Source organism: Mixophyes fleayi, chromosome 6 (genome assembly GCF_038048845.1).
Source record: "Mixophyes fleayi isolate aMixFle1 chromosome 6, aMixFle1.hap1, whole genome shotgun sequence".
Classification (NCBI taxonomy): Eukaryota; Metazoa; Chordata; class Amphibia; order Anura; family Limnodynastidae; genus Mixophyes; species Mixophyes fleayi.
In genome coordinates, this window is record NC_134407.1 from 124,553,026 (window position 1) to 124,625,114 (window position 72,089).

At 41.9% G+C, this 72,089-nt stretch overlaps 1 protein-coding gene across 1 annotated transcript; it reads left to right on the forward strand.

Annotated features, from left to right (window-relative positions):
• The first annotated feature begins 13,911 nt into the window (after window positions 1-13,911).
• Window positions 13,912-45,103, forward strand: FTSJ3 (FtsJ RNA 2'-O-methyltransferase 3). Its single transcript, XM_075217271.1, has 22 exons — window positions 13,912-14,060; window positions 16,250-16,356; window positions 16,815-16,920; window positions 17,974-18,020; window positions 18,122-18,201; window positions 19,557-19,656; window positions 19,970-20,164; window positions 20,705-20,820; window positions 22,512-22,610; window positions 22,801-22,898; window positions 22,982-23,068; window positions 23,356-23,478; window positions 23,560-23,695; window positions 23,784-23,977; window positions 24,061-24,178; window positions 25,069-25,153; window positions 28,625-28,817; window positions 28,908-28,993; window positions 29,177-29,279; window positions 29,360-29,543; window positions 44,418-44,512; window positions 44,725-45,103. The coding sequence occupies exons 2-22, from the start codon at window positions 16,290-16,292 to the stop codon at window positions 44,891-44,893; spliced, it is 2,481 nt and encodes an 826-aa protein (XP_075073372.1). The 5' UTR covers window positions 13,912-14,060; window positions 16,250-16,289; the 3' UTR covers window positions 44,894-45,103.
• Window positions 45,104-72,089: the final 26,986 nt, after the last annotated feature.

A 72,089-nucleotide genomic window follows, 5' to 3' on the forward strand; every position in this document is an offset into this window, starting at 1 on the left:
CTTGGTTCGAAAAGAGTATTTCTTTTACTCACCATAAAATCCATTTCTCCAACGCCAATGAGGGACACTGCAACAATGGGGTATCGTTGGTAAATCTGGAGTAAAGGCACTTTCAAACTTGAATGGGTAGCTCTTCCCTTACTATCCCACTCCCATCTGGACCCATCCTCAGTTTTCGTCTAACAAAGCCCAAAAGAGAGGGCCTAACTAGGCGTAACAAGAAATATCTTAAAGGTAAACGCCAACAGCAAAGAATCAGGGTTTCAGTAGCCACGCTGTCAAAGCCAGACGACCTAAAGAGTGGCAGCGAAGAGGGTCTTGTACCAAAAGATCTTGATAAAGAGGAAAACGGTAAGGTGGACCTACCATGTTGGAGTCCCATGTCCTGCGCAGCCAATCTCGAGCTACTGCAAAGGCGACAACGCTTTCTCTTTTTAGTTCCTTGAGCATCTGTTGAAGCATGGGAATCAGACAGAAAAGAGATTTGAAAGGTGAAACAGGATCATCATGGCATCTGATTACCTTGCTACTGGATCCCTGAACTTTGCACAGAAGAGAGAGACCTTGAAGTTCAGATGAGACGCTATGAGATGGATCTCTGGCTGACCCCACTGTTGAACCAGAAGAACAAAGACCTCTGCGTGAAGGGACCATTCTCCTGGATGGATCCTGTTGGCCTCCCAGTTTTTCACCCGCGAGAGGAATATGGCTGAGATCAATGGAACATAATGTTCTGCACAGAACATGATTTATGCTGTCAATGCCATGGCACTGTGTTCCCCCCTGATGGTTCAGGTAAGCTTCTGCTGTAGCATTGTCCAATTGGACATGCAGGCCAGAACCCCTTGACTCTGAGTGCTCTGTAGATCACAGAACAGTGATGGGCAATGATGACTCCTGGGGAGAAGAGAGGCCCTGGAACCGGAGATGACCTATGAACGTGCTCCAACGGGATAAACTGGCGTCTTTGGTAACCAAGGTCCACTCCCATGATTGGAAGGACTGACCCTTGACCAGATTTGTTGAGGTCAACCACCACGTGAGGGAGCGACGGGTGGCCGTGGACAGCCTGACTATCTCTCAGTCTAGATGAACGGGACCATTTTCTGAATAGCTCCTTCTGAAGCTGCTGAGAATGAAAATGTGTGACGGGCATAGCCTTGAACACGGACATCATGGTTCCTAGCAGTTTCATGCACCAGAGACCAGACACTGATAATTCGCCACAAGGACAGCAAAGCAAAGCGGATAGTGATGCCTGTCCCATATTTTGACATGCAAGTAGGCATCCTATATGTCAAGGGATGCCAGAAATCCCTCTTGTCCCATGCCCGCGATCACGAATCACAAATACTCCATCCGAAATCGAACCTGATTGTTGAGAGTTCTGAGATCCAAAATCGGACTAAATGATCCATCTAGCTTTGGGACCAAAAGAGTTTGGAGCAAAACTCCAAACCTCTCTCCGGAGGTGGGAATGGAATACCCATGCCTGACACCAGAAGCTTCCGGAGCGCCAACTGCTTGAGTCCGCATGAGGGCAGAACTATTTTTGGTTAAGAATCTGCACAATGTCCATGGCATAATCTTGAGTCACAATCCCTTAAACACAGGCATCCGAAGTTGAGGCTTACCACTGATTCTTAAATTGCAGCAGGCGGGCCAGCACCAGTTTATTGTGGGAGTTTATTCCGTCATGCAGAGATCTTGTTTGACGAACTTAGGAGCCCTGGCCCCTGTGGGAACCTCTACTAGAGGAAGAAGACTGCTCTCTGGTGGTTGCTGCCCTTGACCTGCCAAAGCAACGAAAGAACCAAAACCTGTGTTGCTTTGGTCAAGTACAGCTGAAGTGAGAAAAGAGTCCTTACCTCCCGTGGCTCCATGAATGATTTGTTCCAAACCAAACAAGTCAACACCTTCCCATGTTAAAGACTGCAGCGTATGCTTTGAGTCCACATCAGCTGACCAAAAAGGCAGCCCCAAAGAACGCCTCACAAAAATGAGAGTAGAAAGTCTGGAGTTAACGGAAACCACATCAAAAGATGCCTGACAAAAACTCAGAAGCTTCCTGAATATGCTCAGCTAATATCAACAATTTAGTCATAGGTCTATGTTCTTGCAGACCTTTATCCAACTGTTCCACCATTCTCTAAATTACCTTGTTGTTCTAGAACAGGGGTCGACTACCCCCTGCACGCAGCACCCTGCATACTAGCACGCCGTCAGTCCGGATATCATTTAATCCTCTCGCCGATGTTGAACACAGCAGTTCAGATCATCTCACGGACAGTGAAATGCGCAGTTCCTCCCAAGCACCACTGCAAAACGGATCACGCCTCAAAGAGGTAAGTACACAATTATCTAATTTTTTATTAATTTATTAGTGGCTTAAAATTATTTTTGAGGCACTTGTGAGGCATAACAGTCATTGGGAACATTTTTGTGTGGCTGAATATTCATTGGGGGCATTTAATGTGTGGCTTAAAATTATTCGGAGGAACTTTGTGAGGCATAACCTTCAATGTGGGGCATTTATGTGTGGTTTAACATTCATTGGGGGCATTACTGTGGCATAATGTGAATTGGGGGCATTACTGTGGCATAAACTGAATTGGGGGCATTACTGTGGCATAATGTGAATTGGGGCACTGTGGTGTAATGTGAACTGGGGGCATTACTGTGCCATAATAAGAACTGGGGGCATTACTGTTCCATAATAAGAACTGGGGGCATTACTGTGCCATAATAAGAACTGGGGGCATTACTGTGCCATAATAAGAACTGGGGATTACTGTGCCATAATAAGAACTGGGGGCAAAACTATGTGGCATACTATGAATTGGGAGCACATCTATATGCAGTGATATGAACTTGGGGCATCACTATGTCATAATATGAATTGGAGACACAACTATGTGGTATATGAATTCGGGGTATAACTATGAGGCATGATATGAATTGTGGGCACAACTATATGGCATAATATAAATTGAGGACAATACTGTGGCATAATGTGAATGTTTATTTGTTGGTCCCATTACTATTAATAACATGTTATAAAATAATAAAAATATTTACACGCACGCACACGCACACCTGGCACAACTGGGCTTGACTAGATTTTAGCCAGCACACTGACAAAAAAAAGTTGTCAACCCCTGTTCTAGAATGTAGACAAGTTTGGTCCAAACAAACTTCCTGCTGCCATATATGCAGATCTAAGAAGAGAGTCACACCTATTATCATAGCATCCTGGAGCAAAACCACACCCTGTACCGGTTAGACGGGCTATGGGAGGATCAAATTTTGATGAACTATCCAATTTAACATACTCTTCCAATAGCAAGAGGTAAAATAATTTAAATCTACCCGGCATCTGATACTTTCTATCATGTTTCTGCCAGGCCTCGGAAACCAACTCCAAGGGGTAAATTTATCAAGGTCCGATTCTTTTTCAGCGTATTAAAATCGCGGCAAATCGTACTTGTGGTTCTCCAAGTGCCAACATGCCCTGGCTGCCATGGGTATGCTGTGCTTGTAGTTATACAGGTAGCAGCATGCCCACACTATTTATGGCACCCGGGCTGGCTGGGACTTGTAGTTCCACAAAACAAAATGGCGTCTGTTTTTTTCTACATTATTCGCCGATATTACCCTACACCCACCACCCACAGGTGTAGGAAGAGGCCTAGTGCTATCAGCACTGGGCTGGGTGTCCCTAGGGGGTGGGGCCTGCTTGTTTTTTTGGCAGACCCCACTCCCTAGGGAATCCAGCACAGCGCTGAACAGCCTGGGGTTGGTTTGTCCCTATGGCAGGGGGACCCTTGCCGCGTGTCCCCTTGCTATAGTGCCACCAACCCTGACTAGTTTGCCTAGTGCTGGTTCCGTGAAAATAGGGGGGACCCCACGCAAAATCTTTCCCCGATGTTCACGGAACCAGCAGTAGGCTGGCAGCACTAGGGTTAAGACTGAATAGAGGGGGGACCCCACGCTTTTTTAACTTTGATCTATTCTTTACAATTTTGACAGCTGCCGGAGCTCCGGCAGTATGACAGGGCAGTGTAACAGTGATGTATTTATAGTACACGCTGCTATGATGCAGCGTGTTGTATCTGGCGTGTTTTAAAGCAAACTCTCCTGAGTTTGCTTAATCGCAGCTTCATACATTTGAGACTTGTATAGCTGGAGTGGCAAACAGTCGGGAGTTTGATCTCTATCGATTTTGCAAATAGCAATTTTGACAGAAGCACAACTCTGGCGATTTTGCATAAAATCTCAGGTTCATACATCTGCGAGTTTCAACTCTCCCGAGAAAATCGCTGGATTTGCAAAATCGGAGCTTGATACATTTACCCCCAAGAGTTGAAAAGACGGGCGGTAACAAACTGTTTCTTCTGCCTTTTTAAAGAAAGGGATAAGTCAGAAGAATCGGCAACTTCGTGTTTCGCAAACCCCAAAGTTTGCCTAATGCCCAGTATTAAGTCCTCTATGTGATTTAGAGGTATCTTATATACTAAAAGCATCTTCCCCCTCAGACTCCAGAATAAACTCTCCATTTTCGTCCGAAGAAAGATCAGATTCCGAAATAGGGGCCTGAATTATCTCAGGAATATGATGTTTGCCCATTGTCCTATGGGGGTGCCAAGAAGGCGTTCCAATAAGGAAGAAGCCCTTGCAAGACCTCGGGTTGATTCAGATAGCATTAACTCCAGACCTGCCTCAGCCTGGGAAGCCCCATTAGTGGGTGGTACAGACTGTGAAAGCGGAAAGTGTGGTGCATTTAGAGAATTAAGAGTCACCTACCTCTTTGGACTGAGACATTAACCAAGCTAGTTCTGCTATGGATGACGTCTGTGACTTTACCCAGGCAGATTCCTCCATGGCCACTGATGCAGTCGCGGGCGTTCGCTGCTCACGGAACTCCGCCTCATATGTTGCACACAAGGCATCAGGGTCAGACTGTCCAAAAGAGAATTTAGCATTACATTTGGCAAAAGACTTTCCAGCAGACCCTTTAGTCTTGCAAGGCCCTTTTTCAGTCATGTGATAGAAAAACTGAATGTCTATCTGCGCTACTACCAATTGCAGCTCTACTGTTCTAAATAAAGATATACACTTCTCAAATAATGAAATTTAACAAATATTGATAAAACCTCAAGCGCTATTGCTGTTCTTACATAACAAATAAATCAAAATAATAATTCAAAATAATACTTAAATTCAATGGAGTACATATTCTTGTATCCAGGAAGTCCATTCCCTTTTTCAGTCATGGTGATTTAAAAATACAAATACCAGAAAATAATGTAAGAAAATGAGACCTCACCCATTATAATAATATGAAGTTATAATAAGGTATTAAGCTAACCAGAGGTCCTAAACACTATAGAAAAGTATACACCGCGATCAGCTATGACATTAAAACTACTGACAAGTTGAAGTGTATAACATTGATTATTTCTTTACATTGACACATGTCAAGGGACGTGATATAATAGGCGCAAGTGAAGAGTCCGTTCTTAAAGTTGATGTGATGGAAGCAGAAAAAATGGGCAAGCGTAAGGATCTGAGCAACTCACTCTACTACCGAAAGCGCTTTATTCCTCCTGTGAAAACATGCAAAAAAAAAACATAAAACACAAAACATAGTATAACCTGTATATGAACAGCATTCAAATTACGTTCTAGTATGGAAGCAACTGTTGCAAAGGGAAAAATCATCTTAAACTCTCTGTGAATGAAATACTCAGTCTTAATTAGACAAACAACCTGGGAACTAAGTGTCATATATTTACTGAATAATGGAAATAAGTAGTGATTTTTACTTCAAAAACTGTATAGAGAACATGAATAAGCAAAATTGATGATAAAAAAATATATTCTTTATTACCAGATTTTTATCTGGATTCAAGCTTATAAAACATAATTAAAATTAGCTTTAGAGTACGATCTCCACTCCCCTTATGGTTATAAGCTTACCGCACACAGATGGAACAAATAGCATGTAGAAACTGACAAGTGTCTTTAGACAATTATGTGTCTGAGTATATATATATATTATCAACAATTTTGCTTATTGTTGTTCTCTATACAGAGTTGATTACATTTATGTTATAGGGTGGCATTATTATAGAGTTGTTTGCTGCAGGTGTTGGAGAGGGCAGGTTACTTTAGATTTCCTTGTTTGTATTTCTGGTGCATTCTCCAGAAGCTCTTTCATGAAGATATTGTATACATTAGTGAGCAAGAACCAGCATTCTTTTGTGCTGACTCTATCATACATGAAAGAGCATGGGGCATTTGATAAACTCATAGTACATTTGAAGAATAGAATGTCCTTCAGTGTGCTCAGTCTCATGAATATAATGTCCTGTAGGTATTTTGGAGAAAGGTGATAAAAAGTTAGTTTCAATCCTCACTGCCTTTTCATTCTATTTACTAGTTTTAGATCTTATATTAAAATACTATGTGTGGAGAAATCTATTTCTCCTCCTCTATGACCATGTTGTTTGCTTGCACAGAATAATAAAATACACCACAGAGTACATTTATAAAAACTGCAAAAACAATGCAAAAAAATGGGTCAAAAATGTCTTATATTCATAAAAACTCAAATGATGCTTTTATAATTGTCACAAAACAAGATCTCTCTCCACTGGTAATTTATATAAATATTCCCACCAATTACACAAGGCTGAAGTTAGCTTCTTATTCGGCCAGCTTCATATTCACTTCTTATTCATGCTACAGCTTCTTATTGAGAAAAGCTTATTTTTAAAGGATTAAATCAATTTGGATCACTGATTTCACATCAGATTAACACTAAAGGGGGTCCATTATACAAATTCCATTAGTATTTCGACTGATCCAACAAGGTTTTGGGCATGAAATCAGTTTTGCAAGGGTTAAATGTCATTGGGCCACCAATTTGATCGTGGGAATCAACACTGGGTGGTCAGTTACATATAAAACATCTGTCTTTTGTCTGGCCCAACGCTGTTTTGGGAATGCAATCGGGTGTAAAAGTGGGCACACATAGCATTTTCATTATTTTGAATAAGTAGCTGTAGTTTTGCAAGGGTTGATTTTTTTTTAATTAAAAATTTCAGCAAAAATAAATCCTAAATCACTTTGTCCAAAATACAATAGACTATATACAACATAAAGGGGTAAAATTGACCAATAGGAACGAAACTTCACATTTTGATAACACCCAATTCTCCTACAATCCCTCCACAAAAACTACTGCATCACTTCACAAATGAGAATTATATACATCAAAGAAACATGACATCTTCTAACACATCTTCATTACACCCTGTCACCAATTTAAATTACCACCCACACACCCTTTACAGTCAGGTAATGAAAACAAACTTTAAATGTATCTTACTTAAAAAAAAAAAAACTATTTCCACAAAATCTAATAGTGAAAGAACAAGATAGATTGCAAAGAATCGAGAGACTGCCAGATGTGAGTTACCACATATCTCAACCTCCACCAGAGTCTACCCCAGCTCGCAGTATCCATCCAGCCCCTCTCCATTTCCCTTATATTCCAAACCTCAAGCAGAATACTATCCACCACCTCACTACAGGGAAGGGTTTGGACACTAAATACAGTGCATTCCACGTGTAAAATCTAACAACCGCTCTAACTGAAAAACGAGTGCTTAACTCAAAATCCCCGCACCCTTTGAGCGCTCCATACACCCAGTCAGGGTAACTAAGCTCCGAAAGACAGGGAAGGCCTAAGGTGTGGGACACTCCCTTATAAACCTCTATATTAAAAGGACACTGAAGCAAGAAGTCGTCCATTCTCCACCTCCCTATAACATTTCTCCTGTGGCTCCAGTGAAACGCAAGCAAAGTGAGATCACTAAACTTTGGAGGAATCCGCTTGGAATTCACCAAAGACAAACCCTTCAAGCACATATCACCTGGGCAATCCTTTAGTAACAGGGGCACATGAAAGTGAGTATGCAAAATTCTCCTCTCCAACACCCTCCTAGACAAGTTGTTTGCCTCACCAACTTTGATCTGCCATTTCCTTGTCACCTTCAACCCTGAACCACATAGGCCATGAGGTATCCATGCTTTACTCAAAGATATTTTATGGGACCCTCATTAAACCATGCGTTGAGAAAGGAGTGCACCCACTCGAAGGCCAGCTACCCACCGAGGGGGAGACTCCACAAAGAGACTCCCGAGATGAGGTCAGTTCCTTGATTTTCCAGTTATTATGGATGAACAAGTTGAACTTTATCAAGAGGAGTGTGGCATACAAACCGAAGGATAAACATGGTCTGGGAATGGGACACCCAGTGCTGTTCCTTAGCACTGCCTTCTTGACGCTTCATCTCGGGAGTCTCTTTTTGGAGTTTTTTTTTTTGTTTTGTTTTTTAAGAGCTTTGTTTATAAAACACAAACACATATTTTCCACAAACAAAGTAAGGACCGAAACAGGCCATAGAAAATTACAAATCCAGCAAGGACTGTGCACTTGCCCGAGCCAATTTACAGAAAAACATAAAAAGTACGAGCAAGTTACACATACATTTATACCCCATTCATACTGCACCAAAAACCCGGGTTTTTGCAGAGGCACGCTGAAAAACCCGGGTCTTGGTGCAGTATGAATAGTCCAACCACAAAATCCCGGGTCTAAAATCCCGGGACTTAGACCCGGGATTTTGCGAGGGGTAATTCCCATGTTGGACCCCGCTCACCTGCAGTATGAATGGTGCAACCCGTGTAATTCCCGGGTCTCACCATTCATACTGTAAAAAAAAAAAAATCAATTAAGAAAAAATACATAAGAAATGTTTACTTAACTTATTTTCAGCCATCGGTGTCTCCGGTGCGTTGCCGGCTGTCAGGGGGAAACGCTGGAGACACCGCTGGCTGAAAATAAGTTAAGTAAACACTTCTTATGTATTTTTTTTTTAATTAAAATCTTTTTTAACACTTTTTTTTTTCTAAAACCCGGGTCGGGCAGGTGCAGTATGAACCCGCCCGACCCGGGAATCTTGTTATCTTTACTGCCCTGTGCCCCGGCAATATCCCGGGTTAACAACCCGGGATATTGCCGGGGCAGCAGTATGAAAGTGGTATTAGTTGGACTGAAATGTGCAGAAAATTGTAGTACAATACTTCTAACAGTTGTGTGGGTTTGTTTTTTGCTGCAAAATATTAGGAGGGGAAAAATTTTTCATTATATTAAGGGGACAAAATTATTTAATTATTATACTATTCGGGCACTATGTAATGCCAAAATGTGCAACATAAATAATTAAATCCACCATTAACAATCTGTTAATATTATTATATATTCACATTCACAGAATCCAAACAGCAAAAATGAAAGAGCGGGTTGTGAGTGGCAAAATTGCTCATGCTGCATGCTGTTTGAGCTATTTTGCCATTCAGAACATAAGAGAAAGCACAATTGACATTTAAATTATTTGGGCAATCATTATTTATTGATTGAGGGGCAAAATGACAAAATTAATTTAATATTAACTTATGATTAGAGATGGGCGGGTCCGGTTCTCCGAGAACCGAACCCACCCGAACTTTGGGTATCCGAGTACCGAGCTGAGCAGCTCGGTACTCTCCCGCCTGTTCCGAATCCAAATCGAGGCCGAACGTCATTGTGACGTCATCGGATCTTGGGGCTCGGTTCTCGCGATACTTCAACTTTATAAATACACGCCTCCACAGCAATCCATCGCCATTTGACAGAGGGAGAGAGCAGGGTGTAGTCATAGGCTAATTAGAGCAGGGACAGAGAATACAATATTGTTCTTGCAATTGCTCTAACCAAAATCGCTAGTGCAGAGAGGAGGATAGAGGTTTATTATTTTTTCTCTTAATATTTGGCACTCCCCAGCGCTTTTGGGGTGTCCCCCATAATTGTGCATAAATATTTATGGCTGTCAAAAGTCATATCTGTCAGCAGTATCTACTAAATAATTTTTAGCACTCCTCAGTGCTTTTGGGGTGTCCTCCCTAATTGTGCATTAATATTTCTGGCTGTCAAAAGTCATATCTGTCAGCAGTATCTACTAAATAATTTTTAGCACTCCTCAGTGCTTTTGGGGTGTCCTCCATAATTGTGCATTAATATTTCTGGCTGTCAAAAGTCATAACTGTCAGCAGTATCTACTAAATAATTTTTAGCACTCCTCAGTGCTTTTGGGGTGTCCTCCCTAATTGTGCATTAATATTTCTGGCTGTCAAAAGTCATAACTGTCAGCAGTATCTACTAAATAATTTTTAGCACTCCTCAGTGCTTTTGGGGTGTCCTCCCTAATTGTGCATTAATATTTCTGGCTGTCAAAAGTCATATCTGTCAGCAGTATGTACTAAATAATTTTTAGCACTCCTCAGTGCTTTTGGGGTGTCCTCCCTAATTGTGCATTAATATTTCTGGCTGTCAAAAGTCATATCTGTCAGCAGTATCTACTAAATAATTTTTAGCACTCCTCAGTGCTTTTGGGGTGTCCTCCCTAATTGTGCATTAATATTTCTGGCTGTCAAAAGTCATAACTGTCAGCAGTATGTACTAAATAATTTTTAGCACTCCTCAGTGCTTTTGGGGTGTCCTCCCTAATTGTGCATTAATATTTCTGGCTGTCAAAAGTCATATCTGTCAGCAGTATCTACTAAATAATTTTTAGCACTCCTCAGTGCTTTTGGGGTGTCCTCCCTAATTGTGCATTAATATTTCTGGCTGTCAAAAGTCATATCTGTCAGCAGTATCTACTAAATAATTTTTAGCACTCCCCAGTGGTTTGCGCTCAGAATGGATTCAAAGCAGTCCACATATGATCTGAATGAGCAACCAGGTTCTGTCACCAGTCCTGATGTTAGTGTTCCCAGTACGTCATCTGGCCAAGACGATGTCAAACAACAGAGTGTTTTCAAATTAGTGCAAAAAACAAAAACCCAAAAAAAATTTACTGTATTGAAGCGAAAAAGAAGTGTAACTGAGCAAAAGTTAAGTGACGATAAAAAAAAAATTGCAAGCATGCCATTCTACACACGCAGTGGCAAAGAGAGAATGAGGCCTTCACCTTTGGCTATTAGTGGCAGATCCCAAAAAGTTACCCAGCCTACAATTGGTGCACAACTACTGTTACGCGTCAAAGCCGAGCTGCAAGATAACAGTGAGGCATTACAGGAGAATATTTGCTCTGATTCACAAATGACAACAACCCCTGTGGAGAGTCCATCCAACAGTGGGATGTCTAATCGTGAGCATTCTGCTGATGTGTGCCTTAATAGCCCGAGTGTAGCCGGTGATACCCAAATTGAGGATGCCACTTTGGAATTAGAAGAGGATGAGGGGGAGATTTGTGTAGGCGAGGAGGGCGCTAATGATGATGTTGATGATTATGATGCAGACAGATACCAAATTGCCTTTCTCAATTTCTATTTATATTCTAGATTATATAACGGCTGAATAGTTTTCTATTTTACTCCTAGTGGAGAGAGGATCTGATGCAGACAGATACCAAACTGCCTTTGTCCATTTCAATTTATATTGTACAGTATATAACGGCTGAATTTATTAGTATTTTATACAAGTGGAGGGGGGCCTAGAGAGACAGAAACCAAACTGGCTTTCTCCATGTCAATTAATATTGTACAGTCTATAACGGCTGGATTTTTTGGTATTTTATACAAGTGGAGGGGGGCCTAGAGAGACAGAAACCAAACTGGCTTTCTCCATGTCAATTAATATTGTACAGTCTATAATGGCTGAATTTTTTGTTTTTTTAAAAAAGTGGAGGGGGCCTATAGAGACAGAAAGCAAACTGTCTTTTTCCATTTCTTTACATATTTAACTATAAGTGTAGGGTGTAATATAGATTCAAAGACGATGGCTGCATTGCCAATATGCATAGATGGAGAGGAAGACAATCTGTTTTGTGTGTAGAATAAATGAAGGCCTACCAACGAAGAATTAAACAGTTTTTTTGGATGATTTATTACCTCAACAATTAGATTACTTATCTCTAAAACAGTTGGAGCACTAAATTGGGTTATTTTAGGCACAAAAACATGTATTTTCCAACAAAATAGCAAAACAAAACCAAAACCAAAACACGCAATGGCGGTTTTGCAAAACCAAAACCAAAACACGACGGTAATCCAGATCCAAAACCGAATCCAAAACCAAAACACGGGGGTCAGTGACCATCTCTACTTATGATGGATGCTGTGAGCTGGGGTAGACTCTGGTGGAGGTTGAGACATTCTTAAGTGGTAGCTAACATCTGGCAGTCTCTCGATTTATTTGCAATCTATATTGTTCTTTCACTATTAGATTTTGTGGAAATCGTTTTTTTAAGTAAGTTTTACATACATTTAAAGTTTGTTTTCATTTCCTGACTGTAAAGGGTGTGTGGGTGGTAATATAGATTGGTGATGGGGTGTAATGCAGATAATTGTGTTAGAAGATGTCATGTTTCTTTGATGTATATAATTCACATTTATGAAGTGATGCAGTAGTTTTTGTGGAGGGATTGTAGGAGAATTGGGTGTTATGATAATGTGAAGTTTTGTTCCTATTGGTCCATTTTACTCCTTGATGTTGTATATAGTCTATTTTATTTTGGACAAAGTGATTTGGGATTTATTTTTGTTGAAATTTTTAATGAAAAAAAATCAACCCTTGGAAACTACAGCTACTTATTCAAAATAATGAAAATGCTATTTGTACCCACTTTGCCACCTGATTGCATGCCCAAAACAGTGTTGGGCCAGGCAAAAGACAGGTGTTTATATGTAACTGACCACCCAGTGTTGATTTCCACTGTCAAATTGGTGGCCCAAATAGCATTTAACCCTTGCAAATCTGCAGTTACTTATTCAAAATGCTATCTGTGCCTGCTTTGCCACCTGATTTTATGCCCAAAACAGCGTTGGGCCAGGCAAAAGACAGGTGTTTTATATGTAACTGACAACCCTGTGTTGATTCCCACTGTCAAATTGGTGGCCCAATGGCATTTAACCCTTGCAAAACTGCAGCTTCTTATTCAAAATGATAAAATATAGTGACTTTGCCCACTGATTTCAACCCCAAAACCTTGTTGGATCAGGCAAAATACTAATGCAGTTTGTATAAGGGACCCCCTTTAGTGTCAGGGGCGGATCTAGAAAATGGTTGTACCCCGGGCGATTTAGGCCCCGCCTCCTTTCTGAGGCTGCCGGCAGCTGCACACTATGTGCAGGTCCGTTCGGCAGTGACAATGTGCTGCCCGGCTGCTCTGATTGTGTTTAAAACACAATCAGAGCAGTCGGGCAGCACACTGTCACTGCCGATCGGACCTGCACATAGCGTGCAGCTTTCAGCAGCAAGCCCCCGCTAGGCTTGCCCCGATCGCCCCCCCCCTGGATCTGACACTGTTTAGTGTTGATGTGATGTGAAATCAGTGTTCCAAATTGATTTAATCCTTTAAAATTAAGAAGCTGGAGCATGAATAAGAAGTGAATAAGAAGCTAACTTCAGCCTCCTCCAATTGCTTAACTTCTCCATAATGTACTTTTGTATTTTAAAACTACACTTCGCTTACTAAAGTATATGTTAAGAATTTCATGCTATATAGTATGCTATGCAATGCATTTTATAATTCAGTAGTTTGGCTGACAAATAGAACATTTTCAAGGATAAAATTTCCTTGGAAATTGTGGGAAATTGGCAATTAATCTCAAACATGGTCTGTCCCTCCAAGCAGTGACAACTGGTAGGTTCTTAGAGGATAAACCCACCCTTGGCTCCTAGAAGAGTAATTCATTAGAGCATCTAGTGTACTGTAAAATATATACGTGCCTTTCCTCAGTTCAGTATGACATGTGCTTTAAACAATATAGATGTTGTCCCGCAGAATACTAGGGAAAATTACTCATAATTCGATCACCAAGCAATCGCAGGACGCCACAACCAACATGGCTCTAGCGCCGTCTGCCAGGTAGTGACGTAATCGTTTATGCGCCGATGCGGATACTATGCAAGAGAGGTTTCTCCACGTGAAAGAAGTCGTGAACGGGAGGTGAGTGACGGGTCTTCCATATAGCGAGTCTGGGCTGTGTAGTACATATTTATTCTTACATAGAGACCGGATGATGACCGTATATAAACCTAATGCGTTGTCTCTATGGAAAGGTGTGCAGTCTTGGTGTTCCTCCTAGTTCTAGATATGTAGCCTCACTTATTTTGGAGGTGTCGCTAAATTGTCTAAAGCGATGAGACTGAAGTTAATGTCTTCGCGAATAACTAAGTCACGTGTAGAAGGTTTAAATAACTTTCGCCCCCCTTACTGCATTATTTGTAGCTGAATCCACTTTGACCAATGTGCGTGAAAGCTGGAACCAAATTGGACACAATTATTTTTATATGTGTATAGTAAACAAGTATAATTCAGTACATTAGAATTCGTATATGTATATAGCTCTAATAGTTTTCAGTATTTCTTTTGTCATTTTAAAAGAATTTGGGGTTAAAAAGGATAACATGCTATTTTTAACACTTCTACTTATCACAATCCTTTACATGGAAAATATATGGGATTTAATTGAAACCCAACAATTTAATTGCATACTTTTATCCCTCAATTCATTATGTTGTCCGACGTCATTTAACCTTGCAAAATTATGGGTTATGTGCCTCTTGTGTCTGCGTTGACATTTGCAAGTTCAGAACCAGTTTGGGCCTATGGTGTTTGATGCCTCTACATGTGTACTTGTAAAGTGATATTAGTGGCCCAAAACCGTAAATCGTATACCTAAACAGTGCATTATAGCAGCAGCTCAGAAACCCCAGTTAGCTAATGATGGCACAAGACCGTGTCCTCTTATTACCCTGTGCCCACCCATATATAACGCCCAAGGACTTTAGGAACAGCCTCCAGTACTGGTACAACACCAATTTGTGATATTTCAAAAGCCTATGGGGCACATTTATCAACACTCGCAAAATATGAAAAAAAAAACTTTTCAATCCTTATCGCATTGATAAGGATTTAACTATTTATCATATTTATTGAAAAAGCAACACAGGAACAACAGTTCCGAAAAACTGCTGTTCCTGTGAAGTTAAAAACATACCACTGCCTCTTCGTTCCCGAAGCAGTATGCGGTCAACGGGGTTCCTCTTCTTACTCCAGTGCGCATGCACCGAGTGAAAACCTTGGGTATACGCACAAACATCTCTTCTCTCTCTCGGCAGTTATAGTTGCAGAGAGAGAGCGGTGAGTGACAGGGAGGGACCATGTGATCCCTCCACACATGCGTTGTCCAGCTCTGCTCTTCGGAGCAGAGCTGACAGCAATGAAACTTTTCATTTATGATAATGTACGCCAGATTGAGCTGGCGTACATTAACATGATTGAAAAGTTAATTTTAGTTATTGTTAAATAGCGTTACTGAGCACTCCCCATACACTGTTATGGGGAGTGCTCAGTAAAACGATGAGATGCAAAGCAGCAGATATCTGCTGCGATGCTACAATCATAAATAGCAATTTAGTGTTTAATCCCTAAACAAAAAATTAAAAGTCCTGATCAGCATGCACTAAACACATTTTACACAATTTCCCTTCAGATCTTTTCTCTTCATCTGTCATAACCAACGGCTGAAAAGATTGTGATTCTGCACCCACCATAGAGATCTATGGACATTGCCAGTCACAATTACAAACACACTGCAGAATTGTTCCATCGTTGAACAAGATTTTTAGTTCAGTTTTAAAAAAAATAAAAATCAAACAATACGATGCCCTTTGGAGTGATAATCGTTCATCATTGGAGCGTAAACGCTAATGCGATATTGAGCCAAACGGTCGTTTATCGTTTGACTGGCCTGATAATCGACTGAGAAAAAGGTCATATTTGTAATGTACACATATGGCAGACGCAGTCTATAATAGAGTTTTACTAACCGCGCCTGTAAAGCAAAGCTTTGTTTTTCTGGGATATGTTTTCCTCTCTGGATTCCTGTCCATCTGTTCCCCCTTTTGTGCCATCTACTGAAATTTGCAGGTTAGAATTCTACACTAATAAAACCGATAAACAGGTAAAGTAAATTACAAACATAACCCTTTATTGGCATTAACTATTCTTTTAACAGTATTTTTAAATGAAAGCAATTGTGCTGAGGATTTCATGTTTGGTTAGTCCACTTTTAAGGATCATGGAGTGTGGACTTGTTTTCGTCAGCTAAAACTTGCCTGTTTTCCATCTAGATATTGACATAGTGAAAAACAACTCCACTGACTTTCTACAATGGGTAAAAAAGGAAAAGTTGGAAAGAGCCGAAAGGATAAATTTTATCATCTGGCAAAAGAGACAGGTAAGTAAGCCTGATGTATGCTTAATTTTAATTATACCCATATTGTATTTTTATTACTTGGAGTCTCTTTTACCATCCCCAAGGGTAGTTATGTCCACCTGAAGAATCAAATTGAATATTCATAACCTCTTTACATCTGAAAGATGAATATATCAAATGTGGTTGGTTTTGCTAGCTGAATTCTTCCATTTTCCGTTTAGTTATTGTGTTTTGCTGTTGTCTTCTAAATATGATGTTTATCTCCCACTGATGTAAATATGCACAGAATTCAGGCTTTCGTACAGGATCTGTTTTATATACATACATATGGAAATGTGATACAAAACTATTATTTTGCATACAAAATATTTTACCTATATTGTGCATGAATCACCTGATGATAAAGATTAGATTTGAGAGCTTGTGACTTTGTAATTTTGTTTTACATCTGTACTATATGATTTAATCCATATTTTCAGGGTACCGTTCCCGTTCGGCTTTTAAGCTCATTCAGCTTAATAGAAAATTTCAGTTCCTACAAAGAGCTCGTGCACTTGTTGATTTATGTGCAGCCCCAGGAGGGTGGTAAGTGATAGTGTGCATATGGCAGGATGATTGTGGGAGTATGGCAAGTGGCAGTGATTTTCATGTTGTTAAACCTTTTTGTTACATTTTAAAGATTAGTCGTCTAGGATTCAAGGCCGCCTGCTTTTTGCAGGAAAGTCTTACACACAGTTATGCAATGCCTATTAATATTTGTTATCTCTCAGATGTTTAGTTGAAGGATATGATGGAGCATATTTTATACTACTTTGAATATGCCCTTTCCTTCAATGTTTTGAGACCGAACACAAACTTCATACCCCAATGACAGTGATTGAGCAGTATTCAGTGTTGTTCTCTCTTTATGAACACTGATCCTGCTTTAAGGAAGCCTTTTGTTGAAATTGTTAAGGATTGTGGGGGGTTCTTTCTCTTAACCTTAGGTACAGTCAAGTCTCGGGTGTGCTTCTACAGAAATATAAGGCTCAAAGGGGCACATTTATCAATATTCACATAAAGTGAAAAGTAGTTTTCAATCCTTATCGCAATGATAAGGATTGAACTACTTCTCACATTTATGTACAGCCCTGCACAGAAACAGCAGTTCTGAAAAACTGCTGTTTCAGTGATAAAAAAAAATCATACTTACCCCCCTCTTCGGAAGCGCTGTCTTCGGGTCTTCTCTTCACTCTTCAATTGTGCATGTCCAGTTCCAAGAACTGGACATGCGCACACAGATCCCCTCTCTGTCTCTGCAACGATAGTTGCAGAGAGAGAGAGCGCTGAGTGACAGGGAGGGATCATGTGATCCCTCCACACATGCGCTGTCCAGCTCTGCTCTTCGGAGCTGGCGTACATTAACATGACAAGTTCCCGAAAAAAATGTTTTTTCGGGACTTGTTAGATTGCGGCCAGGAGCAGTCACCATTCTGTTGAAAAACGAAGAGGAATGCAAAGCAGCAGATATCCATGATATCTGCTGCGATGCACCCTTAATAAATTTGCGGAGGACACTGTGGGACCTTAATGACCCGTTAAAAGCACTATCGTGCTTTATTAAATATGCCCCTTACTTACTTCCCCTTTATATTTCAGGCTCCAGGTTTCCTCAAAGTTTATGCCTGTGTCCAGTCTTATAATAGGTGAGTGGGATTAGGGTATGTCATGTTTCTTAAAAAGTCGTTGGTTCATCCAGTTCATCAAAGTTATTATTTTTTCTGCTTTTGTAATTTCTTTCCCTCAGGTGTTGATCTGGTACCTATTAAACCAATTCCCAATGTTGTGACATTGCAGGAGGATATAACCAGTGACTCCTGCAGACAGGTGAATACAGTTACACTTTTTTCAAGGCTCTTCCAGACGGTTTTACTTAATAGCTGTACTGGTTCGTTCCCAATATTCAATTGAAATGGCTGTATGATACACGAGGACAAGAGTGTGAAGCAATTTTAAGTGTCCTATTTGTACCTTCTCCCTGGTAGGAAGGGCCCCCCTTCCATGGGACCTCTCCCAGGTAGGGAATATATAGAGTATAAGCTCCACTGAGGCAGGATGAATAAATAAATATTCTTTATAAAGTGCTGTGTAACATGTAGAAGATATAGCTCAGGTAACAATTATTATACGTAATATATCACACTGTGAGCTTGCAGCACAGGAATGACTTACTCTCTCCAGGCCTGAGCTGAATAAATGCCTCTGTCCAGCTGTATAGAAGAGGACTGGGATTGAGTGCAATCTCACAGTGCAATATGGCTGCTGGTGGCTCTCTTCGCTTCAGTAAATTAGCTACTGCTTGTTGCTTTGGCTATGTACTAAGAATTTCATTTTCTTTGCTGCAAACATTAAATGTAACATATATGTTGGCACTGTCCATTTTATGTTTTGTACCAAATCTGTGTGACACTGTGCATCATCAGCTCAAAGGTTTGTAAAACCGTACTTTAAAAAAATAAAAAAAAGTAAAATAGTATTGGCCTCAGTAGATATTTTTAAAACCTAATTGACTGTATTGTTAATATGGTCCCAGAGAATCATGGCAATTCTGCAGCTGCTTTCTTATGGCATTTGATTCCTCACTGGTAGGGTGCACCTTTATTTTCATATAATCTTCAAATGGTAGTTAAATGATCTGATTTCCTATAACAGACTGCTAATTCACCACACTACCTTATATCTGATATCAATACCTGATATCAAAAGTGAAAATTCTGGTGAATTCTGAAGGAATTGACATACTTCACTACTGGTAGTAAAGGGAACATTTTGTTTCCCAATAATAAAGGAAATTGAACTTGTAATGACAGATAAAGTAAAATTAATAATTATTAGTACAGAAATGGATGCTAAAAAAAGATATTAAGTAGATGATGATTAAGGGATGATGCTAATTAAAGACACTCTGCACAGAACTAAAATTATACTGTGCCCCTTCCCCCCCCCCCCACTTCATTCTCAGCTAGAAGAACCGTGGGTGGTGCTCTGACCCCTGTGCATCGTACAAATGATAAATTCATCTACAGGAAAATGTTAAATTGGAATGAAAGTGAATTCAATACTTGTACACAAATATACATTTTTACAGAGATTCATTCATTTATACGTGAGTGAACATATGTTTTATAATGGATTGTTGTGTTTTCATTTTTACTATTCCATTTTCTTGTTTACCTAATAAGGCACTGAAGAAGCAGCTTCAGACATGGAAGGCAGATGTGGTATTGAATGATGGCGCACCAAATGTGGGAGCCAACTGGGCCCATGATGCATTCTCCCAAGGTTGTATTTTATCTCAATGAGCCTGTATATTGAAGACAAAGTCTATCAAAAGCAATCACGATCTTCAGTCCTGTAGAACTTATTTAATATTTCACCTATTTTTTTTTTTATATTTTTTTTTATAATGTCTATGTCCCTCTATGTATAGCCAGTAGAATCATTCTCATTTTACATCTTTTAAAAATAATTTCCATATTATGGTGCATCTCCCTTTTCTTTTTTCCTGTTCCCTTTCTCTCCTTCATTTGCCCACTCTTCTCTTCTCTATCTTGTGGCGACCTTGTGTGCTATTATATTCTTGTCTGTATTTCAGTGAGCCTGTCTCTTATGGCACTCCGGCTGGCCTGCGACTGTCTCTCAAGAGGTGGTTGGTTCATTACAAAGATTTTCCGCTCTGCTGATTATCAGTCTCTACTTTGGATCCTGAAGAACTTTTTTAAGAAAGTTAGCTCCACAAAGCCCCAGGCATCTCGTAGTGAGAGTGCTGAGATCTTCGTAGTGTGTCAGGGTGAGTGTAAAATAGAGGTACGACATCATACAGATTAAGTGTATGTCATTATATTTATCAGCATTAAATAATGGTTTAATATAAGTTTGGATTTCACTAATATCTGTGGATGTATAATATTGTTGCTGACATTGAGGGGAAAAAAGCTGTTAAATTTTTAAACAACAAAAAAACCCCATAAAAGTAACCATTCTCAGCAGTGTTCAGAGAGTTTCTGCTTGTCTGTGGATGAGAAAATGCTGAGTTTCCTTGGCAAAAAAGGCAGGTGAAGATATTGCCTTTGTGGCTTTAAGATTCAGTGGGCTTACAGGAAACTTTCAGTAGCACCAGCAGCTGTCCATAATGATCTCTAAATTCACAAACAGGTGCTATTTACATCGATGAAATGTTTTGAAGGCTAAATGGGATTTTCAACCTTAACTTTTTTTTAAATTAAATTATTAAAAAAAAGCACATAGCATTTGACCTAGGAATACATATTAGAAATATTCTCTTGTTTACCTCTTAATCTCTTCTTATTTTATTGCTCCTTACCTTTAGGATACTTGGCTCCTGATAAAATCGACAGCCGATTCTTTGATCCTAAATTTGCCTTCAAGAATGTGGAAAGTCCTGTGCAAACGGTTACTCAGCTTGTATCTCATAAGAAGCCCAAGGTTTGTTACTCACTGTATCTCCCCTTCTCTTTTATGAGCCTTGTCCACTGTACTGGTAAAGCTTGTAATTCTCTGCTCTCCGCTTCTAATTGGAGGTTATCCTCTTTTCTCTCACATACAAGGGAGACATTGGAGACTCTGTGATATAGAGAAGCCTTGGCACTTTTTAATTTACCCCATTGGTTACATTATTATCCTCCGATTTTAATTTCTGCCTACAACAGCCTTTGTACTTTTATTATGTTTTACAGCACTTACTTTATTAAATGCATTTTTTTTCAACATTACTACTATCTGTTAGGTCAATCCCTTGGCTGAAGGATGCCTTAAGGGGAGGACCCTGATCATTCCCACTGCAAGTAGTGCTTGGGATCATTGTGCTTCTAGTGGCATTGGGCCGGACAGCACTGAACTGCTACCCTGGTACAAGTAAGCCCCATCTGACTGGGACCTGTAGCAATAGTGGGGGTTTCAGTAGTATATGGGTACAGGGTTTCAGTAGTATATGGGCTACTTTCCTTAGTAGCTCCACACTGGTGTCTCGGGGGCCGTCATCTCCCTTGCTTGGCTTTCCACTTGGGCAAGCCCACCAGGAGAGAGACAGCGGCCATTTTGGCACACATCACTCTGACTGTAAGCCTGAAGGAGCAGCTCCTTGTTGGAAGACCTATTTAGTGAGGCATGTGCTAGATCTGACTGTAAATTTCAGGTTTCCCGCAGACTGCTGGCTCATTATCCTTTCCCTAGTGGGGATATAGTTAAACAGAAGTCCCTGCCCTCGATGGATGCTACCCACCTTTCCAAGACTACCACCATTCCTATTCCAAATGTTGCTGTCTTAAAGGACAGCATGGATAGGAAAATTAAAGCCAAAATTATGACCGTTTACACGACAGGGGCTTCCTTAGACCCAGTTTGGCTTCTGCTTTGGCCAATAAAGCCATGGAATGATGGGCTGAACAGTTGGGAGCCTTTTTTCTGGTTTTGAAATCATTCTGGAACACCTTTTTAAGGATGCCAGAACCTGAAATACTAGTTGTGAAAAAGGCAGGAACTTGTGTAGTAAACCTATTATTCTATACAGGCCATATTTTCTGCTACTTATCATCTTATGGTTGGTACACAATACTTTTTCATATATATTGTGCTTTGCTTATTTATTTTATTTTTTATATATGTATGTGTAGCTGTCATTGTCTTTCTATTGGAACAAAATATTTGGGGTTTAGGATGATCTTAATCTTGCAGTTCTCTGTCCATACATTTCATATGCACATATTCATTTGTTTGTACCTCTCTTTTTTTCTATTGCAATAGAACACCCAGGACTTATTTTTAGCAAAGTTTTAGCCTCTCATTTCTGTGATCCACCTATCATTCTGAAGAGATGCTTAGGTTGCTATGCAGAAGTACACACATAGCAACCTGACAATTCTATGAACACGTACAGATCTCCTAGTATTGTTGTTTGTGGTGATTTTGGACTGCTAATGTACAATTGCTTAAGCAGTAGCATTCTAAAGCCACCTCCTCCATTATTGAGACGTCCGTTTGTGAAGGGAGAACATTCTGTAGGAGATATTCAAATTGTTGAGTTGCTAAGTATGTTTAATTGTATTGGTAAAGAAAAATGTTTTGGATGGACATGTTTTTAACAATTTTCCCTAAATATCACTATGTCTTTTTCACAGGCTGAAGGCTATGCTGAAGGATCTCTATATCAACGAGCATCTGTGGTTGATTTCCTGAAAGCTCCAAATCCTGTGGACTTTCTTTCCAAGATCAGTGAGGTAGGCAGAATATAACATTATATAAAGTTATTGGTAGGAAGTCATGCCAACAGAGACTAAGTGTAGGAATGTACCTTTCTTGAAAAAGAGATTATTGTATGTAGATTAGAAAGTTGCATGTGTGAATAAAATGATATATTTTTGGGGAAAATTACATTGGATTGCCCCTTAACTCTGTATCTCTTTTCAGATTGTCATAGATCAAGATTTTGAGAAACATCCAGCCACCACCAGTGATCTCAAAGAATGCTGTAAAGATATCAAAGTGTTAGGACGTAAGGAGCTGAGGTACCGTTCAGCCTGGTTTTCTTCAGTTAACCAACAGTAATTGTGTTTGGATGTGCTTCTGAATAATGCTCTCACACCTGCAGGTCACTCTTGAGCTGGAGATCTAAATTACGCAGACATGTCGCAAGGAAATTGAAGGAAGAATCGAAAGAGTCATTGGGGGAGATAAAGTGAGACCTCCTCTCATCCCTTTGTGCTTTTCTGAACTACTGTCCAATGTAGCTGTTATATAGGTTTAACCTCCTGCTTTTGTATTTGTTTTTCTCAAAGTGTTTTATGTTTTTGTTGCTATTTGTACACTGTTTGAGTAGTCTGTGTGTCTCCTGGTGTTGTGCATTACTAATAAAATGAAACAAAAGGAAACTACTGTATATTTCTTGGTATCTACCATTCACTTTGTACAACTGCATGTTATATTTATGGCCATGACTTTTCTTACTAGTTTACTTACTTTCAGTCTCAGCTCTGATGAAGGCAATGAAGACTCTGAAACTGAAGAGCATGGAGAGGAAGATGAGAATGAGAAACTTGACAGAAAGCTAACAGAAGTAAAGGCTGAGGAGCTGGCTGCACTCAAAAGGTCAGTAACAAATTAAAAAAATATTATTAACCAAATACCAGTGAGACCTTTTCTCTATAATCTATCAAACTTTTTTGGCAGAAAGAAAAAACAGTTACTGAAAGTACAGCGACAACAGAGGTTAAGAATGGAACTGAAGATGGATCTCCCTGGAGTTTCCATTGCTGATGACGGAGATACTGGCATGTTCTCCCTAAAAACAATTGGCAAAAAAGATGTGAGCAGCCCCTTTTAATCTTACTGTCCTACCTTGTTCCCCAAATTTGTGCTACATCTGTTTTTATTATTGATATCTGTTCTCTTAGCTATTACAGACACTTGCACATGGAGACATGTCTGTTGCAGACGCCCTTGTGTCGGACCAGGCCTACAACGATGGAGATATCTTTCTCTCGGATAATGAGAGCACAGCAGAGGATGAAATATCTCTTGCTAGTGACCTGGACGAAGAGGACCTGCAGGAACTGAGACAACAGGAAAAAAAGTTACAGCGTAAAAGGCAAGACGGACTACCGTTTCGTTTCTTTTTTCTCTTGCCAGTTTTTACCCCATATTTCTCACTTTTCGTGCCTCTTACCTCAGGGATCCAGTTCCAGCTCCGAAGGAACCCACGGATGAGGAGGAGACAAATCCTCTGCTTCTGACACTGGAAGAAAAATCAGAGCGTGAACAAATAGATAAGAATCTGTGGTTTGGAAAGGTCAGTCATTTTATGATACAAACTTTCTAATCTGGCTTCTTGGAGGGGATAGGGACTGGTGCTTGTTGCACATTTTATTCCCTCACTTGTCAAAGAGGTTATTGCATTAAAATGCAATAATATATCCCAAATGTTTGTTTGTTTGATAATTTTCAAACATTTTGTGTGTGTACATGTACTTCTTTATACACTCCAAAACGCTTAACGCCAATTTCAGTCTGAGAAAAATAGATGTTGGTTATTCGGTGGGGTCGTTTCCAGACGTGCGCTGGGTGAATAGAAATAGCCTGTTCATACATTGTTCCTATTTTCAATCTTTAAACATTTACAAATGGGGTAAAAGGTCACTGACTAAGGTTAAATGTAATGGTCATTACCAGTCAACAATTTTATCAAAGAGCAGAGGCTGTGAATGAGAAGGATATTAGAAGTCTCACAGAGGAGTTATTTGTCTTTTATAAAAGCATGAGGCCTATTGAACACTAAATGTGATGAAGTGATATCTGTGTCTTTATGTAGGTTTAATTTACTATAGCTTCCTTTCTTTTCATGAGCAAAAATGTACTCTGAGGACAGAGCAACTGAACAGACTAAACAGAGGGAATAGCTCCTCCTGTTGTATTATATGTAGTAGATCCCACCAATAGTTCAATATGCATTATTAAAAACTCTTTAACACAGATAATTGAAAAAAAAAACAAAAAACAGTGCAAATGAGCCTGTGAATATATATATATATATATTACACACTTAAGACAAGCTAGGTGAACTAGAACAAAGTTCTATTCCAGTGTTTTTCAAAACTTATGTGTATGAGCCCTAAGGGATTATTGAAGAAGCTGTTGTCTCATCCCCAGTTCTACACATGTTCTCATTATGCTTTGTTTCAGGGGATCTTTTCTTCTGTACTGCATTCTGATGCAGATGAAGAGATAGAAATTAAGCAGACAAAGATTCTACAGGAGACCAAAAAAGGTAAGCGAATTAGGGTAATGCATGTCTGATTACTATTCGAATGGAGAGAGGACCTGGAATTCCTAAATATTGGGCAAATCGTGGAGTAAAGGATTTCACTATAAAAATATTTGTAAAGGTTAATTTATTGAAATGTAAAGGAAAATGATGCATCTAAATCCATTTTAGTACTCCAAATTTAAATAATTACAGATATAATTAACATTGTACAGGCTTTACTTACTGGTGTATATCATTGACATTGAAGTCCTTGATTAGCATGCTGGCCAGGCAGTTTAGGATCATCATCACCATTTATTTATATAGCGCCACTGATTCTGCAGCGCTGTACAGAGAACTCGCTCACATCAGTCCCTGCTGCATTGGAGCTTACAGTCTAAATTCCCTAACACACACACACAGACAGAGAGACACTAGGATAAATTTTTAAGCAGCCAATTTAACCTACTAGTATGTTTTTGGCGTGTGGGAGGAAACCGGAGCACCCGGAGGAAACCCACGCAAACACGGGGAGAACATACAAACTCCACACAGGTAAGGCCATGGTCGGGAATTGAACTCATGACCCCAGGGCTGTGAGGCAGAAGTGCTAACCATTTAGCCACCATGCTGCCCACAGGATGCAAGCAGAGTTGGCTATCATGCTATTAGTCTGAACCATGGTGGCGGTGGGGGAGGTAACAAAAAGCACCTGTCAACTTTATAGCTTGTAACAATGACATCTTTGTCTGCATAAGATTATTTTTTTTGTCCTGTGATAGTGTAGCCACTACAAGACTTTCCTACTTCTTTCAGAAGGGTTTAATGAATGCATATGTGCTTGTGTATTCATTCTCTTATTTGATATAATTTTATTCTAACTGTATTGGCAAGCAAGTTGTACCTGAGCATGATAAATCAGCAGGATTAATCCTAGACCCTGCATAACATCCTAATAGCTATTGAAAACATTCTGTTTTCTAGTACCTAATTGGCATATGCATTAATGACATTTTTTTTCTACCCTCCTATTGGGGGACATTGGGGTATAAAGTAGTGGAGGTAGGCAATCGGTACTTTGAGAATTTTGTTAACTAGTCTTAGCTCCTCCCTCTCTGTAACCCACTTCCCGTATAGGTGACAATTTAAGTTTAGTGCCCGGCAGCCCTGTTCACTTCTATTTAATTCAGTTATGTTTATTTTGAATTGCATAAGAGCCGCATTATCGGTCCACAGAGCCACGTCCACGGCTGCCACTGCAGGCCCAGTGATTCCTGTCTGGCTCGTATCGGTTACAGTGATGGTATAAGCACCTGTTAGGCACTTGATTGGCGGAAGGGGCTGTCCTGCTGGATGGCTGCCAATCCAGTACTGGGCTGTGGGGGAGGTGCTTCTTCCCTCTCCCTGTAATTCCTCTCTGGTGTTCTCTCACTCCTTGTGTGCACACACCAGAATAGGCAGCCATTTTGGAGCTCCAGCTTCTCCCTTCTCTGTCCCTTGTCTTGTAAGATAACGGGTTGTGGGTTTTGTTTTTTTTCCCAGTGGTTCGTCCCTTAGACTGTTAGAGCTTTTTAGCTGTATAGCTGGCTCACTTTCTGTGCTTTGATTGTGTGCTGCTTGTCTTTTACACTGTTTGTTTTTTCACTATGTTTTGTCCCATCTGTGTGTAACATGTCAGAAAGGGGTAGTCTTTGAGGGTTAAGGCTGGGCTGACCTCTATGATGCCACTTGTAACTTCAAATTGCTGTCTGGATGGTCAGGCGTGAATGCTTTGTGCACAGCCTGCCAGTCTAGGGGTTGCATGCTGCGTGCGTGTGCCAGAGGGTTCTGGTTTCCATTCAGCATATCCTGCCTGGGCTCTGTCACTGACCAATACTATGGCTGAGCCTGCCCAGTTGGTGTGGTCTCAGTCAGTGGGTGTTTCTTCTCTTAATCCCCCCTGCCTCTGGGTGCATTCTTTTCCTGGTTCGCTAAGTCAGTTTCTGGCTCGACATGTGGTTGTGAATGCTCAAGAACCAACTTGGGTTACTTGGTCTCGATAAAGAGTTTGTTTTATTTTTCTTTCTCCTTACAGAGGATGTTGCAGTCCCCTATGCCGTTCTCCTCCGCAGACAGGTGGCGAAGCCACTGCAGGGAAATTAGTCTGCTTCTGACTGTTCTAACAAGGAGGAGAGCGAAGTGGTGGTTGATTCTGACATAGAGAATTCTTCTTTTGCAGAGGAATTTATGCTAGAGGCCATCCACTTCCTGATTTCTTACTGAGTTGTTGTTCCTGTTCAGGAATCGCATAAGGGTTTGGGGTTTTATTCCAACCTGTTTCTTGTTCCAAAACCCGGCAGCTCATTCTTGCCGATCCTAAATCTAAAATTTTTAAACACCCAGGTTAGGGTGCCCAAATTCAAGATGGTCTTTGTGGTCGGTGATTCACAGTATGAAATAAGGGTAGGCTTTAGACATCAAGGATGCCTATCTGCATGTTTCCATCTTGTAGAGTCATCCGTCCATCCCCAGATTTGCGGTTCAGTCGGATCACTACCAATTCCAAGCACTTCCTTTTGGTCTGGACACGGCTCCATGGGTCTTCTCCAAGATCATGGCTGTTATGGCGGTGCTGTTGCAGTCCAAGGGGGTTGCAATCATCCCTTACCTGGATGATCTTCTTCTAAAGGCGGAGTCCCTGGCAGTTCTCTTTTCCCATATCCTGGTAGCGACCCAGACTCTAGGGTCCCATGGTTGGATTCAAGAAGTCAAAGTTCACTCCGACTCCACAGTTTATCTTTTTGGGGCTTCTCTTCGATACCCAACAACAGCTGGTGTTCTTGAGTTCGGACAAAATTCAGGATTTGTGTATGTATATATATTTCTCATCTAGTAAAAGTGTGTGTGTATATACAGTTGTGAAATTTATGGTTTGCTGTGCTTTGAACAGAATGTGATATGCTAATTTAGTTTCTGCTCCATACATGCAAAGTGGATTTGGTATTTCAAGCAACCTACTGGCTGGTTAAAATAATTGCACCTTAGTGAAATTTACAAATGCCAGTTTTAGTGTGTTTACAGCACAAAACATGCTTAAATTAATGTCTTAAGACCCAATCTGTGTGCTCCAAATTATTCCTTATTGTCTAATTAATGATGTCCTCTTTCAGTGGTGCAAATAATTATAGTAGGACTTTCCAGGAAATGTATGTCTTTTCATATTTGTCCAGAAGAGATATTTCAAAGGGTGGTGAACATAGATAATTGACATGCTGGGCTTGAAAGCACACTCTTTGACTACCCAAAATTGCTTGACTCTTGAAGTTTTTTTTGTAGTTTTCAAGAGCTTTCCCCATCATTTACCAAATTTCTGAGAACTTTGGAACGTCAGGATGTGAATTTATTTCTGTGTATGAATACCTATCCACATTGGAGCTATGAAACTGGTGAAATTTCCTGAAAATTTGGGGTTGAAATTTTAGTTGCTTGAGGCACCCTACTGTCATTTTATAGGGACAAAGCCAAAGGGGAAGATAAAGAAAGTGAGAGCTGACCAACCAGCCCAGAGCACAGAAGAAACGTTTCCAGAGATGAGCACAAAAAAAAACACAGCTGGAGGTTCTGAATCACTGGCTGATACTTCTAACCAGACTGCGACCACAAAAGACTCAAGTGACTCGGAGAGTGACAGCAGTGAGGATGAGAGGTGAGATTGCAGGAAGGATTTGCTGGAATACATGTTTGTTAAATAAAAATTGATCTGGGGATATAGTACACTTTAACCCTTTTGTTCTAGGGATATTAAATCCATGAAGAGAAAACTAGGAAAAAAAACAGACGAGGAGACAGAAGACTTTCAAGTGGTTCCAGTAGAACGTCCAGGTTGGCATCTAATATATACTGAAATGATCTGAATAATAAGATATAAAATCAATTTTTGTATTGGAAATTCCTTGTCATATTGGTTTTCTATCACTCATCATGGTTTTATATTGTACCTGTCTTTCTTCGCTGCCTCTTGTCTTCTATTCGGACACATTCAGTCCTATTTTCCTCTCTTTGCAGTTAAACGATCTCGTGTCCTGGACCCACAAGGTCTTTGTCTCGGAACAATCATTGCCACATCTAAGAAATCTGCTAGGGATTTGATAGACAAGTCTTTTAACAGGTACTTTTGTGACTGAACACGATGAATGTGTGTTGTTGCCAAGCACATGCGTTTCAATCTCATTTTGTGCCCTATAATAGGCGTTCATTTAATGACAATGACGATGACCTCCCAGATTGGTTTACGTCAGAGGAACGGAAACATCGAGATGTTCAGATACCTGTGGACCGTCAAACTATGGATGAATATCGCAAGAGGCAGCAGGAGCTTAATGCTCGTCCAATCAAGAAAGTGGCGGAAGCAAAGGCCAGGAAACGGAGAAGGGTGAGTCATGGCATTGGGAGGGAAGTGTTGGAAAGTGTACAAAAAACTAGCAGGTTGACGTGGAGAAAAATTTAAGTGGTAATTATTTTTTTATTTTTTTTTATCATCAATCGTTTTTATTGATTTTTTTTTTTTAAGTAAATGGGGGGTACAGAAGAAAAAAAGAAGGGGGGGGGGAGTTCGAATACACCAATATAGCATTTGCAAATTACAGACAGTATACAATTTATAGTATTCAGTTTACTGTGGAACTTTAAACTAACTCACCAGACCTGGCCTAGGTCTTGGAAAACCCGACATAAACACTCAATCAGGGCGCAACTATTGACAAAGAACCACCAATAGCAGGGGGAGAAGAAGAATTATTTACTGGAGCCCCACCCCCGTCGGTCACGTAGACATGCCATTCAAACCATTTCATCAATGGGGAAGATGGTCTCATTGAATAAGGGACATCTAGTGTTTCCATTTCAAACGCATACTGGACTTTGGTAATTACCTTTGACAGAGAGGGGGGGAGCGGTGCTCTCCATGCCTGGGCTATGGCGGCTCTGGCGGCAATAAGTATATGATTAAACACATAACAGGCCTGTCTCGGGACATGAGGCGGATATACCTGGAGAAGGGCAATCTCGGGGGTCTGAGGAAGATCCAATTTGGTCACTCTCTTAGCTAGGTCAAATACCTGAGCCCAGAAAGAGCGCAAAACCGGGCATGTCCAAAAGATGTGAAGCAAATCCCCAACCAACGAGCATTGTCTCCAGCACAGCTTAGACTGGGAGGGCCACATTTTATGGATTCTAGAGGGGGTCGGGTAAAGTCTATTAACTAGCTTGATGAACATTTCAGTGTGGTTTAAACATTTGGACATGCGAAAAGCATTTACATAGACTGCCTGCCACTGGTCCTCTGTGAGGGCTATCTGGAGATCTGATTCCCACTGGAGTTGGCTAGAGCACTTGGCTATTGGCTCCGGGGAGGTGAAACCGTACCAAAAGGTGATCCCAGCTCTATTATTTCCTTTCGTAAGTTTCGAGAGGAGCGTGGCTGGGAGGGCCTGTAGGGACAGATTATATCTCGAGAGGGAGGATATCCAGTGTCTGATTTGTAGGTATTTGTAAAAATCTCTCGCAGGTATATGGAATTGGTGTTGGATTTGCATGAAAGACATCAACCCCTGATCATCAAATAATGATCCTAGGACTACCATGCCATTCGCTATCCACAGCGACAAATTTACATTCGGGATCAATTTAGCCAAAGCACTCAATGACAGGTTCTTAGTGGGAAGAGATATGGCAGATGAGTTCACAATCAGCTTATCCCAGGCCCTTAACGAGTCAACAGCTAGCCGGGACAGGGACCCACATGGTGGGCGCCACCGTCTAGGCATCCAGAGTAGATCCTGCAAGGGGAAATGAGGATTGCGAGCTCTTTCCAAATCTACCCATGGTTTTGTATTGGGGGGGAGAGACCAGTCTCTAAGTTGGGCCAGAAGGCAAGCCATATGATATCTAGCCAGGTCTGGGAGAGCTAGACCACCTTTTTGTCTAGTTAAAGACATACGAACACTAGCTATTCGTGGAGGTTTGTTCTTCCAAATGTATGAGCACATGATAGAGTGTAACTTGTCCAGTATAGGTTTTGGTAAGTGCAATGGTAACGTACGGAACAGATACATTAGCTTCGGCAAAATCATCATCTTAAAGGCCGCCAGCCTACCTAACCAGGAGACCTCGCAGCACATCCATGACTTAGTCAAGGTAATTATTAGGGGAATCAGAGCCACAAAGTTAAAGTCTACAATGTTGTTTATCGAGGGAGTAATCTGAATACCCAAATAATGAAGCGCTTCCGACTTCCAGGAGTACGGAAAGAGAGCCCTAAGACTCGACACTTTAGGTGGTGGAAGATTGATAGGTAACGCATCGGATTTAGTGGTATTCAATTTATAGTAAGATACCCCACTAAATTTTTCAAGTATAACATGGAGGGGCGGCAGCGAGGTCTCCGGGTCAGTTACAAATAACAAGATGTCATCTGCAAAAAGACACAGCTTGTGAACAGTCTGGTTGACTGTGACCCCAGGAAAGGACTTGGCCTGTCTAATAGCTTGGGCTAGAGGCTCTATTGCTAAAATGAAAATTAGGGGCGAAAGGGGGCACCCTTGTCTGGTGCCATTTGAAATCTTAAAATGATCAGAGAGAAAACCATTACTGAGTACTCTGGCCGTGGGGTCACTATAAAGGGCCATGATCCCGTTCAAAAATCTATCTTTCAGCCCAAAGCGAAGAAGGACCTGCTGCATAAACCCCCAGGTCTGGGAGGTATATGAGGGCGTGACAGACGCCAGGACCAGAGTAACGGAGCATGGTCCGACCACGCCAAAGGCAAGATCTCCAAGCGGATAGACCTTTGTAACGTCCATTTATCTGTTAATATAAGATCTATCCGTGAGTACGAATTATGGACATGGGAGAAATATGTGTAGTCTCTCCTCTCTGGCTCCGAGACCCTCCACACGTCATACAGACCATGCTCTGCCAACAGCTTTGAGAACGCACCTGCCGGACCTAGCTGAGAGGAGGCCGCAGTGGGAGGGACAGATGGAGATCTGTCTATCCTTGGGTCTGCCACTATGTTAAAATCACCCATCGTTATTAGACACCCCTCCTTATGTTTATCCACTTCCTGGAAGACCTCTCTTAAGAAAGGTACCTGGCAAGAATTTGGAGCGTAGAGGGAGGTGAGAGTGACTAAAGTGTCTTCCAGCAGGCCAACTAAAATCAGGTATCTACCCGCTTTGTCTGCTACCCGCTTTTTAAGAGTGAAAGAGATATTAGAGCTGAACAAAATGGCAACTCCATTGCGTTTTAGTGGACCGTTCGCCATATAGATTGTGGGATAGTGATTGTCTCTGAAAGTGGGGGGGGGCAGAGGCTAAAAAGTGAGTCTCCTGTAATGCAACAATATCTGCCCGTTGCTTAAAAAAGGAGGACAGCGCCATACGGCGTTTATTTGGTGAGTTTAAGCCCCGGACATTAAGAGAAAGTAGTTTAACCATCTAGCTTGAGGAGGGTATGGCATTGTCTGTATAACCTGTAACCAAGGTAGATCCCCTCCAAAATCCAGAGAGGGGAGCGAACCACAATTGCAGCCTGAACAGCGGTGTGTTCTTGAGTAGTATCAAAGGCATGTCGGGTAAAAGAGGGAAAAAAGGGGGAGAAAAGCAAAAGAGAGAAAATAGGGCAAACTAACCGAAATAACCCAAACCATTGGGTTAGTGTATTTGCTGGAGGGGAAAAAGGAGAAAACCAGCAAAATAAGTAACGGGGGGGAGCATGGACTAACGGGGTCCCCACCCACGTACAAATCACCCACTCAAACCCAATAACAACTGTAAACCCAGGTAACATCTAGCATCATAACAAGAGTAATATACAATACCTTAGCTTTCAGAGCGGCATAACAAGGACTGCCACTACATAACGGTATTATCTAATAACATATAAACTGTTGCAACACAACAATAGGAGTCTCTGGAAGGAAAAGCATTTAAGTGGCACAGTAACAATTACAAACCAGACACACAGTACCCCACCTGTGGCTTCCAATCGGTCACCCTATACAGGGAAGTCCTTAAGAGGTAGTCTGTTTTCTTCACTTTCAAACATTAGAAGCTGGGCGAGAAACCAAACAGTCAGGGATAAATCTGCTGCCGAGCATGGGAAATAAACCTCTTATGAAGCACTTCTCGACCAGTCACCTCTCACTCTCGATTTCGGGCCCGGTGCCATCTCGCGCACTGGGATGTCCCAGGATTTCAATAGAGCAATGCCATCTTCTACCGATGTGATCACATGGGAGACATTTTGGCGACGGACTAACAGCTTTACTGGGAAACCCCATCGATACTGGATCTCTTGTTCCCTTAAAGCGCTGGTTACTGCTTGAAAGGATCTGCGTTTGGTTATAGTGGCAGCCGAGAAGTCAGGAAAGAATTGAAGTTCTTTAAGAATCGAGGAACTTTCATCCAGCCTGGCTGCCTGTAGTAAGCGATCTTTGATCTGAAAGAAATGAACCCTGAGGAGGGTGTCACGGGGGAGGGACTCAGGACCAAACCTCGGCCTAGGGAGGCGATGAATACGGTCGATGGTTAAATCGAGATCAGATGCTGCTGGTAAAAGTTGATGGAATAGATTGGTAACAAACGGCAGAAGCTCAGCTGCGGAGATTGTCTCCGGAACCCCTCTTATTTTAATATTGTTACGTCTTGACCGGTCTTCCATATCTGCCGCTTTTTCTTGAGAGGCATTGAACTCCGCTCTCAGTTTTTCGTGCTCTGAGATTAGCTCATTGTGGGAGGCCGCCACTTCCTCAAATTTATCTTCCAGATGGCCTGTCCTTCCTCCCAGTTCGGCAACTTCACGTTGAATATCTGTAATTGAAGACCTCATCTCTGATAGTAATTCTGACTTGAGTGTGGCAAGCATAGATTGCATAGCTTTAATTGTGATAGGGCCATCCGCATCGACATGGGGGGGAGAGGACGGAGAAGCACTGTTGGGGCCCTCTATCGCGGACGGTGAGGTAGTTAGCACCGAAGCATTTGCAGGATGTTTGTTTTTCCCCACATTAGAGGAAGAGGAGGCCTGTGATTTAAAGAATTGACCTGGCGGCGGTGATTGGATAGGTTTCACTCTTTTGGGTGCCATGGCGCCTTGCATAGATCCAATTATAGACTGAGAAAAGGTAAATGCCAGGCTAAGGGCTTGAAATATTAATTGAGTGCAGGATCCGGGTACAGTTGAGAATACTAGGCGAACCAGCGCCACATGGGAGGGCTGTGCTGCAACATGGTAGGGGACCCAAAAAAGCTCAGTCCAGCATCATATGAGAAAGAGCATAACACTACCCCACTGGTATAATTTGGGGTGAGTGCCAGGTGGGTGGAGATTCTTTACATCAGAAATATCTTCACATGCACATAGAGATAAGGGCTCACAGGTACCTTTAACTGCAGCAGCTATACAACAGCCTCCAGGTCTGCCCCTGGCTCAGCCACTGCCTCCAGGCTTTTCCAGTCTCCAGCTCCAGTTGCCAGCCCAAATACCACTGCTATGGGCCACTTATGAAAGATGAATCCGCTCTTGGGCTATAGTCCCACTCTGCACCAGCCGTTTTAACCGCTGCCCGCGACCGGAAGTCCGGACCCGCAAACCGTAAGTGATGTAACCGGGGGGCCCTGCGCAATTATAGACCGCTGCTATAGGCCTTGCACTCCTGCCGCCGCTGCCGGGCACCGGAGACTCCCAGGAACAGGTAGGACGCTGCGCAGGCACTTCAGGGGCCACTCCTGGGCGACAGATTGCCTGCAGCCTCATTGCCCCACTCAGCCTGACGCTCCGCCGCTCGACAGCGGCCCCAGGTCCGCTTCTCTCGGGGTCACACTGGTCTCTACAGCCTCCCTGCAGAATCCTCCACGTGCTGGCTTAGATTAAGCTGTTTTGACAGCTCCTTTTCCGCTGCTTAGGGAGTAATTGCAGCGGAGCTCCCTCCACATACAGCCAGACAGGATGGCGACCAAGCTCCGCCCCCAATTATTTTGTTTTTAACGATCCTAGTTGTCCCCTGTCATTGTGTCTGTTTATATTACTCTGCTTTTCTTCTTATTCTCCTGCAAATTAATTTTTTTAATCCTCAAGTTCTCTTCTTGTATATGAGTGCAGCACTCTGATGTGTCTGTTCCTTTAACACTGAGGCAGCGTAACATATATTGTTACTTTTGAAGTACACTCCCTTGCTACAGAACGTAGCCTCCATTTTGTTTTGTTTTTCTGTCAGGCAGGTGGCTTTTAAGCACTTACTTTTCTCTTTCATCCAGTCTGGGGGACACTGCTTACCATGGGTTGTGGAGGGAGCTTAGGGAGTTGGCACCTAACTAGTTAACTTTTAGTACTGCCGACAGACCCCTCCCCTCTACAATCCCCCTGCCCCCTCTTGTTCAGTTTTTTTTAGGTGTCCGCGGAGTTGAGCAGTGTTTTTTAGTACTTAGTATATTATTCCTATATATTATTATTAGTTTTTGTTCCTTTTTTTACAGGTGGCAGTGCTGGAGTGTGTTCTACTATAGAGAACACACTCACAGCAGAGCAGCGCAGGCACTCCCCTGTCAGTTGGGAGCCAGCGGCTCTCACTGACAGGGACAGGAAGATCGGGTGTCTGAATTGGGAGTGACAAGCGGGCTCACAGGACCACTCCTGGAGCCTCCCCGATAACCGGCGCTGCCACTGCAGGCATAGAGCGCCGGTTATCGGATGTTTCATATAGCGGCGGCCATCTTGGATTTTCGGAAGGGCACAGAGGCGCTGCAGGCAAAAGGGGGCTATACCTGGATCCCCCCTCATGCATAGGAGGGGGCATCGGGTATCTTCCGCTGCGGAGACCTCCCATGGAGGTCTCCACTACTCTGCCACAGTATACTTTTTAATTTTAATCTATTTTGGAGAGTAGCTGCAGAAGCAGCATTCCTGAAGGGAGGGGAGTTAACACATAGAGCTCCCCCTCCTTCCAGAGAGAGAGATGGTCTGTCCCAGTCTTCTGGCGCCAAGTATAAGCCCGGGAAGAGAGAACAGAGCTGAGGGAGCAGGCACCAGGATACTGCTTTTGGACTTCTCCCCTGTTTGGCCTATGGGCTGAGTATCTGATTTATTTAAACACATTTTCTGATATTGCTGTGTACAAGTGGGCTAGTAGATTTATATTATAGTTCTCCTACCTGCTTTAAGTATTATTTTGTGTTTTAAAATATTACAAGTACAACTTTTATATTTAGATCAGTTGATTCTTGTAGTTTACTCTTTTCTCTCCACACATTTATATCTCTCTCTCTAGTCTGTGTGTTTGGTGTGCCTTCCTTTATTAGAAATGTCAGATAAGGGAAAGGGCCCTATGGCAAAATATTTCACATGTTCAAAATGTCATGTAAAATTACCTTGTGGGCAGAAGGACCCGTTGGCGCTCTGCTCTGTTTGTGAAGTGGGGGTCCCCCCTGCGCAAACCCAACAGGTTTCAGCCCCTCCATCGGAGGAACCGGCCTGGGTGGCCTCCCTGACACAGTCGGTTTCCTCTTTAGCACAGATGGTTTTTCAATCCAATCAATTGTGGTCTAGTGTGGCAACTTCGGTGGCTAATAATCCAAGTACACCGTTGGGCCTCCCTGCTTCCTCTGGTTCTAGCGGACCGTCTATACCAGGACCTTCCTCATTACAGACTGACCAAGCCACTGTCCCAACAGACCCGCCATGGTCCGCAGCTTTTATAAAGGGTTTGGATAAACTGAACCAGTTGCTTGAATCCCCAAACATTCCACCTGCTAGGATAAAGCGGCCCAGATCTGATACCCTTATGGTCCTTTTCAGATTCTGAGGAGTTTTCAGAGGAAGAGGGGGAAGTTAATTCTGATCCTGACCAGGTTCTTCCTTTGGGACAGGAAGAAAGCTCTAAAAGCCAATTTATTAACGATTTGGTTTTAGCAGTTAGACAAGCGTTGGACCTCCCAGAACCGGAGGATTCTACTCCTAGAGACAGAAATCTTTTTAAGAAGGCCAAAAGAAAGGCTATCCGTTTTCCCCCTTCCATAGAACTTAAGGATATTGCAGAAGGAGCCTGGAAACAGCCTGATAAGAGGTTCTCTGCTCCCAAAAGGTTCTCTTCCCTGTATCCATTGCAGGAAGAGGATGTGGTTCGCTGGGAGAGTATTCCCAAAGTGGATATTCCGATAGCCCGATTGGCCAAACACACTTTACTCCCAGCCCCAGGTTCTGCATCTTTGCAGGATGTTAATGACCGCAGAGTGGAATCCCAGCTGAAATCTATATTTGCGGCTGCGGGTTCTTCCTTTAGGCCCACATTTGCTTCAGCTTTGGTTGCTAGAGCCATGGAAGCATGGGCAGACCAGCTGGCAGAGGCTTTACAGGACTCTGAGTTACTTCCCCTGGCTTTGCATTTGAAGGAGGCATCGGGGTACCTTTATGAGGCGGCCCAGAACACAGCGGCTGTATCCTCTTCTATTCAGGCTGCCTCTATCTCAGCAAGGAGAATGTTATGGCTGAAATCCTGGGAAGGAGATGCGGAATCCAAAAAGTCCGTGGAAACCATTCCTTTTTCAGCAGCAGGTTTGTTCGGCCCGGAATTGGATACCCTGATCTCTCAGGCGACTGGAGGCAAAAGCGCTTCCTTGCCAGTATTCCCTAGCAGGAGCCGGAACCCTCGGGTCAACTCTTTTCGTCAGCCCTTTCGGGTAACCTCCTTACCTAGAGGACAGTCCTTTAGAGGCAGACAGCCCAATTCTCGAGGCTCCTCTGCCAGGGGGAGATCCTCGTTTGCAGCTAGGCGCCAGGCCTCCAAGACCCAGGAGAAGCCTGCATCCTGACGACCACTCTGTTCCGGAAGGGGCGCCAGTGGGGGGACGTCTGTTTTTGTTTCAGGAACAGTGGGCAGCGTCCTCCCAAGATCCTTGGATTCAGGGTATCATATCAGAGAGGTACAGGATAGACCTGCTGGGCCCGGTCCCACATCGTTTCTTCCTAACTCCGCTACCCCGAGATCATCAAGAAGGCAGGCAATACAGGATTGTGTCGCCTCTCTTCTTTCTCAAAGAGTTATCTGCAGGGTCCCAGATTTCCAGAAGGGACAGGGGTTTTATTCAAACCTGTTTCTGGTCAAGAAGCCGGACGGCTCCTTTCGTCCCATCCTAAACCTAAAGGGCCTCAATGTGCATTTACGGGTGGACAAATTTCGGATGGAATCACTAAGGTCCGTAATAAACGGCTTAGAGAAGGATCAGTTTATGGCATCCATAGACATAAAAGACGCATACCTTCACATTCCCATTTGGATCCACCATCAGTCCCTCCTAAGATTCTCGGTGGGATCCTTCCACTATCAGTTTCGGGCCCTCCCCTTCGGCCTCTCAACAGCGCCGAGGGTTTTTACGAAGATCATGTCGGTAATGGCAGCATACTCAAAAACAGAAAAAACAGCGCTAGGAATACATACAGGTGTGTAGCCAATTAAAATAGGTACAAAGACCAAGGCAGAATAAATGTTGACAATTTATTATAGACAGATATAGAAATCCAATATAAAATCAGGCGATATGACTCCTATTGTAAAAACAGTGGATCTGTTAGTTCTATGGCAATTGATTGAAATGAGGCAATTTGGCATAAAAAAATCACACTAACTCTTAATATTGATTAGCACAGTTGCAGATATGTCCTGGGAGAAAGTATAGAGGTGTTTGAACACTAGGATATCCCGGTATAGGAAAGTCAATTATTGAATCCAGCATATAATAGAGTGTAGACCATATGTACTCATGGTCCTCTTCTATGCTGTTAATATGCGGCTCTCCGGAATAAGATCTCCTACAGCTATCCGCTGCTAGTGTTGGGATTCTCCCGCAAGTGAGTCCTCCTAGCGGAATGAACCGCAATTCTCCCGTGATTGGATAGTTGCCAACATGTGACAGTATACTGTGCATTCAAAAAATCTGCCCGGGCAGAAAACGAGGAGTAGTGTGAAATAGTTGCTCAAACAGTAAGTCCGTTATGCCATATATCAATGTATATTCAGAGTCAACAAATCAATTTGATAAATAGATGACTGGACGGCGACGCGTTTCGTCTCAAGCATGAGACTTTTTCAAGCCAAAAGGTAGATGAAGATGTTATGTCTCAGTTCATTCTTATATAGATGAAGGAGGAGGGGTAAGTTCCAGATGTCTATCGTTAACTACTCACTTAATCAGCTGCATTCAAAGCAGCTGTAAAGGTGATCACATGTAAAAAAGCTATATAGCATAAAGATCATAAAATGCATGTACAGTACAGTATATGGCATATAGTATCCATGTCACATTTTTAGGTGTACAATAATATACATAACCTGAATATCGTTATTATATTACCAAAAAAGGGGGGGGAGAGAGAGAGGTATTGTGACCAAATATAACCAAATATATATACACAAACTTCTTGGTATGTTATTCACCCAAGGTCTATGGTGTGCACTAGTATAATGTAAGAAATTATTTGTGTTTACAGATTTATTATAGTTTTTAGTCATTATTTTATTATCTTGAATAAAAAAAGTTACATCCAAATAATTTATTTCTAACTCACTGTATGTATGTGTAAAGGTTAAATTAAAAGTATTAGTATTCAGAAATGAAACAAACTCATCTGCTAATAATGGCCCACCTTTCCAAATAATGAATAAGTCATCGATATAGCGACCGTAATGCACCAGATTTGCCCCATATGGACCATTCCAAATTAGGAGATCTTCTAATTGGCCCATATATAAGTTGGCAAAGCTAGGGGCAAATCTGGTGCCCATCGCTGTCCCTAAAGTTTGTAAATAATAAGTGGTGTCAAATGGGAAATAATTATGAGTTAAAATAAATAATATCGAATCCAAAATAAACGAACAATGAGGAGTAGATATATTGGTTACTTCTTTAAGGGTGTCTCTGACAGCTTCCACACCACCAGAGTGGGGTATATGGGTATATAAAGCTGTAACATCTAATGTAAGGAAGCCCATATTCTCTTCCCAAACAAAACCATGTAATTTCTCCAAAAGGGACACCGTATCCTGAATATAAGAACGTAAAGAGATAACTGAAGGCTGTAAATAATAATCGACATAGGCAGAAAGGTTAGATGTTAAAGATCCAATACCGGAGATAATGGGTCTCCCGGGTGGATGTGTAAGTGATTTATGGATTTTAGGTAGAAAATAAAAAACTGGAATGATCGGATATTCAACAAACAAAAAATGGAATTCATCTTTGGATATTATACTGTTCTCTAAAGCTGACTGTAAATGTGATAATAATTGTTTATAATATCGAGTAGGGTCATTGTCTAATTTTTTGTAAAAAGACAAGTCGCCTAATTGACGTAGTGATTCAGTGATATAGTATGAAGTATTCATAACTACAACTCCACCACCCTTATCTGCTGGTTTTATCGTCAAACACATATCTTTCTCTAATTGTCCCAAAGCTATTCTCTCACCTTTTTGTTAAGTTTTCCTTTCCTAATTCTTTTTTAGGATGAGAATCACATAATCTTTTATGGCAGCATGTCTTCACCTTCAGGGAGTTCAGGTCGTGCCTTATTTGGACGACCTGCTCATCAAATCCTCCACAGAAAATGGCTTACGTCATCCCTTATTCCTCACCTTGGCGGTTCTCGAGGGCCATGGATGGCTAATAAATTTAAAGAAATCCCAGTTGGTTCCGTGTCAACGCATGGTTTTCCTAGGGCTCATTATGGACACCAGCCAGCAGAGGGTATTCCTTCCTGTCGAGAAGGTCAGTTCTATTCAGAGCATAACAACTCAGGTCTTGTCTTCTCCCAGCCCGTCAATGCACTTGTGCATGCGGCTGCTGGGAAAGATGGTGGCCTCCTTCGAGACCATGTCCTTCGGTCGAGGCCATTCTCGATGTTTTCAGTGGGATCTCTTGACAAATTGGTCAGGATCCCACATACGCTTGGACCTTCAGAGGATCTCTCTATCTCTGAGGGCGCGAGAATCGCTTCAGTGGTGGCTGATTCAGGATCATATGACAATGGGCAGGTCCTTCGCTCCATGGTCATGACTCATAGCCACGACGGACGCCAGCCTGAAGGGTTGGGGGGCGGTAATCCTGCACCTCCGGCTCCAGGGGCTTTGGTCGGTTCAGGAATCAGCCCTGTCAATAAACGTGCTAGAGTTGAAGGCTATTCTTTTGGCCCTCCGGGGGGCCCAGTCCATCCTCCAGGGCCGCCACCCTGTCAGAGTTCAGTCCGACAATGCCACGGCGGTGGCATATGTCAACAGGCAAGGAGGAACCAGGAGTGCAGCTGCAATGAATATTGCAGCTCAGATTCTGGTTTAGGCAGAACAGCATGTTCCAGCAATATCGGCAGTATACATTCCAGGAATAAGAAATCTAGAAGGCTATCTAAGTCGAAACCAGATGATGCCGGGAGAGTGGTCACTCCTTCTGGAAGTTTTCCAGTCTCTGGTTCAGAGGTGGGGTCTTTCGGACATATATCTCATGGCCTTCAGACAAAACAGAAAGGTTCAGAGGTTTTGCGCAAGGGCAAGAGACCCCTTAGCGGTGGTAGTGGATGTTATGACAATGCCATGGGAGTTCAGGTTGGGATACCTGTTTCCTCCGATCCCCATGATTCCTCGTGTACTCAGACGAGTAAGGCAGGGCGGTCTGCCAGTAATTCTAATAGCTCCCTCATGGCCGCGCCGAGTCTGGTACGCGGACATAATCTCTATGGCGGAAGAAAAGGTCTTCCGTCTTCCGTCTCGGGACAACCTTCTTCTGCAAGGTCCCTTCCGTCACCAGAATTTACCTCAGCTCAGTTTCCAGCCTCTGGAGGGCTAGAGGTTTTTCCTCCAGCGCAGTGAACACTATGATGCGAGCCAGAAAGCCAGTTTCAGCTCGCATCTATCACCGGATTTGGAGAGCTTACGTCAGATGGTGCGAAAATAGGACATGTCACTCCCCCTTCTTTCGTCTCCCTCGCTTGTTTGCTTTCCTTCAGGACGGCCTGTAAGCAGGGCTTCGGTTAGGTTCCCTAAAAGTACAGGTATCGGCACTTTCAGTATTTTTTCACCTGAAATTAGCGGATTTACCAGATATTAGGACTTTCCTCCAGGGAGTCTTGCATATTCAGCCTCCCTATGTTCCGCCTACAGCACCATGGGATCTCAACCTGGTACTGGATATGCTTAAAGGGCCTCCTTTTGAGCCATTACTTTTGGCTATTGCATCTGCACGTAGGGTTTCGGAATTAGGAGCTCTGTCTTGTCGGGAACCATATCTGGTTTTCCACGAGGACAGAGCGGTGTTAAGAACTCTCCCCTCTTTCGTTCCAAAAGTAGTTTCGGCTTTCCATCTTAACCAGGAAATTGTAGTTCCGGTCTTCTCATCTACTTCCCATTTGGATCATCAGTCTATGGAAAAGTTAGATGTGGTTAGGGCTCTCCGCATTTATGTTAAAAGAACTTCTCAGATTAGAAGTACGGATTCTCTGTTTGTCCTTTATGATGCTAATAAGAGAGGCTGGCCAGCCTCAAAACAGTCCATTGCAAGATGGATTACATCAACCATCAAGCAAGCTTACATAAAGGCTAACCGTCCTGTGCCGGAGAGACTTACGGCCCATTCCACCAGATCGGTTGGGGCGTCGTGGGCAGCGAGAAATGGGGCTTCCGCAGACCAGCTTTGCAGGGCAGCCACCTGGTCCTCTGTCCACACATTTACAAAATTTTACCAGTTTAATGTATTTGCATCCGCGGATGCAAATTTCGCTCATAGTGCTTTACGAGCGGGGTTTTCGGAGTAGTCCCACCCTTAGGCGGCTGCTTTAGAACGTCCCCATGGTAAGCAGTGTCCCCCAGACTGGATGAAAGAGAAAAGCGGATTTATGTACTTACGTTAAATCCGTTTCTCTGATTCCGTCTGGGGGACACTGCGATCCCTCCCTTCTGCTTTTCTTCTGTGTGCTCTTGTTTGACTAGCCTTTTCTCCTTGGGCTTTTTAATTAACTGAGCAAGAGGGGGCAGGGGGATTGTAGAGGGGAGGGGATTGCCAGCAGTACTAAATTAACTAGTTAGGTGCCAACTCCCCAAGCTCCCTCCACAACCCATGGTAAGCAGTGTCCCCCAGACGGAATCAGAGAAACGGATTTAACGTAAGTACATAAATCCTCTTTTCGAAAACATGAGAAAATAGAGATTGTGCAAGCAGCATAAACTTCCATCCATTTACACATCCCACTATGTGAGCACAGTTCATTAAAGACATTATGCTGGGCACTAGAACTTATTGGAATAACTTAGAAACTAATACATAAAATGATTTTTGCCTGAAATCACTTGTTGAAATCTCAGAACCACACCGGTGGTGCCATTTGACACACAGTTTTGGAATCTGTGCTGAAAATTAAGGAAGTCAATGGGAAATGCATGGTGTTGTCAGATTAGAATGTGCATTAAACATCTCCACAAATGTAACATATTTAACATAGAAGATTGAGAAACCATGTTACTAGGTCTATGTGACAGTTGCAACTATGTCATGTGTCAAAGCCTAACAGTCTGTATATAGTTTAAGATCCTCATTCTGGTAGCACAGTTGATGGTGTTGGCATGTAACTGCTGTTTCTGCTTAGGGCTTGCAACAGCAAACATATGAATCACAAAACCTAGGTCTCCCATGTGACCTTTATCCACATTGGTTCTGTGAGTGACACAGGCTAGCAGCAATGTGAGGATCTGTGTAAGTGGATCCTGGTGGACTTTGAGCTGTCTCTGGTCTTTGCTTGTTTTTACTGAAACTCAGCTGTCCCTCTGCTGCAGACTGTACCTAGAACAAGAACTGTCCAGCTCATACATGTTAAAAGTTAGAAACTTTATAAGGGTTGCTGGCTGCACCATGTGACAATTTGTTAGGAGCTGTTGGAGGAGTTAGTGCAGACTTAAGTGCAAATTGGGTATACCTCTATCATTTCCTGGGGTACAGGAAAAAGAAATAATGTTATATCATTGATGGATCATTTAACATAGTTTGAGACTGTTAAGCCAGAGCTCCAACTTGTCCTCCTTCTTGAAGAGTTGCTTCTTGCCCGTCTGACTGTCCCATTCCCCATACTATATTGGTTCAATTTAAGTTTAGCTGCCTTTTTTAAAACTTCAGGACTCAAATGCAGTGAACATGAAGAATGACAATTGGATACACATAATTATGTACATTGCTAGACATCTGTATGTAATTTTATCTGTTTTTTTTTTCCACAGATGTTAAAAAAGATGGAACAAGCAAAGAAAAAGGCAGAAACTGTTGTTAACACTATTGATATCTCGGAGAGAGAAAAAGCAGCTCAACTGCGCGGGTAAATAGCTGCCTCCACAAAGTGGAGGCTTACTATATTTTTACTTGTTGCTGTATGCCCTGATCACAGAATGTGATTTCCCTTATGCCTTAATGGGAATGTGGTGATGTACATCTGGATAAAGATCTTGACCCAGTAGGAATCTACGCTGTACTATTGTTCTGTACATTTGTATATACTGCTAACTAACTTGTTCTTAATTGTCTCTGCAGTATATATAAGAAAGCTGGTCTTGGAAAAGAGAAGCGCCAAGTTACAATTGTGGTAGCCAAGAAAGGTGTTGGACGTAAAGTTCGTCGCCCAGCTGGAGTCAAAGGCCATTTCAAGGTTGTGGATGGGAGGATGAAGAAAGATCTAAGAGGACAGCGGAGGAAGAAGTAGTCTCATAGACACTCATATTTCACGTGCCTACTGTACAGATTTCAAATGTCATTCAAGTTGATCCCTACAGCAGCTACATCTGCTATTGTTTACCTATGTCTCGGTATAAATGGGATCTTTCCAGCATCTCAAAGTACTTTTATTTGCATGGAGAGCGCCAGTTTGGACTGTTTAAATTTTGTGAATTTTAAGAATAAATAGAAAAATGTATTTTTGTAGGCTCGTTGTCTGATCTACCCATAGACAAGTATGCATGTAGAGTAGAGTGTGCTGCTAATTTAAATAACATTGTGGTTTAACCATTTTACATGTTTGCTTGGTCATTTTTCCCACTTCTCGGTTTTTCATATTCCTTTCCAAGCGCTGTTAGATTTCAGATCTATTGGTTGGGAGCATTCACTAGTGGTAAGTGAGCTCCTTATAGTTTAATTTGCAAAACTATTATGCTCCTGCTTGCACCAAATCCATTAGTAGATAATTACCGGTGAGTTATAGAGACTACCATATAAGGCTAAAGCTTTTACATTGATATCGGTATAGAATATATGGATTTTTCTGGTAACTACATACATTCTATGTTTTAAAATGAGAGTGGATTAATTTTATGGAGTACCCAATTGGGAAGGACTACTGCTCTATATTTGATGCCTTTCCTTAAAAGTGGACTTATAAATAAACATTTAGCCAACACAAATGCATATTCTCCATGATTACGGTCTGAAGTGTAAGGGAGGCAGCTGAGATACCATTAAAGCTTGTTTTCCGAGCTGTATATATGTGTTAAGCATCCCAACCTTTAAAGAAAAAGGCAAATACCAGGCGGTTAGAAACCTGCTCTTTATGGTGTTAAATACCCATATGTTGAGTACAAACAAATTCTTATTCCTCCAAATCACTCCGCTTAGTGTCCTGCTGCTCTTAACCCCACAGTGTATTAGTCAGATGCAGAGGAATAGTTTAAAGTGGACCTGTCACTTTTATATATAACAATTATGTATATATTTAAATTTCATCATGTACAATGACTTTTATTCACATATTTTTGTCTATATTTAAATATATGTTGACTGAATAGAAAAAGATCTTTCACAATAATGATCTCTACACCAAACCTCATTTACACAAGTCCGTTTTCAATTTACATTAGTTCCAGTGCTTATTAGATTTTAACATGCGTGCAAGAATGAACGAGGAGGAGTGTGTGCTATAGCAATCAATGTCCCCTGTGAGGGTTTTTACCCCCACCTTGTTTACCTGGCATTGCCCCACGGTAAATATATTTTGGGCAAATGCATGTGTGTGAACAAGCACTTATAATTGACACTCCTTTCTGTGTCTTTACAGTCCATCTGATGAATGTTGCCATTTTCAGTAATTAATGACTGTGAGGGATTTTCTTTTTTTTTTTTTTTTTTTTCTTTTCTTTTTTTAATTATTTCTAAATGTTTGCCTAGAGGCAAAAAGTGTTCTCAGAAACTAAAAGTGTTTTCATCTCTAGTCTCACCCTTTGGCAGAAGACTACTCCATATATGCTGGGGATTACAAAAGATCTCGGAGCAGTCTAAGGGAGGCTGGTAAATGTAACAAAATGATGTATAGATGCTCTCATACATGATGTCTGGCCTCCTGAAGACTTTCAGGGTCAGGGGTGTAACTAGACATTTGTGGCCTCCACAGGAAAATTTTGTAAGGCCGAGGCGTGTACCAGCCAATGGTGGAAAACTTGCATATGCACATTAGACTTTTTTATATAAATAAATGGTGATGGTGATGATGATTAGACTTTGACAGGGAAATTGGGTCCTATAGCTGCTGCACCTATAGTTGTTACGCACTTATTCAGGGTGCTAAAATCAATTGCATCTGATAAATTATTTTTCTCTTTCATCCATCTGGGGGACATGCTACCATGGGGTTGTGTGGTGTAGGAGGAGTTTTGGCACTCATCCAGTTAACTTGTGAGCTGCCGATAAACCCCTCCCCCTGCCAACCCCCTTGAAACCTCAGTTTGTGTTAGGTGCCCAAAGGAGTTGGGCTATATTGTGTGCTGAGTGCAATGAAAAGTTCTTTTCACTGCGGTTAGGGCTTTTTATTTTATTTTGAACTTTTATTTGTTTTACTAGAGGAACACTCGTTAGGAGAAGCTGCTGTCAGCAGAGAGCCGAACGGTTCACGCTGACAGCTGAAGATGAATTACAGTGTCAGCTTCTCATAGTGTGACAAGCGGCTTATACTAGCCGCTGTCACACTGAGTACAGGATACAGGCGCTGCCTCGGGCATAGAGCGCCGGTAACCCTGTGAGCCCCGACGGACATGTTGGATTAAACCAAGTCCCCACCTCACACAAAGATGGAGGGGGAATTTGGTTCACTCCTCCCGGCAGGAGACGCTGAAGGAGGCTTTGAAAGAAGGTGCTATCTGCTTAAAATAGAAGCAGAAATCGCCGGGGTTGCTGCTGGCTATAAATAAGAAAGCATAAATGCACAGCAGGAACAGGCTGCAGAAACGAGGTGGCTATAAAAGTCGAACCGAACCCCCCCTTCCCCCCCGCCCTTGCTTGCAGGGCTAAGTTGGATCGTATCAGAGGCGCCAAAATCGTCTGGGTAAGGAAGCTGCATCTCCTAAGGATTGCAGAGTTGCTGGCAGGCTTCTCCCTGGGCTAAGTACCAAATTTATGCTATATACTCTCTATTGTTAGAAGTATTAGACAATTATTTTTGCACATATATGTGTGGGGGCATAGTGTATTCTGATTTACTGTTCTGTTCTGGGAACAGGTTCCAAGAGTGGATACCCCAATGGCGCGTTTAGTCCGCCAAACTACGTTGCCTGTGCCAGGCGCAGCTTCATTACAAGATCCGACTGACCGTAAGTTAGAAGCGTTTCTAAAGTCTGTCTATACGGCAGCGGTTACAAATTTCAATCCCACCTTTTCATCAGTATGGGTTGTCAGGGCAATGGAAGCGTGGTCTGGTCAGTTAGCGTCATATTTGCAGGATTCTGAATTTCTTCCGTTGGCGATGCACCTTAAGGAAGCCTCAGGGTATGATTATGAGGCTGCTCAGAACTCAGCCTCTATTTCCTCTTTCCTCCTCATCTTCAGGCTGTCCCTCTTCCAAGCTTCCGGATAAACCGGCAGCATGATGCCCACCCTTTAATGTTAGTGGCATCAGGGGTGGGGGTACTTCTGCTACTGTTCAGAGATCAGTGAGCGGAGTCATCAGAGGACAATTGGATAAGAGGGATTATGACAAGGGGGTTACATAATAGACAAGGCAAGGCAAGATAAGGTCCCTACGAGAGTTAACAAACCAAGTTCTGTTTTGTTGGAGGCCGTCGGTCCTCCTGTGCATGCGATTGCTAGGGAAGATGGTGTCGACTTTCGAGACCCTCCCATATCCACTCTCGGTGCTTTCAATGGGACATGCTGAAGAAATGGACAGGATCTCGTGAAGTTAGAATGACAGCTGGGTCTCCTATCCCCGGAAGCGAAGCAGTCTCAGATGGTGGTTAGTGAGAAACAACTTTATAGTTGGCATGTCTTTTGCCCCCTGGTCTTGGATCTTAGTATCCACGGACACCAGCCTCGGGTGGGGGGCAGTGGCCCTTCATCTGATACTTCAGGGGCTTTGATCAGGAGTCATCTTCCCATAAATGTTCTGGAACTGAAGGCCATGTTGAGAGTATTGCAGGGAGCACAGTTCATCCTGCAGGGATTTCCGATTCATCTTAAGTCCGACAATGCCACGGCAGTGTCGTACATAAACAGACAAGGAGGCACCAGGAGTTCTGGAGCAATGGAAGTGATGTATCAGATTTTCGCATGGGCTGAAAAACACGTTCTCGCTGTGTCGGCAGTCTTTATTCCAGGATTTCAGAACCGGCAAGCAGACTACCTAACCTGGCACACGGTTCTGCCAGGGGAATGGGCTCTTCATCCGGAGGTCTTTCAGATCCGGGTAGACGGGTGGGGGGCTTCCGGATAGACATCTGATGGCGTCTCGGCACAACAGGAAGGTTCCAGAGTTTTGCACAAGGGCAAGAGATCCCTTTGGGAAATGCGTGGATGTGTTGACAATGCCATGGGACTTCAGGTTAGGTTACCTGTTCCTCCCATCTCCATGATTCCCAGGGACCTTCGGAGAGTCAAGCAGGGAGATCGGCCAGTCATTCTGGTGGATCCAGCTTGACCACGGAGGGTTTGTTATCCAGAGATTCTTCTAATGGCGAAAGGTCCAGGTCTTCAGTTACCTCTTCGCGAGGACATGCTGATTCAGGGACCATTTTTGCATCATTATTTAACAGCATGGCTTTTAAAGCCAGCCTTTGGAAATCCACAGGGTTTTCTTCAAGGATAGTAGAGACTCATATTAAGGCTAGAAAGCCAGTTTGGCTCGTATTTATCACCGTATCTGACTTGTACGCATTAGATGGTGTAAGAACAAGGCCTGCAATTCAGATTCGTTCCATCTTGATAGGTTCTTGCATTTCTCCAGGATGGCTTGGATGGAGGTCTTTGCTTAGGATCCGTAAGAGGTTCAGGTGTCGGCTTCTTCTGTGTTTTTTCACAGACGTTTGGCAAAGAATCCGGATGTTAAGACTTTCTTACAGAGGGTCCTTCATATCCAACCTCCGTATGTTCCGCCCACGGCTCCTTGGGATCTTAATTTGGTCCTTAATATGCTGCAGGAGCCTCCATTTGAACCATTAGTCTGCAGACTTACGGTTCTTAACATGGAAGGTGGCAGTGATCCATCCCCCCCTCCTTCCTGCCGAGGTACATGCCGGCAAGCCCCTCCCCCTAAACTACGAACATCGGGGGACTGGGTATCGATCGCACTCCCTAGGAGGCGACTCAGTTACCGGAGGGATCTGTTTTGATTGGCATTTCATAGAGGCGGCTGTTTTTCAGGGCGGATCCGGAGGAGGAACTTCTCTCAACCCCCTCCCTGCCTTCCAGGCACGGAAGTGGCCATATTGGGACACAGAGATCGTCGGCTGCACGCTGCTCCTCTGCTCTACCTTTCAAACTACTGGTATCGTTCCTTGTGCTTAATACTATACTCCATAGATATATATTTAATGCCTGTTTAAGCTGTTCACTATCAGACTATTGTTCAGTGTACAGGATTGGTGGTTTTTACAAGATTTGTAACTTTGTATAGAGACTTGCTTTACAATCCTGTGCTGTATACAGACGCTACTGCTCAGACAATTGTTCATTGCTGATTGTGTTATTAGTTTATTTAACCTGTAATACATTTCAAGTATGTCTGAGAGGGGGACCACCAAAACTAAGGGATCCGCTGGTGTATCTGCGCTGTTTTATACTTGTGCCAAGTGTAATGATAAATTATCTATTGGACAGCCTAACCAGGAGGCTCTTTGCATGGCTTGCGACGCCAAGATCCAGGAGTGTCGTGGCCCAGCACAAGGGACAGCAGTTGGGGATGAACCGCTCTGGGCTAAGTCCTTACCGACTGCCATGGAGAAGCTCACGAGTGTGATGTTACGGTCCACAGAGGTACGTGAGGTTCCTTTTTCAAACACCTCTTCACAATCCCTGAAGAGGTGTTGACGCAGGCACATCCGCTCACCATCGTTTAGTTTAGGGTGAGAAACGCCTTCTCACAGTGACCCACAGGGCCAAGAGAATTATTCCAGATGCGGCCCAGGGCCGCGATCCTGATTCAGATCATTCCTCAGATGAGGAAGGTGGATTAGACTTTGATACACAAGAAAAGAACACAACGCTATAGATCCTGCATCTGCCCATAATGTTGATAATCTCATTTTGGGTATCAGACACACTTTAGGGTTTGCAGACCCTGAACCCACGGCCCCCTCAGGGTTCACTTTGTTTAAGAAAACCAAAGCGCAGGTGGCGGCCTTTCCACCGTCCCCACAGATGATTGAAATGGTAGCTGATGCTTGGCTAAGGCCAAATAAGCAGTTTACGATGCCGGACAGATTTAAGTCACTGTATCCTCCCGGTAGAAGATTTGGTTAAATTGGAGGCTTCTCCCAGGTTTGACACCCCTGTAGCCCGCTTGTCCTTCTCTTCAGCGATCTCCACCCAGGAGCGGGTTTCTCTGAGGGATCCCACAGATAAGTGCAATCACGCACTCTGTTCTGCTTATATAGCATCAGGCAGTATGTTTAGACCTACCATGGCAGTGGCCTGGGCCAACAAAGCTATACAGTTATGGGCGGAGCAGTTAATTTGAGGCATTCAGGATAGCACTCCACACGCTGAACACCTTTGCCTAGGCAGAACATATTTAGGAGACTTCTGATTATGTAGGACAGGCAGCCATGGATGTGGTGTCCGTCAATGCTAGACTCTCTGGCCTAATTATTGCTTCTCGTCGAACCCTATGGCTACGCTCGTGGACGGCGGACGGTGATTCAAAGCGAGCTCTGCCAATTGGACACAAAGAATTTTGTCTCGGGGCTACATCATAAACCTAGCTCTTCACCACCAAGGTTCTTCTTGACCTCTATCCCCTCTTGTACACTCAGGCGCAAGGAACTTCAGGAAGCTATCCAGAAGTTGCTGGCAGCCGGTGTCATTGTCCATGTCCCAGCACAGGAGAGAGGTCAGGGGTTTTACTCCAGCCTCTTCCTAGTGCCAAAACAGAACGGATCTTCACGCCCAATTTTATACCTGCAGTCGCTAAACAAGCAGGTGGTAACTCAAAGGTTCAAGATGGAGTCCTTTCGGACTGTAATCGCAGGAATGGAGCAGGGAGAGTTCCTGGCTTCCATCGACATCAAGGATGCCTACCTACATGTTCCCATATGGAGGCGGCACCATTGTCTCCTCCGCTTTGCCGTAGGAACTTCCCAATTTCTGTTCAGGGCCCTACCCTTCGGTCTAGCTACCGCGTCCCGAGTGTTCACCAAGCTCATGGCCATCATTGCGGGGCTCCTACGGCAGAACGGAGTCACAATAGTCCCTTATTTAGATGATGATCTCCTGAAAGCACCGTCAGTAGAGCTCTTAATCACATTCACACCTCCTATGCAGTTCCTGGAAGCCCACTGGTGGATTCTGAACCTACCAAAATCATCTCTCATTCCAGCACAGCGAATGCGATTTCTGGGTCTCGTGTTCGACACAGTAACCCAGAGAGTCTATCTACCGGAAGCTAAGGTCCTCGCCCTATTGCGCAGAACCAGGTTCTTGCTGGCTCAGCCAGAGGTATCCCTCCTCAGTTGCATGAAGCTCCTAGGAACCATGGTTTCAGTATTCGAGGCTGTGCCTTTTGCTCAGTTTCACTCTTGACCTCTTCAACTAGAGATCCTTCGGAAGTGGTTGAGATCTCAGGAGCATTTAGACTGTAGATTATTTGTCTGTCGAGACCCACTCGCCTCTCTCTGGCATGGTGGTTGTCCAGACAAAATCTGGACAAGGGCCAGACCTTTCAGACCGGCTAATGAAACTTTGTTACAACAGGCGCAAGTCTGTCAGGCTGGGGGGGGGTGACGGGGTCCCTAAGATTTCAGGGTCTCTGGTCCCCCCAAGAAGCCACACTCTCGATCAATATCCTGGAACTCAGAGCGGTACACAGGACATTAACGAGGTCTCAGAGGTTTCTAGCAGGGAAACCTCTTCAAATTCAATCAGACAATTCCACGGCCACGGCATATCTGAACCACCAGGGGGGAACCGGCAGTGCGGGAGCAATGCGGGAAACAGTCAAAATCATGTTTTGGGCGGAGTGCCACTTGCTTCAAATATTGCCCATTTACATCCCAGGCATAGAAAATTGGAAGGCCGACTTCCTCAGCAGATAGAGGGTTCACCTGGGCGATTGGTCTCTCAGCAGGGAGGTCTTTGCACTCCTAGTAGAATGCTGGGGCATGTCGGAGGTCGATCTCATGGCATCCAGGCTAAACTATCAAGTTCCCCTGTATTGATCATAGTCTCGAGAACCTCATGCAAACTTCACAGATGCCATGTCAGCTCTATGACACTTCCGACTAGTGTACCTGTTCCCCCCCCCCCCTCCAAACTCCATGCTCTTGTGAGTACTAAAGAAGCTAAAAAGAGAATGGGTTCCCGCTATCCTAGTAGCTCCTCATTGGTCACGCAGGGCATGGTTCTCAGACAATCTGAGACTGGCAACGGATCCTCTGTTCCACCTGCCAATGCAACCGGATCTTCTCGTTCAGGGCCCCTTTGCCACGATTTAGATTGACAAGCTTTGACGGCATGGCTATTGAGACCTTAGTCTTTAGGGCCAAAAGGTTTTCTCAACAGGTTATTGGCACTCTGATCAAGGCCAGGAAATCGTCCTCCTCAGCCATTTATCACAGTCCGGAAGGCCTACATCCTTTGGTGTGAGGCGCAGGGTTTCCACACATCCAGGTTTAGTCTTCCTAAGCTGCTGGCCTTCCTGCAGGCTGGCTTAGATAAAGGGCTCCGGCTGGGGTCCCTTAAAATTCAGATCTCGGCCCTCTCCATCTATTTCCAGCGGAAACTGGCTACTTTCAGGGATGATCAGACCTTCCTGCAGGGGGTTCTTTATGTGCAGCCTCCTTTCGTTAGCCCGGTAGAACCCTGGGACCTCAACCTGGTGCTCAGGGCGCTCATCCATCCGCCTTTTGAACCTCTAGATTCGGTGGAGTTGTGCCACCTCACTTGGAAAACAGTATTCCTCTTAGCTATCTTGTCAGCTCGTAGAGTGTCGGAGTTAGCAGCGCTCTGCTGCACTTCCCCATTACTAGTTTTTCACGAAGATAGAGCAGATCTTCGTACCTAACCGTCCTTTGTTCCCAAGCTAGTGTCCAGGTTCCAATTAAATCAAGAGATTGTGGAGCCTGCGTTCCGCCCTTCGCCTTCTTCCACTTCCTCTTCATCCGCCACCTCTGACGACTTGCGGTTGCTGGATGTGTGTCACAGCTCTGAGGTGTTTTGCAGATCCCTTGCCTCTTCTATAGAGGATGGTGGAGGCAGAACACAATGATATTCTCAGGATAAGTTCACGGCTACAAGCATCAATAATAACACAGTAGAAAGTAGTAGTGCTGCAACGTAGTGTATTGAATGTTGGTACAACAGGAAGGAAGGAAGGAAGGAAATATAAATCTATATATATATATATATATATATATATATATATATATATTGGCAGAGATGAATACACGGCAATTCGTAGTAATGCAGACACAATTCACATATGCTACTTCATAGTTGGTAACCCTTGGCAACAGCATGAGATGAGAGGATATACAGTTCAACGCAGTGATGATAAACAAGAACACTAGGATCCAATAGAGAACTACACAGCAGATGAATGTGAATGACTTGTACAGCTTACAGTCCAAACAGAGTAGTATATAGAACTTAGCTGATCCGAGAGTAGAAATGACTCAACATAGCAGGTGGTACTGGAATCACTGATTCTTATTAAGTAGAGCAATAAGCATTAAACATCATCCAAGGACTTGGATGAACACTGACACATGCAGTAGAATGTTGCCTAGAAGTAGCACAGATGTGAGTAGTATCTGAATCATGCGTGAAACTACAAGTAGCAGGATTCTTTGTAACTGCAATGGTAAGTTCACAGTAGTATGGAGCAACTGAACAGAGACACGCAACTTGAGCCCAAGTACTAGCCACCGACACAACAAGTAGTTCACAATAACAGTCCAGTAACCAGGTAACAGCAGAGTAAGGATAACCCGTGTCAGACGTGGAACTACAGGTGACAGGTAACTTGATAGTAGCTCTAACAGCGAGATGCAGCGATCTTAGCCAGCCAGCAGTAAAGTTGAACCAATAGATAAGGCACAGGTTTAGCAACAACTCACGATACTCGTTCAGCGTGCAGATGAATAGCGGAGAGGAGTTCCAGATTGCAGGTGAACAGCGGTGAGGAGTTTGCAGCTTGTAGATAACCAGTGGTAAGGAGTTACAACTTGCAGGTGAACAGCGGTGATGAGTTTGCAGCTTGCAGGTGAACAGCCAGATGCAAATGCAACCAGAGTAACACGAAGAACAGGCAATGAGCCCATAACCATGGGAGGTTAATATAGTGCTCCAGGACCAATGAGCTTCGGGAGGAGGTCCAGATCACAGTAGCCAGGAACACCTGTGAAAGTAATGTCTCTGAGGCAGAAGCAAGCAGACTAATGGTTCTTAAAGGGAATGTCACAGCGCCGGCACCTAACTATGGGACCGGTGTGTGACAATGTGGTTTGTGCTCTTCGGTATTTTGTTGACCGCACAACCAATGTCCATAAGACCAAGGATCTGTTTTACCTTTACGATGCGCAGAAGTGTGGTTGGCCAGCTTCCAAACAGTCCATTGCCCATTGGATTACTTCCACCTTCAGCCTGGCCTACGTCCGAGCATCTCTGTATGTCCCGATATCGCTGAATGCTCACTCTACCAGAGCAGTTGGTGCTTCGTGGGCGGCGCGCCATGGGGCCTTGGCGGAGCAGCTATGCAGAGCAGCCACATGGTCATCTGTCCATGCATTCTCTAAATTCTACAGGTTGTAGGGCTTTGCATCCTCTGATGCAAGCTTTGGTCGCAAGGTATTGCGTGCAGCCGTTCCAGAGCATCCCCTCCCTTAGAGGCAGCTTTGGTATGTCCCCAATGTCTCGCAGTGTCCCCCAATAGCAAGAAAGAGAAAAGAAGATTTATGCTCACCGTAAAATTGATTTCTCTCACTCCATTGGGGGACACTGCGCACCCTCCCTTGCTCTAAAAATAGTTCTGTTGTGTGAATTTTATGCTTATATTCTTTGCCCTTTAGGGCTGTCCTTTCTCATATGCTTGGTTAGTCAAAACTGATGTATCCACAGGAGAGGAGGGGCATAGTAGGGGAGGAGAGTGAAGATCAAAGAAGTTGTTAAGTGCTTAAACTCCTAGACCCATTACTATGCCCCAATGTCTCGCAGTGACCCCCAATGCAGTAAGAGAAATCGATTTTACGGTGCGTAAAAATCTTCTTTTTAAGACTTTCCCATTGGGTGCATATAGTTATATTTTAGAGAAGAAGAAAATTATATATATCTTGCCTAACCTAAATACTAATACTCAATTATTACTGCAAATTGTGAAACTGCTGCAAAGCAAAATGTGATCCTCCTTATTGAGGTGTCTTTATTTTTCCAGATGTAAATAGAGGCAATTAAACTAGTGAACCTAGCAAAGTAAGATCATTTTATCTGTGTTAAAAACATTTTTGCAGTGGTAGAAGTACCAACTAGAAGGGGAGGTCTGCTGGCCTTCTAACGATCTAATAGAAGACGTATCTAATGTACAGGTGAAAGATTATTTTGTTAATATTTGTCACAACTTGGAAACACTTCACTTGAGTTTCAATTGCTTTTAGAATGGCAGAGGAGCATTTAAGCTAGTAGACTGAGAAAGTGTGTTCTTATATAAAAACACTTTTTTTTTTATTTTTATTTTTTATAAATACTGTAATGCGTACATACCATTTGGCAGGGGTGCTGAAACCCAGTCTTCAAGAGTTATCAACAGGTCAGGTTTTCATAATTTCTGTCTAGAAACAAGTGGGATAATAACTGACTCAGCCAAATGAATTAACTTACCTGTGTATGATTAAAGAAATTCTAAAAACATGAACTATTAGCTCTTGAGGACAAAGTTTGGGCACCTTTTCCATATGGCAAAGACATTTCTAGAAATAAAAGGCAACAATGTAATTAAGTAAGACTGTTTTAGAGTTAATAAGGAGGGAAAAGCAGTCATTGAAATTGTTAAAACTAGAAGGGATTGATTATAGACTATGGGAATACAAGGACCGATGCAAAATATGTAAAAATAAAACCAGGAGGTTGTGCAGTTGCCCCTAAACAAGATTAAAAAAAAAATAATACAGCACTTAACTCATGACATCCACCCATGTGTGCTAAAGGAACTAAGTTCAGTAATTTATAGACCACTGTGACTTATATTTATGGATTCCCTCATATCTGTGTCAGTGCCACAAGACTGGAAAATAGATCTGGTACTGGGAGAAATCGAACCAGTCAATTATAGACCTGGGGTGATAGACTTTTGTTGGTAAATTATTTGAAGTTGTTCTGAAGGATGTTATTTGAAATGTAGAAAATAATTAGACGGCACTGTCAGCTTGTTTTCAGGCAGGAATCGTCATGCCCAACAAATGTGATTTTTATTTTTGTTTAATTTTTTTTTAGGTGGTAGGTCTCAAACTGGATATTTGTGTTACGTTGGCACATCTTGTCATAAACTTACAGAATTGGTGGTAGAGGTCTTCAATTATAGCAGCCTCCTTTCCCTTAAAGCTTGACGCGCTCACAGGTACGTGGATGCCCCAGGTCTTAACTCTAATGTAGTGCAAGTTTTTGAACACCACTGCAGCGGACAGGTAGGAGGCGCCAATGCGAACAGTAGCGAGTAGTCAGAAGGCAGGCCAAGGTCAAGGGTACATAGCAGAAAGGATTGTCAGGGCTGGCGGTAAACAAGAATATTCAGAAAACAGGTCCAGCGGGTCTGGGCAATTGGCAAACGAGCAGGATCTGACTACAAGACAAGGGTCAGAACGATAGGACAATCTGGAAAAAAATATAGTGCACAGAACACAAGAGCAGGTCAGCCAGCAGGTATCCAGAAGCTATAACCGATAGGGAGGCTAAGTCCTCCCTGCCTTAAATACAGAAACTGGCCAATAGTAGTTAGGAAGGGGGAATGCACTAATAGCCCCTCATACTGTGCTTAATTATAACATTTTGCACTAGCCAGTATAGAAGTGTCCTGATCGATGCACTGTCAACTGCCAAGACGGAAATCCAGCTATTGTCATGACAGTCGGGACGCAGGTAGGAGCGGGCGGCAGGGAACCGCTGCTTGTAACACTTTGTAGTACCCTTGATGTGATATATATGCATTTTGCAAAAGCATTTTAATACTGTTACATATACACATATCTTTTTGGTATATTGGATGGAATAAAGTTTTGTAATTGGGTAGATAACTTTAAGTTATTTTTCGTTATGGAAGACAAAGGGTTGTTATAAACAGAAAATACTGAGATTGGAATAAAGCCATTTGTGGTATATCGGGCACTATCCTTTTCACTCTCTTTATTAATAAGCTTGTAGATGACCTATATAGTAAGGTTTCCATATTTGCTGAAGACACTAGGCTACATAGAGTTATTAACACAGAGCAAGAGAGTAACTTGCCAGAGAATAATTTAAACAAACTAGACAATGAAAGTTAATGTAGATAAATGTAGGATAATGCACCTAGGCCATGGCACTGCTACTTTCAAAATCGGTGAAATACAACGGGAATACAGAGAAGGAAAGACTTAAGAATACTATTTGACAGAAAGCTGAGTAGCAGTGCAAATTGTGGAATTCATAGAAAGGGACTAGTTTACTAGTTAGACCACATCTTGAATATAGGGTACAGTTTTTGTCATCTCTGTAAAAGGGATATAGGAGAACTTGAGAGGTATCAGAGGAATGCAACCTCATTAATTAAGAGAAATTATGGGAGAGTTAAATTAGAGAGAGGGGTTTGAAAACTGGGTTTGTTTACTTAACGGGGGTAATGATGGAAAATGGAATAACAATTTAAAAGTGGTTTAAAGGTTTTTCTTACAAGAAATTCTAGTTTTAACTATGATGAATAGACTATATTACGGGGATGAGTAGCCAAATGAATTGATCAGATTGCCATTTTTGTGGCAAGCCTCGCTCTCCATCCCCAACATGAGGCTAATTTGGCAACTGTTACACTGGGCGTTTTGCTTTCCTCTGGATCAACACAAGTGGAATTTATGACAGGTTGAAGTTGATAGACCTGTGCTTGTTTATGTATCTCTGTATTCTAAACATCACACTTGTTTTAGAACATGATGATAAAATACTCAAATATTTCTATCGTGTTTCTGTTAGGTAGCAATTGTTAGTAGATCAACTGGATCCATTTTGTAATGTAAACTTGTATATCTATGTATATAGTTTATAATGCTATAAACTTTTTTTCTTTTAAGCTTTATTTCTACTTAATTGTTTTATTTAACTATTTACTAGTTAAAGGAGTTTTCACAATAAGAGGTGCTAATGTCATTCAGAGTTTTCTTTATTCCTTGGTTACAACTGTGGTTCTGTGGGTAATTTTATCTAGTGCAGTGAGCTGAACAGAGCTGTATGTAAAGCTTGGTACACACTATACTGTTTTCGTCCAATAATCGGCTCAAACAGCCGACATACGACCGCTCGTTCAAAAGTCAGGTCAGTGTGTGCAGTGACACGATGGTTGAAAGTCTGCCCAAATGGACGATTATTGCCTCATTTGGTTGGTCGTACCATTTAATATTTTCGTTCCAATCTCGTTTCCACTGTGTAGTGTGTATAAACTTCCGACCGATCCACAACAGTGAGTACGAAATTACAGTCATTGCTTCCGACAACATGGCTGTAAAAAGTCGCTAAAGGGACAACCGCTCTTCCCTTTATCGTCCTAAACAAGGCTAGTGTGTATGCAGTCCATGGACCGAGTGATCGGAACATTGATCGCATGTAAAATCGCTTGGCATAAAAAGTTGGTCGAAATTTCTGTAGTGTGTACCCAGCTTTAGAGTAACACAAATAAACAAACTCTGTCTGGTTGGTAGGCCATGGATGAAAAACAAGTAAGTTAGATTAAGCAATGTATTTAGTAACAGTTTCCAAGGAATGTGTACCAATAAACACAACAAATGAGTTTAAACAATGAAAATACTGCATGGAATCCATGCTTCAAGTACATCAAACAACATCACTAAATTTGTTTTGTCAAGAACATATTTCAGGAACATTACAAGAGCCAACTTTTCCCCATATATTTTTTAGGTTCTTTTGAATTGGAAAATACACTATTTACAGATATGGTTTATTTTACTTATACCATAAATGTCCAGTAAAACATAGACCCATAGATCATTCTTCACAGAGGCTCTAAATTGCCAGTTTTGCATTTAGTTTCAATGCTATTTTGCTATCTCAGCCAAGTTCAAATGATATCATCCAAAGACTGTAATGGCTAAAAAGCAAAGTAAAATACTTGCTTGATTTTAGCAATCAATATCTTTATGGGGAGAAAAAAACATCTATTAATAAAAGAAAAAAAACAACACTTTTTATAAATAAAGAATGTTTGTTTAATGTGTCTTTTATATAAAACATGTCTATGGATCACCTCAAAAAGCAAGTTTTGCCAAATTTGCTGCAATGAGATAATACAGATATTTGAATATTGTTAATGTAGATTGAAAGTAGATTCAGAATACATACTAAAGTGGTTTGCATCTTTATAACTTTTAACACATACCCCAGATTAGAGCTTCCAGGTAGTCTCTCTTCTAGTATTTCTTCGTTTTTCATTAGTTCCTCTGGGACTTCTGCTAGTCAGTTAGGACATCTACGCCCAGGGCCGCCATCAGAAATCGTGGGGCCCAGTACAATGAAGCAGGCAGGGCCCCCCCCCCCATGAACCAGGGCCATCTTTCCGACTGGGCAGGTGCCTGGGGGCCCAGGGGGAAAGGGAGCCCAAGGCAATGAAAAAAAAAAGGGTACCCCCTGTACCCCCCTGATGGCGGCCCTGTCTACGCCATCAATGATCTCTTGAGCCCTGGAGGATCTAATAATAATAAAGGCAGACATATCCAATTCAACCAGGATCTTGCTGTCATTTATAGTTGTGTCATCCATTCCATCTCAATACTCAACAGCTGGCCAGGTTAGGTCCACATTCCTCAATAGACAGCCTAACCGACCTAAAGACAGGAGTCCTAGCAGAGAACCCTGCTAAAGTACTAGTTTTAGGATATTGGAGGAAAGGTTAAAAATAAGTAAGAATGGTCCTGTAAATATTTGTAAGGTAGATGGTAGAAGAAGTCAATGGTTCCCAGTGTGCAATAGGCAGTATGGTTTAGAATAAAGATAGAGACTGACTCATACCACACAAAAACAAAAGTGTTAGATTTTAGGAAGACTGAATTTGTAGAGATCTGAAAATGTGTAAGTGACTTTTTGGTAGAATGGCAGAATGGAAGAACTTGAAAGAAGTACAGTAGAGGTGGGAAAAATTAAAAAGTGCAATAATAAAAGCAACAGACCTTTGTATCAAACAAGTTAGTAAAAGCACAAGGAAAAGGAAGCTAGTGTGCTTTGCAAAAGAAGTAGCAAGTATTGTGAAAGCAAAAAAGATTACTTTTAGGAAATATAAGCAGATTGAGAATAATTAAGACAAAAAGGTGTATCTTGCTAGACAGAGGAAGGCTAAGAAGGTAATCAGATGTGCAAAGGCACAAGCTGAAGAGAAAATGGCCCAGTCAGTAGGTAAAGGGGTCCAAACTTTTTTAGGTATATAATTGAAAGGAGAAAAACAAAAGGAGGAATAATAAGACTAAAGACAGAATGAGAGTCTTGTTGAGGGAGACAAGGTAATAGCAGATCATCTTAATAATTATTTTTGCTCGGTGTTCACTACAGAAAGAGCGGAAAAGGAGCCACAGTTAAGTTACAAGTATATTCATAAAAATGAGGTAGTACAAGTACATTTACAGAGGAGAAGGTCCTAACAGAGTTCTCGAAACTGAAAGTGGATAAATCAATGGGGCAAGATGGGATACATCCAAGGATACTAAAAGAGCTTAAAAGGGTGCTGGTAACACCATTAACCAAATTATTCAATCAGTCACTAGCTACAGGAGTAATTCCAGAGGACTGGAAAAGAGCAAATGTAGTCCTACTGCACAAAAGTGGAAGCAAGGAAGAGGCAAGCAACTACCGACCAGTGAGCCTTACATCAATAGTAGGGAAATTGATAGAAACACTCTTAAAAGTAAGAGATGTAGAATATCTCAAATCCAGTAACTTAAAGGATCCCAACCAGCATGGATTTACTGGGGGGAAGATCATGTCAAACAAATCTTATTTACTTTTTTGACTGGGTGACTAAAGTAATAGATCAAGGCGGCCGTAGATGTGGCTTATCTAGATTTTAGTAAAGCTTTTCACAAATCGTGGGATTGGATTCTAAGATTGTTGAATGGATAAGGTTTTGGTTGCAGGATAGAAAACAGAGAGTCATAGTAAATGGACTGCATTCACAGGAGTGAAAGGTTACCAGTGGAGTACCTCAAGGATCTGTACTTGGACCAGTACTTTTTAATATCTTTATTGGAATTATTACAAATGGTATTGAAGAGAAAGTATGCCTTTTTGCAGCTGACACAAAGATATGCAACAGGGTAGACACACCAGGTGGGATAAAATAAATGAGTGATGATCTAGTTATACTAGAGCAATGGTCCAGTGAGTGGCAACTACAGTTTAATGCCAAAAAATGCAAAATCATGCACTTGGGTCTCAAAAACCCAAAGGCTAAATATAGCATTAATAGAACTAGAATGGAAACTACTGAGGAGTCACTATTTCAGGTGACTTTAAGGCAGGTAAGCCATGCAACAATGCAATGAAGAAGGCAAGTCAGATGCTTGGTTGCATAGGGAGAGGAGCAGCAGCAGCAGAAAGAACAAAGTAATTAAGCCCCCGTGTAGCTCATTGGTACAGCCTCATCTAGAATACTGTGTTCATTGCTGGAGGCCATATCTCCAGAAGGATATAAATACATTAGAGACTGTACAAAGAAGGGCAACTAAAATGGTGCATGGCCTACAGCATAAAACTTACCAAAAACGACTAAAAGATCTTAATATGTATAGTTTGGAGAAGAGAAGGAAAGGGGGGACATGATAGAAACTTTCAAATATATCAAGGGTTTGAACAAGGTACAAGAGGGAAACGTTCTTCAAAGAAAGAGAAATATTAGAACATGAGGACATGTACTGAAACTGGAGGGAAGTAGGTTCAGCATAAATTTGAGGAAAATCTACTTTACAGAAAGGGTAATGGATAAGTGGAATAGCTTCCCATAAGAGGTGGTTGAGGATAATACAGTAGAGCAGTTTAAACATGATTGGGATATACATAAGACTATCCTTATAAAGAATAAATTATCAAATAGGGTTTGAGGTTACCCTAGGTTAATAAAACAAGGGACAGACTAGATGGACCAAGTGGTTCTTATCTTCCGTCAAATTCTATGTTTCTATGTTCCCAACTTGCATGGAATTGCCTCTGATCTCCCTCTGCTATTGCACATTTTACAGTAGAGTAGACCATGCTCCTGGACATCAGAAAAAGTACCAGATTTGTCATCAGTACACGTGGGATAGTTAAAGCTTGCTCACTGCGTGTCTCAATAGAAGTGGAAACATGAGTTGGATGTAAGTTCAATTTATAGCATAGATTAAACTTTTGGTCAACCAAAATGCTCGTGGTAGGCTTTCCTTTAAATCCAGCTTATCTTCCCAGCACCCTTGCATATTTCCAGTGCAATTTCAAAATGCAGTGCTGGCATAACAAATACCCACAGTTAATAAAGATAATAGACTATTTTGGATAATGATCATGCTCCACGGTGTTAGCCAGTCGTGGCGGCCGCGGGCACCACCGCGACTCACTGTGGCTCCGACTAGCGTCCTGGCCGTCGCTATGATGACTGGGGCGTCACTTCCGGGATTCGGGCCGACCGTTGCCAGGGCAACGTCCGGACGCCAAAAGTAATATTTATGTGCTCCGGCAGGCTCTGTAGCCGGGTGCATGCTCAGTTAGGTCCCGCAGCTGTGGGCTGATTAAGAACTCTGTCATTTGTATTAGCCTGCACCTGATGAATATTGGTGGCAGGTTTTGATTGGTAGTCTCTTTATTTAAGGCAGTGAGGTCTGCAGCCTCACTGCCGGTTATAGCTTTCAGTTACCTGTTCTGCTGACCTGCTCTGCTCCTTGTTCTTGTCCTGTGGAAATTCTGATTGGATTGCCTGTGTATGACCCCTTGCCTGGATTTGGACCCTGCCTGTGTTTCTTGTGACCCCGACCCCTGGCGTGTTTACCGACTTTCCAGTTTGCTCGTGACCCTTGACCTCGGCTCGTTTATTGGACTCACTGTCTGCTGCCGGCCCTCGACCCTTGCCTGGACTTCACTCTGCTTTCGTGGGTTCTCCCCAGCCGGTGCGCACTTCATGACCCTCTGTTGGTCTGTGGCCAAGTCTGTCCCCACCACTAGGGGCTCCAGTGAACACCAGACTGGCAGAGCAGACTCCGGGTTGTGCTGTACCGGCTAGGGGGGTTCCTAAAACACGGCACAGTGCTATAGGTCATTTACACCATTTTCCATCCTCAATACCCTGTCACTACTCCTCTCTCCTGATGTTTCTTGTGCACTGCAGTCTACAACACATAAACCTGTGATTGCTACTTTGATATTTGCTGCCCTTCATACCCCAAGAGCGAAGTAAATTCTAGGCACATGGCTGATTGATTAAAACTGCTTTGTGCACATTTACGATCTACAAAAATAAATCAATAGACCTTAATATTACATACCTTTCACAGCCACAAGCTATTCCGAATAAAGAAGTCTCTATCACATAGGGATGCTCCTCCTTTACAACCTAAAGTCAAAATTTAGTGTTAATAGGACACAGTAGAGGACTGAACCTAATACTAAAACAGTATTATCCAGCACATTAAATTTATTTAAAATGGCATGTTGAGGACTCATGTATATAGGTAAGTATGTAGATTTGTGTGTTAAGATAGTGACTTTGGGGGTGCATACTTTTGCTCCTTTTTATAGGAGGGTCCTTGTTCATTGGGACATTCCTTAATTCATGAATACAAACTGGGAAGTCCCGTAATCTGTTAGTTTTCATCATCTATTTATATAGTGCCACTAATTCCACACAACTGTACAGATAACTCACATCAGTCCCTGCCCCAGTAGAGCTACAGTCTAAATTCCCTAACACACACAGACAGAGAGACTAGGGTCAATTTGATAACAGACAATTAACCTACTAGTATGTTTTTGTATTGTGGGAGGAAATCCACCCAAACATGGGGAGAACATACAAACTCCACACATATATGGCAATGGTTGGAAAGCAAACTAATGACCCCAGTGCTGTGAGGTAGAAGTGCTAACCACTAAGTCACCGTGCTGCCCATAGTTTTCAGTTTTATTTTTATACCCTAGTGTGATGGAGCGGGTCCTATGGGTGAGTGACAGATTCATAGCAACTATGAATTAGTGTACCAAAATGATTTAGATTATTTTGTGCTAAACATTTGTAATTATTACAGCAAACAAGATGTTACTAATTTTCAAATAACAGATGAGCATAACTAAATGTTCCCTTTCAAAATATTCATACATGTACTAGACAGCACAATTTAGTACAACATACATAACAATATCCACCATTTTTCTATAAAGCATCAGTCATCCTCAACATACCCCACAAGGATCAACTTCTGCACTCATTTATAAAATAATCCTTATATTCATAGCTTAAGTATATCACTTGCTACAAATATAGCTATGTTCCTAGACTACCTAGACTAGAAATAGTACAACGGCAACCTATTAACAGAGGCAGTTTAAAACACAATCCTATACTGGTGTTACTGCTAGGGTGTCTTTATAAAGTGGTTGACATATAATGCAATTAAAACATGTATTGTTCTTTTGTGATGAGACAATACCTAGTGGTAAGTAAAGAGTTATCTTCTAATGAATCTGTGAAGACTGCATACACCCCATTGCCAATCATACTTTGCACAGATAAACATCCCTCCAAATGTCATTCATATAATACACAATTTCCAATTCTCATTCACATACTGCATAGAGATCCTACATGGCCGCCATACAAAACGCAGTGACAACACCATTGCCAGCTATATATTGCATAGAGTTACCTCTTCAGAAAAGATGTTGCAGTCAACTGCACTCACCATGATGATAGTTTTCACCATAACTCACTCAATGCCAGTATTCCAATTCTGCACTTTATCAAAGTGATGCTGGCCATACACATGCTGACCCTGCCACGTGGCCTGATCAGCGCGTGACTGGGTCAGTGTACAATTTGGCCACAGATATTGGTGGCCAGATGAGATTTGACTGTTGGGTATATGGACGTTAGAGCCTGGAAATGATCACACTCACAGCCTGAATGTGGTCACCTTTCTACTGCATTTACTAATATGCCAAGTTATGTTCTCATCAATTTCAGTAGCTTATTATTGGGTGTAGGGGATGTTTATGGGTCTCATAGATGCTGCAATATCATTCCGATGGCCCTATATTACTGCCAATATCATCGCATATATGGCCAGCATGTGACATCATCTGTTTTCTCATTCTACAGTTGTCTTTCAAGATCCAATGTTTATTGCAAAAAAGATTGGAGCAGACGTTTGTATTATTGCCCTGCATTTACTTTGTGGCTCTATGACAGCATACAGATTAAACTGGTCAATATAATAGGTTTTGAGTTCTCTTCATGCTCACTTAGTAATCATACTGATTTACCTTCATTTGTTCATATTGAAATACTTTAGTAGATCCTTATTTTCTCATGTATTGGCATTGCACAGTGGTTACTTTTATTGCTGGGTTGGTTACATTTGTATACATTAGAACAATAAACAATGTCCAAATTCACCTGCACAACTTCCACATGCAGCAGTTTACTCTATTAGATGTCACCCAACAAACATCAATTGAAAATTTAACAATAAACAGAAAATAGTGCAATTCTGCGCTTGTGAAAAATGAAATACAATGGTCCTGGTGCTAAACTCATATACAAATTACTAAATTAATATCACAATTATACCAAAATGCACATACTAAACCCAACATATAAAACAGTCTCTTTTAAGTGAAGAGCAGCCCGCTCTTGATGAGAACGTCATGTATTTACTTTCTCTATACACAATTCCCTGTGGTTCCTACTTACTACCATCTGCCTAAAATCCACAAGACCCTTTGTAAACCACCGGGTAGGCCCATTATTTCGGGCATAGGGTCTTTGACCACTAATTTGTCATCTATGGTAGATTTTTACCTCCAACTGATTGTCCCCACTTTGAGATCTTACATTAAAGACACTACTAGTTTCCTTAGGATGGTACAAGATGTACCTTGGAAATCATTGTATCATTTTCTTACGTGTGATGTGACGGGCCTGTATTCTAATATTCCACATCTTCTAGAACTCAATGCAGTCAGGTTCTATCTTGAGAAACAAGAAAAATTGAATTCCTCATTCTGTAACTTTCTGCTATCGGCAATTCAGTTTATTCTCCATCATAACTATTTTATTTTCTATTTTACTTATTATTTACAGATATTGGGGACGGCTATGGGGACCAGGTTCGCCCCGAGCTATGTGAATCTTTACATGGGTCGATTTGAGGAGGAATATGTGTGGGATTCGATCTTTGGGGCGAACCTGGTCCTCTACGGTCGCTATATTGATGACAAGTTTTGTTGCACATTTGAATTCCAACGAGTATGGACTTAAGTTCACTAGTAATTATCATTGTTCCACTATCAATTATCTGGATATCACTCTGAAAATCCATCAAGGGAGAGTTGTCACTGAGAACTACTCGAAAGAGGTGGACTCTTGCAGTTTTCTGCATTTCAATAGCAGTCACTACAGACCCTGGAAGGTTAATATACCTAAGGGTCAGTTTCTCCGAAAGAGGAGGAATTGCTCAAGAGAAGAGGACTTTGTAATACACTCAGCTAAACTTTATGATTCTTTTGTTGAATTGGGTTACCCTTGTCAGGTTCTGAATAAGGCATATGAAGAAGTTGTGAGGCTTGATAGATCCAGTCTCCTAAAACAACCATCTAAGTGGCAATGTGACGATAAATCTCTGGTCTTTGTGACCCAATTTAATAGCCATGCGAAGGACATCAAGCAAATTGTAAGGAGAAATGCCTCTATATTGGAGATCGATGACCATATTGGCCATCTTATAAAGAAAGACAACATGACAGTGTTTAAAAGATCTAAGAATCTTAAAGAAAAATTAGCCCCCAGTTATTTTAAGGGAAATATTACATCACTCCCTGTAGTAAAAATCCCACATGCTGAGAGGTGGCTAAGCAGAGATAAGGGATTTTATAGATGTGGTAAATTGAGATGTATTTCATGTAAACATAGAGCCAAAGAATTTACATCCTTTTCATCAGGCGGCATCTATCCGATTGAAAAGATTTTAGATTGCCAATCAACATATGTGATTTACATGATTAGTTGCAAGTGTGGTATGCAATATGTTGGCTGCACCATAAGATCTTTAGCAGTGCGGTTTTCAGGACATAGTCGGAACATAGTAAAAAATGTACAAACTCATACCTTGTCGGCACATGTGAATCTATGTCAGGGAAATAATCTGGAGGGTCTGACTATTAGAGCTATTGAACAAGTAGACATCACCAATAGGGAAGGTGATAGATTCAATGCACTCTGTAGAAGAGAAGCCTATTGGATTTTCAGACTTAAAACGTTGTCACCATGTGGTCTTAATGACTGCATAGAACTTAACAACCTTTGAAGATTTTAAAGTGTCTTTGAGTGATACTGTATCCAATGTGCGTAGTGTATGTATATGTCTCTCTGCCATGACTCATCTCTTAAGGGGTTGAGATATTTTTAGAGGACGCATGATATTCTGTAGTCAGTGGGGAAAATGTGCAATGATGTGTATATGTTTGGTCCTTAAAACTGACCAAATATGTATTCATATATATATATCTCTATCCATACCTCTGATTTAATTACGGATTGAGGACACACGAATAAAATACAATCCAATAAAATGCAATACTTATTGCTAGTATACGTATACGAGTTGGGATGCTAGTATTTATTCAATGATATATATATATATATATATATATATTTTTTTTTAGTATCTATGTAGTACGCTATAGCTGAGCAACGCTATTTGCATTTTACATGTTTGTTCAATGCTTGGGATAGTTTAGTGATCTTAATAGGAATATTAGATAACCACATTAAGTCAAGTGGAATTAGACCCCAGAGACCGATTTGGAATTTAGAGGGGATATAAGTCCTGGGCTGGACAATCTTACTCTTTGGATAAATCCCAGTTTGTATGTTCATTTTTATTTTTATTTGTATTTAATTTTATTTTTATCGTTTTTAACACAATATGTACATGACCCTATTAGATGTGGGTTATTTTTCATTGTAGTAGGGAGACTGAGTCATGCAGGTGAAATTTGCCTATTGTTTCATATTCACGGCATTGTGGAAATGTACATATAGGAATATATATTCCTGTTGGTTATGTTTTTTATATAATCTATAATGTGATTGTATTTTATGAACAGAGACCTTTTCTATATTTATTTGTTCTAAGTATTGAGGTCCGCACGTACCTCTGAATCAGCATAAGTTAGCTTAATTGATTAAATCTGGAAGGTCACATGACCATTGTGCAAACAAGCTGTCAATTGGAGGATCAATGGATCGAGGGGTTAAATACTGAAGTGTGAGGACCATAGGAACATGCTTCTGATGAAACGGCATTCGCCGAGAAACGCGTCAAGCAGTTCACTATTGATACTTTGGAAAATATATGCTTTCCAAACTTTGGCATCTAGCGCTTGGAGAAAGATGCAGCAGATTTACATGTGAGTTAAACTATTTGGGATTACATCGCTAAGGAGTATCAGCTATACGCTGATTACGAAAGCTGGCAAAAGTCTATGCTGAACACCAAGTACAAGGTACTCCTAACAGAGAGACAACGCTGCAAGGTACTGTGTTCATTTTATACAGTTTTTACGGGACGCTACACTGTCATTTTTTATTGCATGGCAGATGGAGTTGTGCTCTGAAATAGGTGTGATTTGAATTCATATGGATTCCCTAAATACAGCTATAAAGGCATGCATATATATTGGTGCGAATATCTACATATGAATAGTGGAGCACGCTAACATATTAGCAAAGAAATTCTTTACACATAGTAAACTGTCATTATCTTGCAGCTGCAAAACTTTTGTTAAACTTTATGATATCATCTAATTGGCTATATTGGAGCCGATAAAATATCAAAGGATCGTATCTACATCGTGAGGTGTTTGCCCTCTCAAGCATTTATGCTGCAATTAACACATTACCTCCTCTACATACTATATTGAGAACATGGAGGTGTTTATAATGTGTTAAGACTGTTTCTACTCACCAGCACTTTCATTTCTATCGATACTCTACTTATATGTATCTGCTGCTATTATATTTTATGCATTAATTGCTTATATATTTATGTGCCCTGTGGGGTTGTTTATGGCCATAAACTATTGTGGTTTTAATTGTGCATATTATTGTTAATAAATATTTAATGTGTGTTATACCTAACGCTTTATTACTCTGTTGTTTGTATATCTGTTTATGGGACTGGAGCCCATTATAAAGCTGCTGGTATTCACTTTATAGGTCGTAATAGCGCCCAGTTGTGTCTATCTACTTATTTACATGGCAAATATTGTTTTCATACTTGTGATTTGTTTGTGTTTTTATATTTGTGATTTATGTATTATTATTAAATGTTTTTTTTAAAATATTTTTTGCTTCTGTATATTTGCAACCGACTACTAATGGTATTTTGTATTGAGGCACTTGCCGATATTTATTGATTCACTATATGCTAGAGGTGACTCATTACACAGGCACAGTTTATTTTGGCGCCTCCTGCACAGTTCTATTTCTTTTTATTGTTTCTTGTATTACATTATACTGTATATTGTAAAAATACATCTAAAATTAATTATACACTATCAAAATCTCAAAAAGCTCTAGGCGGCAGCCAGTCTTTCATTTAAAATTCCCATACCTGTACTTCTAAATTTCCACTTCGAAAATTGCATCAGAAGCTGACATATCACTCTGTATTTCAAGACACTTGCAAGGCTGAAGGAAGTTGGCAGACTATCTGTGCTCTAGCCAGCTCTGGAGAGGCCAGACCAGCTTATCATTGCATCAGTCCACACAAAAACTAGTCAAGCTATGAATGTCACCCTGCCAGTATTGTAAAAAATACAGTATTTATATAGTATGCCACACAATATATTTTACATATAACCTATATTGTCACAAGTTAAATACCCAAATCATACATTGGTTTCCACGCAGGGGCTGGCTGGCAGACTTTAGCCCAGGGGGTAAGCACACAGCACTGGCCCATAAGTAGCGGTCCATTCTTAAAGGATGGTTTTCAGTACAATATATAATTATCAATATAAAAAGAGGCTATTTTAATGTTGCTTAATCGAGCGATACTTTATTACTATACTATTATATATATTTTTACATACCTGTCTAATTATAATGGGATTTATCAAAATGCAAAAAGCCAGTTTGCTGAATTTCCTGATGTTTTTGCCAGCAAAAGGGCTTGTTTTTGCATTGCCCTATATACTAACAGGGTTATTAATTGTTTTAGGTTTAACCTAAGCTAAATAATAATAGGGATGGTACTGGGAAGAGTAGAACACTAGGGGGTATATTTACTAAATTGCGGGTTTGAAAAAGTGGAGATGTTGCCTATAGCAACCAATCAGATTCTAGCTGTTATTTTGTAGAATGTACTAAATAAATGATAATCAGAATCTGACTGGTTGCTATAGGCAACATCTCCACTTTTTTAAACACGCAGTTTAGTAAATCTAGCCCTAGGTGTCAATCTGACCCTGGCCCAGAGCTGGATTAAGGCTCTGGGGGGCCCGGAGCACTTTAGACAGGGGGGGCCCCTATGATGTAACATGGTTATCATTTTAGAAAAATACACAGGCAATACTGTGTGCACTACTGTTAGGTACACACAGTTCTGCCTTCACAACAGTACAGTGTGAAGCGGGACATACCTCCCAACTGTCCTAAGTGAAACAGTCACCCAAATTCGGGACTGGCACACCAGATTCAGGACAGTTGACAGACTGTACTGCTCTCTCCTACCTGTTCTTGTCACTTTTACCACTTGTGGATGCTGGTTTCTTTAGCTCATTTGCTAGTTGTCTGGATCCTGGAATGTTGTATGCCCTATTTGGAAAGAAAATGGGTACATAAAATTCAGAAAACTCTAACCAGCCCCTGTGTTAAATCAATAGGACCCACGTTTTATAATTAGGTCTCCCTCCAGCCCCAACATTAAAATAAAAATATTTACATTTGCTAAATAGATCTATTTCCCTCCAACCAAACTCAACATTACATTAATAGTATTCCCATT

Bases quoted from the DNA above. Each gene is read 5' to 3' on its own strand.
- FTSJ3 (XM_075217271.1), top strand. From the start codon at position 16,290: ATGGGTAAAAAAGGAAAAGTTGGAAAGAGCCGAAAGGATAAATTTTAT. The intron at 24,179-25,068 runs GTCAGTCATTTT...GCTTTGTTTCAG, and splicing joins AGAATCTGTGGTTTGGAAAG to GGGATCTTTTCTTCTGTACT. The intron at 29,280-29,359 runs GTACTTTTGTGA...GCCCTATAATAG, and splicing joins ATAGACAAGTCTTTTAACAG to GCGTTCATTTAATGACAATG.